Below are 61,741 nucleotides of genomic sequence, written 5' to 3'. Positions count from 1 at the left end.
GGGAACCGCAGCCTGCACGTGTCCCAGTCTCTCCAGCGTCACAGCCCCAGTGGACGGGGGTGGGGCAGCAGAGCAGCAGACATTACCCAGCACTGGGCAAGCACGGTGGGGGGACTCAGCCCTCACACGCCCAGGCCACCTGGGTCCCAGATGAGCCCGGAAGGGCTTCTTTGTGCAGTGGCCATTCTGTGTGTCCTGGACAGCACTTGGGGGCTGAAGCCCATTCTGTCCCAGTCCTGGGGTGGGGGGACCACAGCCAGAGTGGGCCTTGGGGCTACAGTCCTCTCACCTGGCCAAACACAGCCTCTGTGTCCAGCCCTTGGGGACTCAGGACTCCACGTCTCAGAGCCACAGGACAGGGGTGGGTGGCTCACTGGGAACCTTGTGTTCTCCCCAGCCGAGTCCCAGGGCGGTGGGGGCCACACAGTGGAAGCTACGCTCCCCTCACAGGTGTGTCTGCACCGGCATCCGAGCGGACACACTCGTGGTTAGCCAGGTTAGCCCGGGGGTCCACCAACATGGAGGACGTGTGCAGCACTTGCACCCACACGGCACAGCTGCCCACCCGCCGGGATGAGGGATGAGCAGGTGGGTCACCAGGTCCTGAGCTGCCAAGACCCCAGTGCCCAGGGCTGGGTTCTGCTCCCTAGTGGGGAGGCCTGGCCGCCGCCCCAGATGGCACATTCCTCAGGTCTTCCCTTTGCCTCTGGGCGCTGACTTGTCCACCGAGGAGCTCAAGTGACCTCAGAACTTGAACATTCCCAGGAGCCCTCAAGGGTGTTCTCAGAGCAGAGGCACCGAGGACACTTCCTGGAGGCAGCATGTGACCCCGAGTCACGATTCCCTCGGGAACCAGAACCCCGTCATGCACAAGCCAGGCCTAGGCCACACAGCAGCTCCCCACACCGAGTCCCCAGCCCCCTCCTTGGGTCCCTGGCTCCTCTCCCCTCGCCGGCCCGCACACCTCATCGCAGGCGCTGGATCCCCCAGTGGGCTCGGCGCTGTTGGAACAGCGCACGCTTGCTGCGAGGGACACAAGCCCACTACCGGCTGGACCCCAGCCCCAGCCCCGCAGCCTCCGCCCAGACCCCGCCTTAGCCCCAGGCCTTTGCATCTGCTGGGTCTGGGGTCTGCAGGGGTCCCACAGTGACCGGAAGGAAGATGTCTGGCCTCCCTGGCCGTGCTGGGGGCTTCCTTGGGCTCCAGCGCCCTGAATTCATGTGTGTGACTGAGGGCACCCCCAGGAGACGTTCACCCAAAACAAGTCCTGTGGCCAGTCTCACCCCTGACTCGCGCTCACCCCGACTCCGCCCTTTGGGGTGCCCAGCCCTGACCTCTCACCCGCCTCCTGGGACCCAGAGCGGGGAGTTCCCTCGTGCGGTGAGCACTGTGCTGGCACACGCCAGGAAGCAGGCTGTGTGGGTAAAGTGGGGGTGCTGCTCGGACGGGCCCTCCTGGGAGCCCCCCTAAGTACTCAGGTGCCACCAGGACCTTGAACAGGGTTCGCGAGTGGACCTGGTTGTGAAATGGCCACTCCAGCACCCCAGGGGCTGCTAGAGGAAGGGTTTACCTGGGCACCCAGCACCCCCAGACCTGCCCCAGCCTCACCCCAGGCTCGGATCTCTCACCTCTGACTTCCCGCCCTCCGCTGCCCAGCCTGCCAGGGCGAGGACAGCAGGCCAGCCAATCCCAGAGGCTCCAGGCCACACCCCTGGCTGGTATGACCCTGAGTGTATAAATACACCTGCTGGAAGCCGACACCCCGAGAATTCACACCTGCTCTGGACAGTTCTCGGCCTCTGGAAGCGCGCACACAGCCCCCTGAGCCCCGCTTGCCTGGGACAGAGCAGAGGGCACACCTGCCAGACCAGTGCCACCAGGAAGGACAGCGACTGGCAGCCAGCCGGGAGGAGGGGGCAAAGCAGCTCCTGCTGGACAGCAGCGCTCAGAGCCTCACAGCCTGGTGGTGCCCAGCCTCGAGGACCATGCTCAGGCCTTGCTGACAACCCCCAGCCCCCAGGTAAGGCTCAGCCAGCACTCGCCTCTCACTTGTACAGGCTCGGGGAGTGGGGGCTTGCCTCCGAGGAGGGCTGAGACCTCAGTGCCCAGGGGCTGGTTGTGTGGGGCACACGGGCCTGGAGGGGGTTAGCCTGTGGTCCCCGCCGCCGACTATGTTGAGGCTGCTGCCTAGCCTGCGGCCACCACTGTTCCCAAATGGGGTGACATGTCGTGTTGCAATGCTGGGAGCACTCGTGACATCACAGTGATGTCACTGTGACTCATGGTGGTCAGAGTCATCACACAGCAACACCCGAACCTACCCAACGCTTCACCACAAGTCATCGCCCACCTGGACTGACTAGCAAGATAGGGTCAGGGTCACCTCGGGGGGTCCCTCTGGGCTTCATGGGGTCTGTCCACGGTCCTCCTTACCTGTCCTCCTCTAGGCAAGACCCATGTGGCAGGCCAAGAGGCAGGGCTGGACAGGGCCCTGGTCAGCAGGCAGGTCACCTGAGCCTTGCCAGGGAGACAGAGGCAGGGTCCCCCGGGGAAACGGGAAGCGTATCAGCAGAATGGCAGCTGTGTCCCTGTGGGACCCTGCAGGGTGGTGGGTCATCCCAGAGGACGGCTCGGCTCCTCCACCTCTGGCTCCTCGGGCTGAGGTGTATTCTGGGTCCTGAGGGCCAGCAGAAAGCCCTCATCACCAGCCAGACAAGCTGGCCCTACAGGTTCAGGCGAGGCTGGGAAACAAACCCTCCTTGGGACACTGGCCCCCACCCTCCTCGACTTCCTGCAGCTGGCCAGCTCACCCTGGCCCCCAGAGTCCTGACCCTCAGCCAGCCAGGCGTGCCCCCCCCCAACAGTGGCCAGAGAACTGGGTGTGTATCCACCACGTCAGGTGCCTGTGCTGGGATCCGTGTTCAAAACCACTTCATCCGACCCAGAGCCGCCACCCTCCGACCCCTTGGCAAGGTGACCCTGGCTGAGTCGTCCCCATCTCTGAGCTGCTGTTTTTGTACTGCGGCTGTTGTGTATCCTGTGGCCGGCACAGCCTGGCAGAGCCCAGAGGTCAGCAGCAACTATCGTGGGCCATGCCATCCACTGTATTTATGCCCGGGTGGCACTGCTAGGTAGGACAGACCCAGCAGGAGGTGTCCACTGAGCGGTCAGCACGACAGCCTTGTGTGCGCGGCCTCCAGTCTAAGACCCTTGGCCAGGCTTGGGGCCTCCCCTCGTCCCGGATGCTCACCCTGTCTTAGCACGAGAGGAGGTGAGGGACGGCAGGGTTACAACTTGAGCAGAAAGACCGTGACGCTGGCGCAGGGAGGACTTTCTGGAGGTGCCCACAGGTGGACAGTGTCCTTCTAGAGAGCTCTGTGGCTGGTGCTGCGCAAGAGACACACAGGGCGAGAGCAGACTGTGTGGCAAAGGGGTAGCCTGCCCTAACTCACGGTGCTCTCCTTCTGTCCCCCAGCTCAGAGTCATGTCGTCGGGCCGGCAAGTGTGGCATACGGCCGTGCCAGCCCCTGGTCGCACCAGCCCCATGGCCCCTGTGCCCAGGTCCCCCAGCACCCCTGGCTCGGAGAAGGCGGCCTCCCCACTGGAGTGCTCCATCTGCTTCTCGGGCTATGACAACATCTTCAAGACGCCCAAGGAGCTCTCCTGCACACACGTCTTCTGCCTGGAGTGCCTGGCACGGCTGGCGGCCGCCCAGCCCACAGGCCGGCCCGGCGGTGAGGCTGTGCCCTGCCCCTTCTGCCGGCAGCCCACGGCGATGCCGGCTGCCGGGGCCCCCGCGCTGCGCACCAGCCGCCAGCTGCAGGCCAGGATGGCGGCACACCTGCGGCGGGAGGAGCCCGTGTGGCTGGAGGGCACTAAGCTCTGCTGCCGCCCGCCGCCCGCCACCCCTGGCCTCCCGGCGCCTGGCTTCGTGTGCGTGGATGTGAGCCTGAGCAAGCCCGCAGAACCCACTGCGCCCCCGCCCGCCCCGCGCCCTGCCCGCCCCCGGGGCCGCCTGGCCCGCTGCTGGGTGCGCTGCAGGGACTGGAGGCGGGTGGCACTGGTCACTGCCCTGCTGCTGGTGCTCTTCTGTGTGGTGCTCTGGCCCGTGCAGTGCGCACTCAAGACCGGCAATTTGCGCTGCCTCCCCCGGCCGCCTGCCACCGCTGCCACCGCCGCCTTCTCTCCTGGACCCCTGGCCGACAACTAGGCTTGGCCGCCCTGGCCCCAGCTCTGGCTGTGGGTCCCCCAACCTCGGCTCTGGTCCCAGGTGCGGCAGCTTTGAGACCCAGCGCCCCAGAGAGGCCCCAAGGTCTATGAGGACCCCGTATCCCATTCAGCTCACCGCCCCCCTATGCTGTGTGGCTCGATCCGGATGGACGGACAAAGGGGTCTCTGAAGCTCCCAGGAATCATAGACCCCCCTGGGTGCCAGAGACCACCTTCCTACCCCATCACAGAGAGCCGGACGGCTCCTCACACACTGTGAATCACCTGCACTCGCGGCCCTTTGCTGAGGGAGGGCGCTCCCCATTTCTATTCTATTTTCACATTTCACCCACAGCTCCTTCCCCAGACCTCTTCCCCAGGCAGGGCTGGCCCCTTCCACTGGGTGAGGGAGCTATTCCTGCCCTCTGACCAGGGGGACCCAGTCCTCCAGGGCCCATCCAGAACTGTACATTTTTAAATAAATTATTTTGTATCCACATTTGGTAAGGGGTCCTCACTCGGTGTGCCCTCCTCCCCAGCCACGGACCCTCTCCCTCCAGAAAAGCACGGACACGCCCACCGGGTCGAAATCCTGGCAGCCCCTAGGGCAGAGAGTCCCCAGGTTCTAGGGTGTCCAACTCCTGTCCCCTGTGGGCTGTGGATAGGCTGGAGCAGTCCCTCTCCCAGAACTCGAGCCCCCCCCCCAAGATGGGCACCTGGGGCAGAGTGGGATGGGCCGGAAGGGGCAGGGCCTCAGCACGGTCCAGACCCCTCCTCCAACACTCCCCAGCTGGACACCCCCCCCAAGAAGTCAGGACTCCTCAGACCTGCTGAGAGTCCTGACAGAAGGGCCACGGAACCCAGGGACCCACTGCCCGCGCGGACCAAGGCCTAAGGAAGCACAGAAGCAGAAGTGGTGACCACCAGGGTGTCCTCCAGCACACCCTGCAGGGGCCAAGTGCAGGGGCTCGAGGTACGGGCAGGAGTCTCTGTCAACCCCCACTGCCACGCCCGCGGGCTTCTACAATCGCCCACCGCCCGCCCCGGGCTCCCGCACCACCAGTTAGCACGGGGAAGGGGGGCCAGGCGGGTTCTGGCCGCAGCGTCCTTGCGCCTGACCCGGAAGCCCAGTACTTCCTGCTCCAACCAGCTGGGCCGGGCTGGGCCGGGCTGGGCCGGGCTGGGCTGGGGAGGCTGCCCAGGGAGACACCCCCCCACCCCCGGGGGGAAGCTGGGCCTCCAGATCCTAACAAAGACACAGACCTGAGACCAAGTCATTTTATTGAGGGTCCCACAAAGCCACAGGGCCATCCGGGATGGGAGGAGCACAGACAACACGCCAGTGGTGCCCCAGCGGTCACACACGGGTCATGCCCGCACGTGAGCCTCACCCGGCACACGAAGTCGCACATGTGCTTCAGGAGCATCTCACGTGCACCCGCGCAGTGGGCAGCTCTGAAGCGGAGGTGGGTGCTGAGGCCGCGGGTAGGGCAGGCAAGCCCCGATGATGGCCCCAGTCAGGTCAAGCACAGACTGGCCACGCACGACAAACATGTGGCACACACGGGGTCACAGGGGGTCACTGCGCGGTGCAGGCGGTGACTGGTGGCCTCCCACACCGGGAGACACACCACAGCCCTGAGGCCCTCCCGCTCCCCTGTCACCTGGGAGCCCCGGAAAGGGCAGGGCGTTCGGGTCTCCCCACTGCCCCTGCCCATTTCTAGGCGTCCAGGCCGCGTTCGGAGGGTCTGAGGGCTGGGGGAGACGCGGGGAGAAGCTGCGGTCTGCGCTGCCCTAAACACAGTCCTTCCGAGGAGCGCCCCGGCCCAGCGGGCCCTCCCCCTGCCGCGCGGCTCCGGCCCCCACCGGGGCACCCTCACCGCGCGGGGCCCCGCAGGTTCTCGGAGTCGCCGCCAGGGGCCTCCGGGGTCCTGCGGGCGGAGACAGGGCTCGGTCGGCGCCCTCGCGGGATCCCGTCCCGCGCGCCCCCTCCCCCCCCCCGGGACCCCGGCCCGGCCCCGCTCCCCGACGACCCCACTCACGCCGCCGGCGCCCGAGACGACACGGGGGCAGCGTTGCAGCCGGCGTCCGCCGACCCGAGGCCCACGTTCCGGTAGGAGGGCTCCTCCGGCGGCCGGCGCTGCGACGAGGGGCCGTCGGTCACCCGGGGGTGTCGCCGCAGCCCCCCACGCCCGCTCCACTTCGCCGTCGGCCCCGCCCCGCCCCGCCCCGCCGGGCCCCGCCCCCACCTGCTCGCGCAGGCGCAGCTGCTCGGCCTGGATGTGCCGCTGCAGCGCCAGGTACACGAACTTGTACTGCGCCTCGGTCTGCACCATCCCCGAGCGCTGCCGCCGCACCAGCTGGATCGTCCTGGGCACGTCGATGTCGCAGTGCAGACCTGGGCACGGGCGCGCTCAGGGCCGGGAGCACGGGGCGGGGCTAGCGCGGGCGGGGGGCCGGGCACGACCGGGGCTAGGCGCGAGGGGCGGGACCGGAGGTTCGGGGCGGGGCCGAGGCACGGGGAGGGGCCAGGGGCGGGACCGGAAGCTTAGGGCGGAGCGGAGGCTAGGCGCGAGGGGCGGGGCCGGGGCACGGGGAGGGGCTAGGCGCGAGGAGCGGGGGGCCGGGGCGGCTCAGCCCGCCTGCGGATGAGGTCCACCAAGACGTCAATCACGATGATGGTGCCGGTGCGTCCGATGCCGGCGCTGTGGGGACCGACCCCCGGTCGGTCTGTGGCTAGTTTACGGGAGGAGGCCGTGGCCTGCTCCGGGTTGCACCTGCCCTGCCCGCCTACCCTGTCTCCGGTCGCACCTGCAGTGCACCACCACGGGTCCAGCCCCCGGCATGCTGCTCTGGGCCCTGTTCACCTCATCCAGGAAGCCGAGGACGCCCGAGGGCTCGGCGGGGACCCCGTGGTCTGGCCAGCTGAAGTACTGGTAGTGCTTCACTGTGCGCCGCGGCTCTTCCTGGGCGGGGAGGGCGGGTGAGCGTCCCCCGGGCGGGTCTGGGCAAGTTCCCAGGTGGGGCCAGGCCGTGGGGCCAGGCCGCAGGGCCAGGCCGCAGGGCCAGAGTGGAGCCGCTGTGAGCCCCAGGGTGAGAGGGGCACAGGGCAGGACCGGGAAGGAGGTAGGCAGGGTCTGCCAGGAGTGACCAGCGGGGTCAAGGCCGAGCAGAGGGGACGGGAGAGAAATGTGGGATTCTGAGGTTGGGACAGCCCCAGGCTCAGGCCCCTGGGAAGAGGAAGGGGGAGCAGCGGGTGAAGCGGACCATGACCTCTATTTGAGAAGAGCCAATTGTGAGGGGCCTGCAGGGTCCGCAGGTAGGGAGACGGGACGGAGGGTGGGTGTGGGGGTCGGAAGGAATCTGTTGCTGCCACAGAGACAGGTACCACCGGCCCCTTGACTCTACTGAGGTGGCTCAGGGAGAGACCGGGGAGGGAGGGACCATGGGGGCGTGAGCCACCCTGGGGCCAGGCAACTGGGACCTGCGACCTGGGGTTGAGAATGGGACCTGCCTGTGAGCACTGCCCAGCAGAGCCCTGGTAGGGCCTGTGCCCACTGGGTTCAGGGACATGCAGTCGTGCAGCGTTGGTGGTATAGTGGTGAGCATAGCTGCCTTCCAGGGACATGCAGTCGGCCAGGGGGACTGGGTGGAGCCACGTTGGGGTGGGGAAGCGGCGTCTGCAGCTCAGACCTGGGGACTTCCTACTGTGACTCTGGCCCCTCATGTCTTGTGGCCTTCTGGGCTCACCTGATCTGGCCGCCACACCTGCAGTTCCCGCACGCAGTAGTCCTGGGCTTGGTACTCTGCCAAGTTGGAAATACGCACACGGCCGTATTCTTGGCTGCCCTGCAGCTCGGGCCAGTACCAGAAGCATTTGTTCTGGGGGGATGCATTACATCAGCTGTGCTACAGGACCGCCAGCACCTGTGCCTGGTGCCCTGGTGCTGCACATGCACACACGGGCTTTCCAGAGTCCCCCTCACAACACACATGCCCACATACTGCCCCCAGCATCCCAAAGGCTGAAGGAGAAGCGAGGCTGGGCCAGCCACCAGCACAGGTCCACATGAGCACATGGTGGGGAGGAGGCTGTCAAGCCCGAGCTCCTACCCTGCCTCGCTCCACCTCCCTCGTGGCCATGACAATGACCCGCGTGTTCTCCTGGTGCACCATTGCCCAGAAGGCAGCCACTGTGCTTTGCAGACAGCCCTGGGTGGCGATGTACACCTTGCCCGGTCCGTGAGCTGTCTTCTCCGGATCGCTCTGTAAGGGTGGGTGTGTCCACAGTTTCCAGGATTTAAAGTGCCAGAGGACAGTGCACATGTATGCAAATGACGTGCAAAGCAGCACCAGCTGGCTCACACGTGGCTCCTCCTGCCCTAGGCTAGGGGGGAGCCGGGGACCAGGATTTCGGCCAGCCCACTCTGAGGACACACTGGAAACCGATACAGCCCCTCTCCCAACACTGCCTAGTGTCCTGCCAGGGTCCACGGATCACAGGCACCTGGATCTTCTTGGGCCTGCCATCGGGAGCTCCAGGTTTATAAGAGGGGGAGAGGGTGACCGGTGTGTGGCCAGACACGGCTCAAGATGTCCTAGCGGAGCCTCACCAGGCCATGCGCGCAGCTGGCCTCTCGTACACCCACCCTGACGTAGTTGGCGTTGATGTAGTCGGCTCCGGGCACAGTGTCGTCCGCATCACGCAGAGTGACGCGGGTGGTATCAACTGGGAAGGGAAAGCTGCTGCTCAGGTCTCCAGGGGAGATGGAGGGAAGAAGCAACCTCACCCACCTCTTTGCCTGTGGACCCCGGGGTGAGCGAGATGAGGGAGGAAGGGGCCTTGAATGCGAAAAGGAAAAGTCACACCAGTGGAGGGGCACAACCCCCTGCCTCCACCTCCCTGGGGCCCCTGCTTGCCAGATGGGCCCCGCACAGGACAGAGCCCTGTCTCCCCGGCATGGCCCCTGCCTGGCCCTCACAGGGAAGGATGTTCTTGTAGCGATTCTTGGGCAAGTTCTCCAGCCTCTGCCCCTCCTTCCGGGGGTACAGGAGCCGACATCCCTGCTGCTGCAGCATCTGGTTGGGGGAGGTGGCACGGAGGCATCAGCCTGTGGTCCCACCCTTCTCAGAGCCTTTGGAGACCATCCTTCCTCCCCTAAGCCTCACCCCCCTGCTGGCCCTCGCCCAAGCCCCAAAGGATGGGAGTCTATGGCATAGGGGGCGGGCACCTCAAATTCTTCCCAGAAGCCCTGCTTGGCCTTCCCGCTGGCATCAGTGGGTCCGCTGAGCTCTTGCACTCGGCTCTCGATGCTTGCGGCGTTGATCCTCGTGGCTTTGAGGGGCTGGCCAGGAGAGTGCTGCGTCCACACTTAGCAGGGTCCAGCAGACCCCAGGGGGCAGACCCCACACTGTTTCCCTGAGGCCACCCTGCCCCAGCACTGCCTAGCACCCTCTTCCCTGATCCCGTGGTCTCTTGGGCCGTCCCCACCCCAGGGACAAAGTTCACTCTGGATCCCAAGGGTCACGTGCCTCCGGGCAAACCTGCTTGAGCTGCACCACCGTCCCCGACTTCTTCACCATCGGGTTCTTCCTGCAGTGCTCCACCAGGTCAGTGAGGGAGTCGAACTGGACCCCACCTCCCACGTCATACTTCCCGTCTGGCTGTGGGGACCGCAGTGAGGGGCCCGGCCACTGCCCACCCCCTCCCCCAGCCACACCCCTGTCCCTGCTGCCATGCCCCACCTGGAAGTGGATCATGGTGTGTGTGACCCGCGGCTGGAGGTCGGCCTTCTCAGGCCTCGGTGTGAGCACAGAGAGCATGAAGTCCCCAGGATGGCTCCGACTTTCCTGCACCAGGAAGGTGCCCAGACGTCCTTTTTCCATCAGCAGCTGCTCAGCCTCCTTGCCAGACAGGTGTCCATGGTACCACCTGGCCCAGGGTGGTGGGGGTTGAGGGGGAGCCCTGGTGAGACGGGGGGCCGGGGCCTGGCTGGGTGAGGAGACACAGATCCACATGCAGCCAGAAGCCTCCAAGACAAGACACAGACACAGAGGGAGACAGACGGACCCACCAGATCTCAAGGACCCAGGCCGTACCTTCACTCAGGCCCACCTCAGGGAGCCCTGCCCAGCTCTCTGACTCTCCCCCGGCCGAGGAGCAGGCAGGCCAGAGGCAAGACAGGTGAGCCCCGCAGGGCTGAGTGTGGCCACCAGATGGCAGTCTGGTCCCCAGCAAGGAGAGATGGGGCCACCTCAGACCACCCCACCACAATCCCGCCCGGGGAAGGGGCGGCTTCTTCAGGTCTCAGCACGATGAAAGCTGAGGCCGGAGGGCAGGGCTCACCGGAGTCACCAGGCCAGAGCGCGGGCGCCACGCTGGCTGCAGGGCTCACTTTCGCCAGCGGCACGCTTCCACCCCTGTGGCCAGTGCCGTGGACCCAGAGGACCTAGAGGAACCTAGAGGCCCTGGGGAGGGGGTCCTGCAGGACGCTCCCTCAGCTTGGCTGCAGCTGTGCCCAAGCCTGACCCTGGCCACGGAGGGCAAAGGAGACCCAGAGGCCATGCTCTGCAGACACGGACACTCGCACACGTGGAGCTGCCGCTCACCGCTCAGAGACAGGGTTCTGGTAGCCCAGTGGCTGCTGGAGCTCTACGGGGGCCCCGCTGTGCTCACGGAGCAGCCCCCCACGCTGGCCTGTGTAGTGGTGCACCAGCTCGGCCAGCGTGGCGAACTTCTCCCCTCCGTAGAGATCGTAGTAGTCGCCCGTGTTCTGGACATTGATGTGGGCCACCTCATTGTGGCGCCTGGAAGACAGGTGCCCTAGTCACTGCTGTGGGGGGGCAGGTGCCCTAGTCACCGCCATGTGTGTGGGGGGGCAGGTGTCCTAGTCACCGCCGTGGGGGGGCAGGTGCCCTAGTCACCGTCTTGGGGGGCAGGTGCCCTAGTCACCGCCGTGGGGGGGGCTGCTCCCACCAATCCTTTCTTCCCATCACCACCTGCAGCTTCCAGAACAGTCCCTAAGCTTCCTGTGCTGATGTCTCTGCCTGTGCTGCTCCCTGCCAGGAACAGCCGGGGCCAGGCCCTTCCCCATCCAGCCAGTGTGTGAGTCCCACCCGGGGTGGCGGGCGTCCCACCTGCTCCCCAGCAAAGTCAGGACTGGGCTCGCAACCCAAGGCCTACTCTCCCTTGGCCTGGAGGCAGACGCCGGAGCAGCCCTCCGCGATGGGCTCCGCCTCACCCCAGGTGGCCTGCCTGGGGGCTCCTGATGACCAGGCCTCAGGGAAGCTACCAGGAAAGCCCCAGGGAAGGACGGCAGTCCCTGCAGCGTGAGAGCTAACGTCAGTCGCACCTGCTGCCTCAGGTGTGGCAGAGAGATCTAGAGACCGATGGGAAGCCCCTCCCCAGACGGCCTCTCCTCACCGACTGACGCCGACCCGTCTGGGGCCCCCACCAGTCCGGCTGCCGCAGCCCCTCTCCGTTCCTTCTCCCCACACAAGGGCCTTTCAGGGCTTCCAGCCTGACCCCTGGTGGGCAGCGTCCCCAGGACATGGGGCCCTAAGGGCAGCCATAGAGGCCCCCCGGCCACAAGAGCAGACCCCTCGGAGGGTGGGAGGGAGGTCCTGCTCGCTCCTTACTCTCTGAGCCCTTCCCAAGCCCTTCTAAGTGATTCCCTCCCGTCCGGAAGCCACCTGGTCTGGAAGGCCAGATTTCCACCCACCCTTGCCATCCCTTGGCTCCCCACCCCACACAAAACACAGATTCTTGGGTGTCTCATCCTGAGCGGGCACCCTCACTTCCAGGAAAATGCCCAACATCCTTCTGGGAAGACAGGGAAGACTGATCCTCTGTCCCCCCCGCTGAGGGCAGAGCCTCAGGCCTAAACACACATGGCTACAGCGCCACCGTGACCCACCTGACGGACAGCGTGAAGCTCCCCCGGCAGCTCTTGCTGGGTCTCACCAGGAAGCTCCCGTGCTGGCCCCTGGACAGGAGCAGCTTCTCTGCCTCAACTCCACTGATGTTAGGGTGAAACCACCTGGAATGAGCGCCACAGGTGGCCGCGCTGCAGAGCTGAGGTGACAACCGAGGGCCCTCTGGGCTCCCAAAGTCCTGGCCCACAGGCAACCTCCCCCACGGGGCCTGCCGTGGGCCGGTACTTACAGCCTGCCACGGGCAATGGCCACCGGCTGGCTCTGAGGGCTGTGGGGAAGGAGTGGGGCCACGGGGTCCCAGGGACACAGATGAGCAGAAACATCGCTGGGGTTGGGGGTGGTGGGGGTGAGTGGGACAGACGCCGTCCAGCACCCCCACACAGCCGCCACCAGGAAGCTCGCCTCGAAGTCGGAGCCCTGCCAGGGCATCACAGCTTGGCCAAAGGTACTCCGGGTGCCGCTGTGTCACAGGGCCTCCTTCCTGCCCTCAGGGCCCTGGCAGCAGACCCTGCCAGTCCCACCCCTCCTGGTGTGGTGTTGGCCACCGCCTGCCCTCACGGGGCACGTGCTGCAAGCCCAGGGACACCCCCAACCCCGGCGTTCGTCACTGAGCCCTCCCGGAACAAGAGTGCTGTCCGCAGGCTCGGCCTGCCATCCACCCCGACCAGCCTCCCCGCCGCGGGTCCGCCCTGTGGGAGCCGCTGTCCACCCCTGGCGCACATTCCCATGGCCAGGAGACCCTCCCTCCTCCGGCTTTATCTGTCTTCATGGTGTCTGTCGCCTCCTGGGCGGATAGCACGCGTCACCGGCTTCCTGTCCATCTCCCACGAGAGGGTTTCAGCCCTGAAGGGCAGAAGCTGCTCTGAGTGGTCCAGTGTCCCAGGGACAAAAGCAGTGCCTGGGCATTAACCAATATACCTGGATTAAGCTGTGAATGAATAAAGGGGGCACCTGGGCGGCTCACTTGGTTAAGCCTCCGACTCTGGGTTTCGGCTCAGGTCATGATCTCAGGTCGGTGAGATCGAGCCCCATGTCGGGCTGTGGGCTCAGCACAGAGTCAGCTTGAGATTCTGTCCCTCCCTCGGCCCCTCCCCCAACCTGTGCTCATGCTCCCGAAAACAGATAGATAAAATCTTAAAAAGAAGAAGTGGGGCACCTGGGTGGCTCAGTCATTAAATGTCTGACTTTGGCTCGGGTCCTGGGATCGAGCCCCGCATCGGGCTCCCTGCTCAGCGGAAGCCGGCTTCTCCCTCCCCCTCTCCCCCTGCTTGTGTTCCCTCTTGCTGTGTCTCTCTCTGTCACATAAATAAATAAAATCTTTAGAAGAAGAGGAAGCAGCAGCAGCAATAGTAGTGGTGGTGGTGGTGGTGGTGGTGGTGGACGACTCAGGAAGTGGCGGGGGGCGCACAGGTGGACGGATGGGGCACCCCTGAGAGGGCGGCTGGGAGCTGCACACGGGCTGAGTCCTGCGACTGAAGGACCCAAGAGGCGGGCTGCTAAGAGGGATGGCAGCCCTGTGTCTGCCCCCAGCCCTGCCTGCCCAGGCTGGTCCTCCGTCACAGCCTCCCCCGTGAAGTGGGGGACAGCCCCAGGACCCCAGAGGGACTGGCCTGCATGGCCCACACTGAGGGCTGTGCCTGAGCCCGAGTCCGAGACCCTAACTGCTGCCTTCTTGACACCAGTAGCTTTTGTTCCCCTATTAGGGCAGGAATTTCTGGCCCAGGTTTAAATTGGACCCAAGAGACAGCAAGGATGATCCTGCCCCGTAGAGAACTTTCTAGAGTGGAAATTAGATCCGTGTCTAGCGCCAGCCCGGACGCCCTCCAGGTCCTTCTCCGTCAGCCCTCTCTGTGCCCCAGGCCTTCGGTGCCTGTCCTTTGTTCCCCGAGGAGGCCTCCGTGCCCACAGGCTACACCCGTGTGTCCAACACAGCAGCCCAGAGCATGCGTGACATGGGAATGTAAATGAAGGAAAATTCTACAAAACCAGAGCCCAGTTCCTGGGTCACACGGCCACACTCTACTGCCAGAGCCACCTGCGGCTGGCGGCCTGCTGACGGGACAGGGAGGAAACACTCCCATCACCACGGAAAGTTCTGGCCTGCGCCGGCCTGCACTGCGCATCCTTGCCCGAATCCCCACAGGTCTGTTGCCCTCCGCCCTCCGGCCCCGCAGAGACCTCTAGTCTCAGGGTGCTCACCTGTCTTCCGGGCCTGTGGCCAGGCCTTGGTCCTCAGCAGCATCTGACCGACCCAGGGCCATGCCCCTACTCCGCTGTTCCTCAGAATTCCACGCTCACTAGGCACCCTGCTTCACCTGGCCAGGGTCCTCTGCCGGGGCCTCCTGTTTTTGACCTCTCAGGGCCAGAGTGGCTCACCTGTGCTGGGCGTGTGTCTACTACACGTCCACGGGCCTCCTATGCCTCTAGCCTCACCTGGGATCTGAGCTTCACACTCACAGATACTTCTCTTCTTGGCCCCTCCATTAGGGAAGGTAACAGCATTTCTATCTTCACATTCGCAAAGTGTGAACCTCCTGGCCACGCTCGGAAAGGCTGCTCTTCTCCACGGTCCCCCTGCTCACGCGTGGCTGCCGTCACCAGCTTGCAGCCCCTCGGCGCTCTCTTTTCCAGCAACCTCGTGGCCTCCCTTCCAAATGCACCCAGAACCCAGCCCTTTTGCTGGGCATGGCTCACCCTGCCTGCGTTTCCCTGAAGCCCACTGCAGCCCCCCCCACCGTGTGAACGAACAGCCCAGACACACGGACATGCTTCTGTTTGTCGCCCTGTGTCTTCACTGAAGCCACGCTCAGCTCGGACCTTGATGGCTCCCCAGGGTCCGTGGGTTAGTTCAGAGCAGCCTGGAAGCTCAGACAGCTGCCCCAGGGCCCCCCAGCCTAAGCAACATGCCTGCACACACTTTCCTCCCGGGGAATTGGGGGACCACCCTCCAGGACCTTCCTAGGCATGTTCTGAGCCTAGTGCCTGAGCTCTCTCCCGCGCTGGCTTGTTGGGGAGCCAGACCCGGGGGCAACTTTTGGTCACATAGCCCAGCGGGTAAGGCTGCCCGGGAAGGCCTCCTAGAGCAGGGGATGCCGCAGGGTGACCTCCAGAGCCAGCCACGGGAGAGTAGGCGAGGCCACCAGGAAAAGGGCAATGGCTTCATGATGTCCTTGGACCAACGACAGGACAGTGTGGGGCGGGGGACGTGGAACCCAGAACCCTTCCAACCCCCTCCACCACGGGCCCCTGCTCCGCTGCAGCACAGCCTCCACCTAGGGGCCTTCCCCGCCCAGCCCCAGTAGCCGCAGATTCCTGCTCGCGATGGGTGATGCCCAGAGCATTGGGCAGCGGTAGAGGGTGGAGGCCCAGAACCAAAGTCACAGAGAAGGGTGACGGGCACCTGGCTGTCCTTTCAGGGACTCTCAACCGTACTTCCCGTCCCCTCTCCTCCCCACAAATTGCCACTGGGTCTATCAGGTGGAAATCTCCAGGGGTGGGGTCCCCGTGAGGCTGCCGCCACTCGCACCACTGCCCTCCTGAATCCCGGGCGGACGCAGGGCCTCCCATCCCCCAGCCAGGCCTGACATGCAGCTGGGCGCATGGCAGACCAGGGAGCCTTGCTGCTGTGGCCAAGGGGGTGGGAGGAGATAGGGGGGCTCCAGGTCCTCATCTCCAATCCCCGTACGCCTCTGTGCCAGGGCCCAGGGTCCCCTTGGTGCCAGAGAGCTCCCGGCTCTGTGCTGGGTCCGTGACTCAGCTCAGCCTTGGCGACATGGTCTTGCAGTACCAGGGAAGGAAGGCAGGTAGGGTGAATGAGGCATACCGGGCTTCTGGCGGGTCTCAAGGCCTGGGCCCTTCAAGGCCCAACTGAACCTGGGCTGTGCTCAGGAGCCCAGGAACAGCCCAGCCTACCTAACCGAACCAGCCTAAACCTGTACTGGCCACTGGCTGGACTAGCTCTCTGTGTGGCCTTGCCCCAAACCTGGGACCCTGGGAGACATAGGAATGGCCTGTCACCGCCTACACTGGTGATACTGGGGCTGGACTCTCCAGCAGGGCAGACACTGTTGTTATGGGGAATCCGCAGTCCAGTGGGGAAGGGTTCCAGGCCTGGGGACCCCGGAGCGCAGACAGTGTCCTTCTCCATTTTCCTGCCCCCGGCCGCAGGCCCTGACCCTTCTGGTACAAGAGGAAACCAAACCGAGTTCTACCCCGTCTATACAGAACCAAATTAACCAGAGATATACCTTCCTCTCCGACCCTTGGAACGGCGGGCGAGCCCAAGGGGGCTCTGCATGCCCACCGCCCCACCATGGGGCCCAGCCCCCTCCCAGGCATCAGTATCAGGCACCTGCATCTGGCCCTGCCCCACAGTGCCGGAGGCCCCCGGGTGAGCAGTGCCGATAGACATGCCCATTGACCCACCAACCACAGGGCCACAGGAAGGGGACACGAGGTAGGGGTGGACACGGGGGACAGACCTCACTGTCCAGACCTCAGAGGGATGTGGGCCAGAGCAGTGACAGTCCAGACGGTCAGCACAGGGTGGGGCAGAGAGGGGCTGGCCAGAGCGGTCAGAGCCCCACCCGGGGCTTTCCCAGGCTGGAGCACGGTCAAATGCACATGACAGGGCCTTCTCTGGCACCAGAACTTGCCTGGGGGACAATTCAGAGTGAGGCTGAAGAGAGTCTGAGGGTCATTCCAACCAGATCTCAAAACCCGCTCCTCCCTGAATTTGGGCTATTATCACAGACAAGTTCCTGAGATCCAACTGATTTCCACTCTCTCTGAGCTCAGAAGGCCCATGACCTTGATGGAGGCCACTGTGCCTAGTTGCTTCCTCATGACATTCTTCCTAGGGATCCTGGGACCCTCATCACCGAGGTGCTGCTGGTGGGAGATGGGGGGAGGCAGGGGTCTCTGCCTGGGGCTAAGGAACTTGCTCCTTAGGTCCAGAGACACCCTGGGGACCCTGAAAATCAGACCTTGTCCACCCCTCGCCTATCTAGGAAGTTGCTCAGGGTCATAGCATGACCCCTCCTGTGACCTCCTGCCTCACCAAGCCCCCAGTGATGTGTCCCACACCTGCATGGCTGAGTCTGCGCTCACACGCGTGCGCACACGTACCCACAGAGCAGGGATCCAGCAGAAAGGGCATGAAGGCCCAGTTCCCAGGCCCTGGCCCAGGGCCCAGTTCCTGTCACTCTTCCCACTTTCCCTCTGCATGGAGGCAGGAAGCTGGCTTGACCTGCAGCTGCCTGGCTCTCGGGTCCCTACCAGGGAGTTTGTCCCCTAAACCTGGCCCTTAAGAGGGTCTGGAGGAAAGATGAGACCATCTAGAGAGGGCTGGTCTTTGTCATTAGGTACGGTCAGGGGGCCAAGACTAGAGCAGAGGAGACTAGACCCTGCAGGACCCTCAGAGCTCCTGCCCTGAGGAGTCCTAGGGAAGCAAGGGTTACCTGCACCCGGCAGAACCCAAATCCAGTGGCCAGAAGGGAGCCTGGAGCAGGGCAAGGAGTCGAGGGGAGGGAGAGTGGGAGGGTCTGACTTTCTCTTGACACCTGCTGCCCATGCTAGACTCCAACCACTGCCACCCGCCACCTGCAGGGCTAATTCTGTTCCTTGGGATCAGGGTACATCTGACCTTCACCCAGGCCACCCCCCACCCCCATTAGAAAGGGTCCCTTTCAACTGCTTGGGTGAGGCCCGCCCTTGTGGGCCTGGGACCCTGGCCTCGTGCCTTGGCCGTGGAGAGAGTTCTGTGCCAGGAGGTCAGGCCCGGGAGCAGGTCTCGGCGCTACCCGTCGGTGCCCGTCGGGCCCGAAGCCCATCTCCAGGGGTCGGGGAGTCCAGCCCCCTAGCGGCCCTGGCTCACCTGCACGAGGTCATGTCTGCTCCGCGCAGGGCGCCTGGCGGGTCCAGGCGGCCGCGCCCTCCGGCCACTTCGAGAAGGCCCCGCCCGAGGGCCCCGCCCACCCAGGGCCCTTCCCGGGGCTCCCTTAAAGGCGCAGTGTCCATACGCCGCCTCCGCGTAGGATTTGGGACGGAGTCGACAGTGTTCGAGGGCGTCGAACTTGAGAACCAGGGGATCCACGCGGGCGTCCCGGGCGCGCAGGGCGAGGGCGCGGGGCGGGCGGGACCCGGCGAGCCCCAGCCTGGCCAGCCGCCTGCGCCCAGCGGCGCGTAACCGTGGTAAACGCTTCAGTCCCACCGCCCCTGAGTCCCAGAGCCCGCAGGCCTTTCCCGCATCGCCTCCTTCACGGGAGGGGGCGGGGCGGGGCGGGGCGGGGCTCTCCCGGGGAGGTGGGGGTGGTCGGAGCTAGAGGAGGAGGCCCCTGAAGGGTGGAGCGGGCGGGGGTGGCTGTTCCAGCGTGAAGGCCAGTGGACCACCTCTTACTCTTCCCGCCTTGGGGGCTTCCCGCCTTTCCTCCCCACTAGACAGTCTCCTCCCTTCCTAAGTGATGCTTTGCTCCAGCTCCAGCTGCCCCTCATCTGCTGGGTTCCTGTCCCCCCCGGGGGCCGAACCACCTTTCACAAGCCCCTTGCTGGGGAGCGGCACTTAATTCATCTGGGCTCCCAACCTTGAGATGCCCTGGGAGGGGCTTCCGGGCCCTCTCCTGTCCAGCTGCTCTCAGGAGCAGCGCACCAAGCAGGGAAGCTTCTCCAAGCCCGCAGCTTCCCAGCCTGGAGCCCAGATCCCCCGCCCAGCGCTGCGGGAGAGCTGGTCAGGGCTCCCCTTCCTGCTCAGCGGGGCCACCTCACCTACCCACCCGTGGGCGCTGAGGCTCCGCAGGGATTGTCCTGAGAGCCCCTCCCTCTGGAAGCATCAACTCCCAGACACTTCTGGCCCCCACCCACCTTCCCCTTGACTTCCCAGTGTGAGAGCCTCTTCTCCCCTTGAGAGGGTCCCAGAACAGCCCACCTGCTCCCTCATGTTCAGCATCCCCTCTGTCCGGTGCGACAGGCCTCCTGGTCTCTGTCCAGTTAGCTCTTCGCTCCTCAAGCCCAGCCCCTCCAGGTGCATTCGGGTTGTACCCACCCACCACTGCCCCATCCCCCGGCCCGGCCCCACAGGATCTGTCCTGCCTGTCTTCGCCTGGTCCTACCACCCTGCTGGCCTGTCCTGCACCCGGGGCGTCCAGCTGTCCGGGCCAGGTCTGCCTTCCCTTTCCCCGCAGGGCGCCTTCCGTTCAGCGGCAGGGCCCTTGCACTGATGTAAGGATGTGAGGACCCCCTCCTGCCCACCTCAGGCCTTCATACCCGGTCTCCAGCAACTTGCTTACCCTCAGGTCTGGATCTGAGCGCTAGGGTTTCCTCGGGCTGGGCCTGCTCCTTATGCCCTGTATCACCACCTGTTTGTCCCTCCTCAGCCCCTTGGGGTTTAGGCCCCAACCCCCAGCCCCAGGGCCCGACAGCTGACTGGCACAGGGCATCCATTCCACACACATCTCCAACAAACAAGTTAAAGAAGAATGGATGAAAATGTGCAAGCCCAGGGTCTAACAGGTCACCCCCCCAACCCCGCCCCGCAGGGGGTGGGTATTTGTTTTCTTATATTCATTTTCTGCTTTTTTTTCTGTTAACAACAAAACAAAACACCAGAGTTACCCTTTATAAAAGCCAGGAATTCCAGAAAGGAAGCCACTCAACTCTCCCTTTTTCCCGTTCCTCGTTAGAGGCTCACAGCTGCTGTGGGACTGGTTGGTCACAGCTCCCCGGGGCCAACCCCTCTCAGGGCTTCCTGCTTGGGGTCTCCCAGCAGAGCCAAGGGTTGCCCTTCCACCTGGGCAATGAGAAGGGCCGCCTGCCCGGCCCCCCATGCACCCTGGCTGGACCCCCAGCCCCCCTACCCCCCACCTACCCTGCCCCCCAACCCCGCTGACCTCAGTCAGTACAATCTGCTCACTCTTCACACCGATGTAGATGACGCGCAAACAAGCACATGTATATGTGCGCTCCGGGCCTGCGGCCTGAGTGGCCTGAGGCCAGTCACCTCCACGGCCACCTGGTATGCTGGCCTCCACGGCCCCACCCCATGCCTGACAGGGTGCATGCTGCGAAAAGCAGCCCTACACACCTCAGGGCAAGGCCCTTTTCTTATCCAGAGCACCCTAAGGGAGCTTGGCGCCTGTGCTATGTCACAAACCTGAACAAGGAGCTGCGGGAGGGAGCCCGGTGGGCGGTCCCTGAGCCCCGCAGAGCCCAGGGATGGTGTTTGATGTGGACAGATGCCTGCACCTCTTGTAAAGTGTTTAGACTTTATTTACGGTGACGGACACACACACAGACACAGACTGGAGTTAGTGACATGACATATGAGGCTCGCTCCAGCCTCTGGGCTCAGTGGCCCATTCCCAGCTGTGGGAGGGTGAGGGGTGCCACCCCACAGGACGGCAGGGTGTGGGGGGAGGGGCAGGTGGGATGGGGCACAATATTGCAGTTTTCTCTGCTGCCTCTACGCCCACCTCTTGGCCTTGGTCTTGGACACCCCTTGCACCAGATCCGGAGGGAGAGTGCTCAGCTGCCCTTGGGCCAGGACAGGAAGGGTGATGGCCCTGTCACCCCAGGTGTCAACCAAAAGCAACGCATAAAGGTTGGTGGTCAGGCCCAGACATCCATCCTTGAGAGGGGGATGCCAGCTGCCCAAGCAAGCAGGCAGTGGACATCGCCCACACCACAGAGCAGCCCTGCTCCCTCTCAGAAAGCCTAATGAGATGGGCGGTGTCAGGGAGGGGACACAGCTAGGTCCAAGCCGGCTGGGGACACAGGCAGGGCTAGCTAAGGGCCCAGGTGCCCTGACCAGGTCTGGCCTGGCCTCTGTTCTCCAGCACTCTGGGCTTAGTGGACATGATTGAACGGAGAGTACAGTAGCCCCAACAGTAATGTAACATTGGTTCCAAGTCACAGTATTGGCACGGGAGGCCTGGGAGGGGCCGGGCTGGGCTCGAAGCTTGCCCTGGCCTACGGCACATGCAGGAGGGACACCTCAAGTGGGGACCCAGGAAGGCCTCCTAGGGCTTGTGGGGAGGAAAGGCCCCCTCAAGCCCCAGCTTGCTTGTCTGCGCTGGGGACACAGGCCCAGCCCGGGTGGACACATCGGGGAGGCAAAGCAAGAGGGGTGAGAGGCATTGGCCCAAGGTGGAGGAGCACAAGGCCTCCATGCTGCCCGCGCTGTCTCCCCCTGCAAGTCTTGTGACACAGAGTTTATCTGTGGTTCTCTGCTTGGACGGTAGGGAAGCTGGCCCAGCAGTCCCTCTGGCCAACACGTAGGCAAGAAAACCATATCAAAAAATTGATGAGTTTACAAAAATAGAAAATAATGACAACAGGGTGCGTGGCGGGCTGCGGTGTGTCTCACGGGGCGGCACAGGGCCGGAGCCCCGGCTTGGTGACAGCGTCTTCCAGCAGCTGCAGCGGGCGCCGACCCACCACCACGTCCCGGAGGCAGCCCACAAAGCCTGTGCTGTAGGCCTTGGGCAGGGCCTGGCCCGTGGGCAGCTTCTCCAGGCCACCTGCAGGAGGACGGAAGGAAGGCCACCCCGTTGTGACCGTGGGCAGTCTGGGGACCAGCCAGCAGAGAGACCCATGGGTACTCAAGAGACCCCGAGTTACCCAAGGCCTGTCAGCACCCTGGGGGGAGGGGGGCTCCCTGACCAGGAGACATGCTCCAGCCTCCCGGCCTCACAGTCGCCCCGGGAACTGCAGGGCCTAAGACAGGAGGGGACAAGTACCCTGGCCAGTTGGTGTGTGGACAGGGACGGGTGCACTCAGGCAGCACTCAGTCTGCAGCCCCAGGGATGGGGTACATCCCTGATTCTCAGAGCCTGGGGTACCCCTCCCCTGGACCCCCTCAGAACACTCACCCAGCCACAGGGCTCCGTCTGTGTCTAGCTGCGTGGCACCCAGCGGGGAAGAGCCAGTCACGGGAGCCTCGTTGCCCACCTGAAGGGAACCTTCCCTCTGCTCCCTGGGGGTGTGGTGGGTGAGGCCATCATCAGCTGCTTCCAGAGGGCACACCTGCCACCCCCCGATCCTCAGCCCCACATCCCTCTCTCCTGGAAGTCCCGCCTGGGGATCAGAATGAGGGGGCACGGATACCCAGGAGCGTGCCTGGTGGCTAGGGCAGCGGGGTCCTCACGCGGGTTACACTTTGCTGTAGGGGTGGCCAGGCTCAGACCCAGTCGACAGCATCTGGGCAGACCAAGCACTCCCTGTCCAGATCAGGGAGTCCCTGGCCACAAGTGCTTCTCCTTTGTCCTCTTGTCCCTCCCCCAGCCCTGGGAATGGCCTCAAGTCGGGCACTTAGCCCCGCCCCCACCTCAAACCTGGGCCCTGGCTACGAGTGACCGGGCATGCCCGGGCTGGGCAAGTCCAGGCGCCACCCGCCGCTGTTCTTGGCATGGCCCGGGCTTCCTTCTGACCTGTGCGCCCTGACCCGCAACCAGCGGTTGGTGTTGACGGGGACGGTAGAGCTCAGCACCACGGGCTGGGAGCCCAGGTCGTAGGCCAGCTGCAGGCGCCCGTCCACGATGGCCAGCGCGATGTAGTCGGCCCGCTCTGTGGCCTTGCCGCTCCACAGCACCAGCCCCTGTGTGGCCTCCGTGCGCAAGCTCAGCTCGAAGTGGCTGGTCTGCAAGGCCTTCTCGCTGCGGGGGAAAGACCGTCAGGGCCTCCGAGGGTGGCCGGGGATGGGGCGCAGGGGGCGGGAGGGCAGGGCCATGATGGCGGCTGCAAGGAAGCCCGGGGAGCCTGGACGGGCATGCGGGTGCACACCCACGTGGGACACACAGGTCGCGAGACGGACGGCAGCAGGGGGACCGGACAGGCAGACACACAGGCAGAGGAAGGAGGAAGACAGAGAGCGGGGGCTGGGCGCCACTGCTCACCTGGGAAGGGCCCCGGAATCCGGAGCATCAGGACTTAGAAGCCGGAAGAGAGGGGAAGCAGGTGAGCAGGGGACAGACAGGCTGTGGTGTAGGGTCGGGGGGGGGGGGGTACCTGGCAGCCCTGCCCCACCCCCTGTCCCCCTTTCGGCAATGGAGAGTGTGAGCAAGCACCCACAGAAGAGACACAGGCCACGCAGAGCCTGGGCAATGTCATGTGGACACATAGGGCTAGTGGGCACGACCCAGGTCAAAGGCAGAGGTCAAGAGGCAGGGCTCGGGGCTCCCCTGCCTGGGAGAGGCCCCCGGATGTCTGAACACGCATGTGCATGTACAGACACATATGCACACAGACACACCTGCATGCACACGCCCAGACCGGTGTGGGCTCTGATGCACGTACACACGTGCACGCGCACGCCATGGTGGTGCCTCAGGGCGGGGCGGGAGCTGCAGCGCATGCAGGGGATGACCTGCCCCTCTTCCTAGGCTCAGTCTCCTGCCCCGGGATGGGAAAGCCTGGCCCTCCGCGGGGGTGGGGGTCGGCTACTGCGGGGGAGGCGCTGAGAATGGGGGAGCAGGATGGTGTGGTGGGGGCCCAGGTGCTACTTACACGGGGATCTCATTGGTCAGTTCGCTTGGAAACAAAGAGACAGAGGTGGTGAGAGAGGAGAAGGTTGGGGGCGGGCGGAGGAGGGCAGCGGGCGGCTGCGGGGCCGAGGCCAGGCCTTCCCTGCTGGCCGCAGAGTGGTCGGTGGCTGTGGCAGGGCCCGCGTCTCACCCCGCACAGCAGGCTCACACAGGACCGGACGGACGGCAGAGGGCAGGGGCGCCCGGCGCCCAGGTGGCACGTTACCTCTCAGTCACGGCATTGAGGTACTCGACGTAGGTCTGTCCGTCGAAGGCCAGTGCGTCCACGTCCCCTGCCGACTTCTCAGTCAGCCCTGAGAGACAGTCGGGGTGAGGGCTGCCTCGGGCGGGGCCCCCCACCCAGCCTCGGCCAGGTGCCAGGCTGCGCTCACCCATCTCACCCTGCTCGCAGTGAGGCCCCGAGAAGCCCCCAGGGCACAGGCACTCGTAGGAGGCCTCCCGAGGGAGGCAGGAGGCCCCATGCAGGCAGGGGTGGCCGGAGGCCTGGGTACAAGGGTGGTGGGCAAAAGATGAGACCTCCACGGACCGCACCACGTGCTCCCGGTTCAGCAGCTGGTGGCCTTTCGAGGAAACCTGGGGGGTGAGGGGTAGAGCAGCGTAGTCTGGCCTGCTGTCCTCCCTCCACAGCAGCCTCCGCCCCGGACAGAGACCCCTCGGGGTTGGGCCCTTCCTCGGGACTCGACCACCCCTCCCACTGCAGAGCCCCCCCCCCCCCGATGAGCCCCGCCCCTGCCCCATGTACCAGCTGGATGACGCCGTCGAAGCCGGAGGACACGGCGGCCGCGCGGGCCAGCTTGCTGAAGTCAGGGGCCCCCCCAATATAGAGCGGCTCCTTCAAATTGAGGACAGTGTGCGGTACCTGGGGGGAGGTTCTGCGTGAGGGGCGTGAGGGGGCTGCGGGGGCTGCTCATGGGGCAGAGACAAGGACACTGGGGCCCAGATCAACGCCCCCCACACCCCCCCGCACTGGCCAACCCTGTCACCCGCCAGCGTATCCAGAACACAACGTTAATCACACAGATGTGGCCTGTGTGGAGACTCAGTGGGGCGGGAGCTACTCTAGGAGACGAACGAGCAGGGGGAGAGCAGAGACCAGTACCTTGCGGGATTTCTGGCGTCCGAAGAGCAGGGTGGGGGTTGCAGAGCAAGAGCCAGAGAGCAGTGGGGGCAGAGACCAGACAGACAGACGCCCAGGACGGACGGGGGAGAAAACAGTTCTGTGAGAGCCAGCTGTGGGGCAGGGACTGCTGTGCCTCCCAGGAGGGGAGGGAGCAGGGAGGTGGGGGGGAGCTGGCGGGAGGCCCAGGCCTTGGGGACACTCACCGGGGACTCCCCCAGCACGCGGGGCCCGTCGCTGACACGCATGGCCCCCTTGCGGCCACTGCGCTCCAGTGAGACCCTGGTCCAGGTGTCCAGGGCCACGGGCTCCTTGCTCCTGGTGAGGAGGGGGTACCATGAGCAGGCTCTGGGCCCTGCCAGTCCGTCCACCCAGGGGCCTGCGGGGACACTGCCAAGCGTCCCCGGCCTCAGTCCCAGGCCCGCGCGTGAGGGCGCACCTGATGACGGCAGCCCCCTTGCCCAGGTCATAGCGGAACTCCAGGAAGCGGTCCCGCAGCGCCAGGCACACGAAGTCCCCCTTGCCGTCTGTCCTCTGCCCGTTGTAGAAGAGCAGACCGCTGGGGCCACGCGCCAGGAACACCACCTCCAGAGCCATCTTCTCCCTGGGGTCAGGTAGCGACAGGCGGGGGCATCTCAATGGCCCTTCACCCTGCAGGCCGGGCAGGGGCTGGGGGGGTCCTTCCCCTCATCCGCCCCTTCTGTCCTACTGACCCCAGGTCCCGCTCGAAGGTGTGCAAGCCTTTCAGCTCCAGGTAGGAGAAGCCGTTGAAGTCAGGCAGGAAGGGCTGGGAATAATCCCGCTCAGAAGCTGTGGAGGGCAGGAGTGCAGTCACACGGGGCTGGGCCTTGACCCCTGGGGCTCCCTGCACCTCCACTGGTCTGTGAGCCCCAGGCCTAGCTCCAGCCCTAACGCTAGCCAGAACCCCGACCCTAACCCCACCCAGAACCCACACCCCAATGCCGAATCCCGCCGTCCTCATCCCCACCCTCTCCCTGCAACCGATGGCCCAGTGCCCACACCTGTCTGGCAGGTGGTGCCCCCTCGCCCCTGGGGGCATTCGCACGTGGCCTCCCCATCCGGCAGCACGCGGCAGGGGGCGGCCCCGTGGCAGGGGTTCGGCTCGCAGGGGTTCTTGTCAGCACCGCAGGTGGGGCCTGTGATGAGACACCATGAGGTCCCACGCCGACAGACACGCGGACGTGACCCCCAACCCCGCGCCCAGCCCAGGCTCCAGCCTCACCAAAGCGGCCGGGGGGGCACAGACAGTGGAACATGCCAGCCTCCAGGGCTCGGCACGGGGCCCCACCGAGGCAGGGGTTGGGCAGGCACGGGTGGTCCCCACACGCGCCCACACCGGAGCTCCGGGTCACAGCCCCCTGCCAGCTGCTGAGCTCCAGCCGCTGGTTGTTCACATCCAGGAGGCGGATGCAGCCCCTGAGGCCGACACGGATGGAGGTCCTTTCGAGCACCCTGCCGCCAGGAGGAGGGTAGGCATCAGAGGCCAGAGACCAAGACACCCTCTCCCCCAGCCAGCTGTACCACTGGCTCCCCTGCCAGCCGGGATGAGGGCTGCCCCCATCCCCGTCCATGCTTCTGGGGCTCTCAGGATGCCCAGTCCCACAAACAGGACTGAAAAAAGAAGTGGGTTGAGGGTCACGGCTCAGGACTAAAGGTCGGGGCAGCCCAGCCCCTCCTTGGTGGTCACACAACAGCCTGAGGCTCAGGGATGCTGCCCAGGGGACAGAATCGGGATCAGGATCACATCAGGGTCACTGCCCTCATCCACACTCGTGCTCCCCCACTGTGCTATCTGCAAGTGGCTTGGGCCTCTTACATGCCGACCACAGGAGTCAAGGGTCAGGACCAAGCTCAGGGGCCTGGGGTCAGGGGTGTCCCCCACTCCCTGATGCTCACACGGAAGCCTGGTCCGCCGGGACGCCGCCCACAAAGAGGTCTGTGTCCAGGTTGAGGCCATCAGTACCACTGGGGCTATGGCCCACAACAGGGGTCTCCCCATCCACGGAGAGCGTACCCCGACGCCAGTGCCGAGACAGCTCCAAGCGGTGCCAGCGGCCGGGCTCCACGGGCACTGAGCTGGTCAGGACCGCGGGCCCCGAGCCAGTGTCAAACCTGGGGAATGGGAGCAGGGACTCAGGACAGCAACCTCAGGCGGGGACCACGGCTGCACCTCAGCCTCCCGCCCTCCCCCTCCCCCCCTCAGCTCCCCTCTGACCATCCCTTCCAGCAGCCCCCTCCCCGCCGGCCACCTGGGCTGCCCTGTCCACTCACCGGAGCTGCGCCCGGCCCCCCAGCAACGTCAGCGCCAGGAAGTCCTTGCCCTGGGCATTGCCGTTGTACAGCAGCAAACCCTGGGGCTCCAGTGCCCGGAACTCCAGTGCCAGGCGCAGCGTGTGGTAGGCACGGAGGGTGGGGAAGGCCAGGAAGGAGTGGCCCCCGAAGGCTGGCGCAGAGGGGTGCGGTGCTGCTGGCAGGCAAGGAGGGACCCACTGGAGGGGCACGGAGGACCCCTGCCCCCTCGGTGCTCTGCCCCAGCCCTGAGTCCCCAGGCTGGCCCCAGCCCCATCACCCCAACCTGGGCCCCCTCGGCCTGGCCCCCAACTCCCACCTGTGGCTTGGCCCGGCCCCAACGCTTGCCAGCCCTCCCTCTGCCTCCCTGCCTCTCTCCAGCATGGGTGGTCTTTACCCTTCTCACAGACGGCACCCCTCCTGCCCTCTGGGCAGCTGCAGGTGAAGCTGCCGCCAGGGCCCTGGTCCTGGCAGGTTCCCCCGTGGAGGCAGGGCTGGGAGTCACAGGGCTTCAGCGGCTGCTGGGTGCCTGAGGGCAAGGGCCGGCGTCCAGGCACGCGACGGGGGGCAGTGGTGGGTGGCTGGCGTGTGGTGGGCAGGGCTGTGGTCCTGTCAGCAGGCTGGCTGGTGTGACTGGGGGACAGGGCCCGCTGGGTCACAGCAGAAGGCAGGTGGACCATGGTGGTGGCTCTGGCCGTGGCTGTGGCCACCGTGGCTCCTGTGGTGGCTCCCAGGAAGAATGCAGGAAACCAGTCTGAGGGCAGAAGAACCGTCAGGACCCCCGAGAGCAGAGCCCTGGGAGGGCCGGCAGGGGGAGGGTCCCAGGGAAGTGGGGAGGGGTTGGGTGGGCGGCGGCCCTCACCGAAGTCCAGGAAGCGCACGTGCTCCTGCAGCGGGCGCCTCACCCCCAGGGACCGGCGCCGGGACGCCTGTATCTGCCGGAGCAGGGCCTGGGCCACGTCGGATGCCCTAAAGGTCGTGGCTGAGAAGGAGGGGACAAGGAGCATGGGAGAACCCTACGCACACCCGCCCACCTCCTGGGAGGGGCCGGGACGGGGCCTCACCAGGGTCAAAGTGCACGTCCACGACGGCTCGGACGGAGCTGCCGGGCCCCAGGTCCCGTAGGCGGACGCTTCGGAAGTCCTTCTTCACGTCGGAGTTCCGGAAGAGGTCGTCCAGCTGTGGGTGGGCAGTGGGGGAGGGCTCTGGGGAGCTGCCCAGGCCGGACTGTCCGGCCGCCTATTCCAGCACCTCTCTGGGTGCGTCCTGGGAGGGAAGCTAGAAGCGGGGCAGGGCCGCGCCCCTGCACGTACTGCGCTCTCGATGCTCCTAGCGGTCTCCCCGAAGAGCTCCGACTTGGGGTCAGCCATCTCCGGTGTGTAGAACAGCTCCTGCCCCTCGACCCCCTCGAGTTCCAGTACACCCTGGAAGGCCCTGGTGGCTGTGGGGGAGGTGGCAGTGAGGCCCTGCTGGGACCAGCCGGGCTGCTGGGTGGGCCACGGGCGCGGACCCCAGCAGCAAGCCACATGGGGTGCGGGCAGGTTAGTCAGATGGTCGTGAGGTTAGTGGGGTCTCGGGGGCGGGGCTGGCGCCAGTTACCGGGCGGACTTCTTGGAGCAGTGCTCCAGGCCGGCTTGCAACAGGAAAGACACGTTAGCTGCAGGGTCCTGGGCACCCACGTGTGTGTGGGGGCCGAGACCACACGTGTACATGCCTGAGCTGCGTCCAAGACCATGCACACGTGTGTCCCCAAATCAGAAGACCGTACACCCTGAGTGCCCACCTGCGGGCAGGCCTCCTGCCTGGCAGGAGAGACAGCATTCCTGGCCGTGTCCGGCCACAGGTCACGCTGAACCCCAGCCCCCGGCCATCCACTCACCAGGACAGTTGGAACCCTCTGCGTCCAGCGAGGGTGTCTTGCCATCCGAACAGCAGCCCAAAGGGGAGTTGTAGCAAGAAGCCCTCTCCATGGGTGGCCCAGGGGTCACAGCGCTGCCACCTTCGGGGGGCTCGAGTCCTGAGGAGGTACAGTCTGAGCCTGGCCCTGGGGGTAGCCCTCCCGGGCCCCATTCCCCTGCGTCCTTGAGCCCGCGCTCACCCCCTGAGCCAGCCCCACTGGCCTCCAGGTCACCACTCAGCCCCTCGTCGCCGCTCCCGTCAGCACTGCCAGATTCGCCGAAGGCAGACGTGGCGAGCTTGGCTGCTGGAGTGGAGGCTGTGGGAGGCATGGTCAGCATGGGCCTCGTGGTAGTCCTGGGCATGCTGGCCGTGGTCCGAGGTCCTGGCGAGGGCTGAGGAGTGGGCTGGCTGTGGGGGGTCCTGGTGGGCGCCAGGGATGGGGTGCTCGGGGGGAAAGGCAGTGCCATGCTCAGGTTGGGCCCTGACGCAGCCACGGGTACAGGGGTCGGGCGGCCACCGAGAGCGACAGACTCTGTGGGAGGAACAGAGTCTGAGTAGAGGCCCAGGGCAGGCGGTCAGCCCTGAGCCGGGCCTTCTCGGTCCGTTCGAGGAGGAGAGTGGGGCCTTACCCTGACACGGGCCGAGGCTCCGGACGGAGATATCCACGCCCTGGCGGCAGGCAATGGTCCTCAGCTGGCATTCATTGCCGTAGGTCACTCCATCTGACCCGCAGACCTATGGCACAGGGCAAGGATGCTGCGATGGAAGGCCCCTCCCCGCCCCCCATGCCCTCTACGTGCCCCAGCCCTCACCTTGGTAGCACTGGCCTCTGGACAGGTGGATGTTGGGCACACGCAGCGGGCGGAGCCAGCTTCCTCCACGCAGGACGCCCCAAACTCACAGTGCATCTCAGCACACGTCTCGGGTGCCAAGGAGTCTGAGGCAGACACGGGAGATGCTGCCGGCTCAGGAGGCCTTGCCCCTACGATGGCCCCACCCCAGGCACGGGGAGACAAGGTCAGTGCCAGGCTTGGCCCTCACCTGATTCGCAGCCACCGGGGCCCAGGGCGTGGCCATCTGGACACTGCCCGCACTTGGGTCCGGCCACCCCAGGCTTACAGGAGCACAGCCCAGTCATCTGCTCACAGTCGTCCCGCACGGCTCCCCGGGGGTCACAGCTGCAGGCTGAGGGCCGGGGAAGGAACCCGAGGTCTGCGCCTGCTCTCCTCACTGGCGCCAGAGCCTGGCCCCATGCCTGCCTGGTGTGGGTCAGGCCGGGGTCTGAGCAGTGAGGCGAGGAGCACAGGGACAGGACACACAGGTGGGAGCGCTTGGCTGGGGACTGACCACTGCCCGTCACTCACGGGTGCAGCCGCTCCGGCCGTCAGTGACGATGCCACGGAAGTTCCAGAAGCCGGGCTCACAGCGGTCACACTTGAGGCCCCCAACACCCGGGCGGCAGGAGCACTGACCCGTGGCTGGGTCACAGGTGCCACCGTAGGAGCCATGTGGGTTGCAGTGGCAGGAACCTGCAAGGCCAGGGCAGGCTGTGGTCACCGTGGCTCTGTGGCCCCGCGCAGCTCTGGGGTGGGGCTGGGCAGGCGTACTCACTGGGGCAGCCAGCCAGGCCTACACCCCGGGCCGCCGTGGCGTTGTCCTGGCAGCAGCCGTAGGGAGTCTGGGTGCAGTGTGGGGGGGCCGCGGGGGGCAGCGGGGCCAAGGTGGGGCCTGCAGGGAGAGGCAGAGGGCTCAGATGGCAGGCATGGCCACGTGTCCACTGTGGGCCTGGCCACACAGCACCTCGGTCTCCTCGGCCGCCCCCACTCAGCCCTCCGGAAGCCACCTGCCACCAGGGCCTGGGTGCCTGGAGCTCGGGTCACAGGTGAGGAAGCCACGCCACTTACACAAACCCACCTGTATGCACAGCACCGAAAGCACGCAGGACACCCGAAGGTCAGGGACGTGCCGCCACGCACAGACCCACAGCCAGAACCGAGCCTGCTTAGGCTTGCATGTTTTCACAAACGCACATGCACACGCACACGTGGCCACGTTCCTCCCACACTGCACACATCCAACACACACGCGCGGACACACACCTGTGCGTACGTAAGTCTACACACACACAGGCACTTGTGCACACGTGAAAACACAGTAAACGTATTTACCGGAGCCCCGCCCGTCTCCCCCCTGCGGCGCGGAGGCCTCCCCCCCACCCCCCACGGAGCCCCGCCCGGGCGCAGACGGCGGGTTCTCAGGGCAGGACCGCTGACTACGTGGCACTTAACACCCACACACACAGACGAACGCTCACTGTCGCACCCCCGAACACTCTGTGCCTCCGTGCCCCTCACGCAGTGTCCACACGGACACGTACTGCACACCTGCGCGCACACAGCTGGGAACACAAAGGCCACGGCACAGACGCACACACGCCTGCCGGGCCCTGCAGGTCCACTCACCGCGGCAGGCGCCCTGAGCCGTGACATACAGTGCTCGCTGCGCCTCGCACCTGGCCTTCTTCAGCTCGCACTCGGTGCCGTAAGTGACCCCGTCTGAGCCGCAGACCTGGAGGGGTGGTGTTGGCGTGGGTGGGGTGGCCACAGCCAGCCGCCTGCTGCCCGCCCAGAGCCGGGGTGGGGGGGTGGGGGGCCTCACCGGGCTCCTCAGGACGCTGTGGCAGCTGAAGTCGCAGACGCAGGGCCCATCTTCCGAGTCCTCGTCCCAGACGCCGCCGTGCTGCCGGCAAAGCTCCTGCTCACACTCGCCGTCCTCCCCAGAGCCAGAGCCTCCAGAGCCGCACTCCGCTGCGGGGAGGAGCTGGGTCACCCGCGCGGCCTGTTGGAGGCCCACGTGTGGCAGCCCAGGCAGGTCGGTCCCCGCGCCTACCCTGCTCACAGGGCCCCGCCCGGGCCTCCTCGATCTGGGTCTGCTGCTGACAGGCGGCCTCTCGGAGATGACATGCACTGTCGTAGGTGACACCGTCGCTGCCGCACACGGGACCAGGTGGGGGCTGCTCACACTGGGGGCACACACATCGCCCCGCCAAGCACACCGCCCCGAAAGCACACACCTCGTCTCCGCAGGTCTCTGCACGGGTGGGACCGGGCAGGGGTCAGCCCGGCGGAGGGGCACCCCAGACCCCAGCCTGCCCGCCCCCACAGCCCCACTCACGGCAGTGTCCTGCTGAGACCACATGCAGGCTGATCTGGTGTGTGCAGGCGTGGACGTGCAGCTCACACTCGCTCGCGTACGTGTGCCCGTCGGAACCGCACACAGGCTGCGCCAAGGCCACGCACTCGGAGGGGCACACGCAGCGCCCAGTCTCAGCCTCGCACAGAGCTCCGAAGCGGCACTGCCCACAGCGGTCTGAGGAAGAGGCCCCATCACCACGGCAACCAGCATGCCCCACCCCCCACTCCCAGCCAACTTCACCTGCCCACCACTGACCACAGGGTCCTCGGCGAGCCACACGGATCTCCCGTCCAAGGGTGCAGGCCGTGGCTTCCAGCTCACACGTGCTGCCATACGTGACCCCGTCGGTACCACACACGGGGTCGTAGATGCCCGGACACGCCTGCTGGCACACACACTCCGCTTCACCGTTCTTCACAACACATGATGCCCCAAATGGGCAGTGCACCCCAAGGCACGGGGACAGGGGTTGATCTGGGGAGAGCACGGGCAGCCAGTGAGGTCCTCCTGCTCCCCCGGGCTCCCGCACAAAGCCCCCAGCTCCACGCAGCAGACCTGCTCCCAGGGTGGGGACAGTGGAGGGAGAGTGCACGGGGAGAAGAGCCAGACGCTCGGGACACAGCAGAGACAGGGACAGACACAGGACAGATGCAGACAGGGACGCAGACCCAAACAGCCTCAGCCCCCTGCTGGAGTATGGGGAGGGCTGCCCCCAAGACACAGGAGCTCCCTGACTGCCCATGGTGGGTGGGGGGAGGGCCAGGCTTATGCGGACACCTGAGCTACTGACTGCTAGCCACCAGCAGCCTGGGGACGCTCGTCTGTGCGGGGGTGGGGGGCTCTCTCCTCCGTGGGGAGGGGTGTCTGCAGCCCACAGTCACACCCAGGGCCACAAAGGGGAGGAGGTGTCTGTCCACTTGCTCTGAGAACCACAAGGCCAGGCAGCAGCAAGCCACCCCCCCTGCTGAGCCGGGGGCAGACCTCGGGCTGTGGGCTCCTGGCGGCAGGCGCCGTACGTCATCCTGCCAGCAGGTCAGGCTGGAAGACACAAGAGGCGGGGCAGACAGGGAAAGGACCGAGAAGAAAATACCGAGGCGGAGAGAGAGAGTGGACAGACAGACAGACCGACCGACGGACACAGTGGGGGGGTCGGCAGAGCCACAGCAGCCCCCGCGGACGCAGGATAACGCCGTCTCCACCGCCTGCTGCTCGCCCCCACCCCCGCACGGAGCCAGAGACTCTGCCTCTGCGGGAGCACTGGTGTCCCCACAGTGGGGGCCCCCGGGGGTCTGCAGGGGGACGGGGCACGATGGCCTCACGGGAGCACGAGGGAGCCTGACCCAAGAGGCCTGCCTCTGCCCACCTACCCCCCACCCCGGGGGCTCCAGGCACCCCCCCCCCGCAGAACCCCCTGACCCAGAGCCCACTGACAGACGCCAGCCCCGCCGGGCCTCCCCCAGGACCCCAGGAGGAGCATGACTCGGGATGGAGATGGTAGGTGATGACAGGCCCTGGGGACCAACACGGGACCCGACCACTCTCAGTGTGGGCCGCACCCCTGCTGCTCACCGCACGGGCCCTGGTGCTTGGCAGGGATGAGGCGCTGCTGCCGACACTCAGCCTGCTGGCGCCGGCAGTCGCTGTCATACGTGTGCCCGTCGCGCGCACACACGGGTCTGTAAGCCCCGTCACAGACGACACGGTCGCAGGAGCAGCGGGGGCGGCCCCGGCGGGACAAGCACACGGCACCGAACCTGCACACGTCTGGGCACCGGTCTGGGGCGTGAAGAAAGGAGATCAGACAGCCCGGGGGGCCACGTCAGCCCCCACCTCCGGATATGCAAGGGATCCACGGGCGTAGGGGTGGCTAGTGGGCACCAGGGAGGGGTGCAGCAGCGGGTGAGGACAGGCAGGGCCAGAGGGCACACGGAGGGGCCAGGCTGGGCCTCCCCCAGGTCTCCCCACCTTGAGGCTGGCACTGGCCAGAGCGCACTTTCTGGAGGAGGAGACCACGGGCCGCTCCTGTGCGGCCCATGACGCACTCGTTGTCGTAGGTGACACCGTCATCCCCGCACACGGGCTCTCGCCGGGGAGGACAGCTCTCTGGCCGCAGGAGCAGCTCCGGGCGCCGCGTGCGTGGGTTCACGCGGCAGACGCGGCTCGGGTCGCTGCGGGCGCCCTGGCAGGGGTCTAGAAGGCGGGAAGGCACAGGTCAGAGCGTGGGCGCGCGCATGCAGAAGGCAGGCCTCGCGCTCAGGGACGGGGCTCACCGCAAGGGCCATCGAACTTCTTGAAGATGTTCTCCTGGCGGGCGCACGCGTGGCGCAGGAGGCGGCACTGGCTGGGGTAGTCGGCACCGTCGCTGCCGCACACCGGGCCGTCGGGGGGCCCCTGGCAGTTGGTGGGGCACAGGCACGAGGCTGTCTGCCCGTCTGCTGAGCGCACACAGGTGCTGCCGAAGCTGCAGGTCACGTTGGCGCAGGGATCCCGGGACCCTGCGGCGGGGGGGGGGGGGCTGGTTCACGAGGCCATCGCCATGGCCTCCAGGGAGCCCACCCGAGGCGGGCACTCACCGCAGGGCCTATGGCTAAGCCCTGGGTGTCCCGAAGACGTCCCTGCCACCTCCAGGGAGCCGGCCTGGGACGCACACTCACCGCAGGGCCCGCGGCTGAGCAGGCGGATGCGGCGCTGCTGACTGCACTGGGCACGCTGCAGCTCACACTCGTTGCTGTAGGTGGAGGCGTCGGAGCCGCACACGGGCGCCACCACCGCGGGACAGGCACTCTTCTTGCACACGCAGGACGCTCGGCCTGAGCCCTCTGCACTGGGCTCGCACACGGCGCCGAAGCCGCACAACATTCCTCGGCACACTGGGGGCAGGGCAGGAGAAGCAACGGTCAGAGCCCTGCCCCCAGGTCTGCTGCCCTGTGCACACCTTCTGCCCTGGCCCGGGGCACCCATGCACACCTGCAGTGTCCACATGCCTATGGAGACCTCAAGATGCACTCAGTGTATTTGTTCAGAACCCCCACAGACACCTCCGCCCGTGCCATGCGTGTCCACACATTCTGGGCTGGGTGCTGACTGGAACACACACCCCACGTCCACACACGCCCATGTACCCTGACGGGGCCTGGCCCTTCCCCTCTCAAACCCCACCCACCCCAAAGCTTTTCCCTGGGGTAGAAGCTTCTCAGCTGTGGACGGGCGGCACCTCCCAGACCTTCCAGTAGCACCAGGGAGCTATGACCCCCATCACCGGGAGCCCCACATGAGGCAGTGCGAGACACAAACCCCCAGACCAGCTCCACGGCAGGGAATCGGCCCCACCTTGCTCAGGAGCCCACCCTCTCCTCACACCAGAATCAAAGGCCCTCGGCTGACTCGTGACCTAGACCCTCATAGCCCTGGCCCCCTCCTGGGAGCTGCTCCGGCCCCAACAGCAGCCCCAGCACCCCCACCTCTGCTCTGAGGTCAGACTGCTGAAGAGTAGACAGGCTCGGAGTCAGGCCACAGGCTCCACCTCTGGCTCTGCGCCCCTCCTTGGCACCCTAACCCGGCCTCCCTCCATGTTCCTCTTTTCTTCCCACAGCTCTTCTGTGTGGCCGGGCCTCCTGGGCCTTTCTCTGCCTGGCCCCTCACTTCTGCCCTCCCCCAGGTCCCTCAGCTGTGGCTTTCTTGATGTGGCCTTCTGGAAGGTTCCTGGTCCTCCAGCCCTCCTAGGTCTTCCCAGAGGAAAGCCGGTGGGGCCCCTCTCTGAGGCCCCTCGGGCACTCACAGGCCTGCACCTCCCCATCTACCATCCCCCCCCTCAGTCCATGTCCTCACCCCACCCCCCCCGGCCTGCGGCCCTACCTCACTCCCCAGCGACCTCCTCCAGGAGGCTGAGCACAGGGCCTCTGCTGACCTGTCCTTTTCCTCTTTCAACATTTTAGTTCCTGACTCTCTGGTGACAAAGTGCCAGCACATCCCAAGGAAGTGGCTGCCCTGACCGCCACGGTGAGGGACCTGAGTCGTGAAACCCGAGCTGTCAGGGACGGCCCCTCCTGAAGAGAGGCAGGCTCACTCCAGTGCTCAGAACTCCTGCCCCGACGGCGACCCCAGGTGTGCGGGCCTGTCCCAGGTGCCGGCCTCTGTGTCTATGTTTCATTGGGCCTAACGATGGTTATGGTGGACAGGGTCGCCTCCCAGCAGGCTCCGGAAGTAGGGCAGGAGGGAGAAAGCACCTCTCTTCTGGGGAGGCCAGGGCCCCAAAAGGGGCTGGAGCTAGCGGTTGCCACGGCGACCCCACAGTCGCACCTGTGTGCCCCACCCTGCGGACCCCAGAGCCCCACGACCGCCGCTGCGTCACCGGCCCCGAGACTGGGCAAGTTATCACGCCTGCGCACCTCTTGCTGTGAATGGGGACAGTGGGACCTACTTCCCAGGGTTATCGTGAGGCTCACTCTGCGGGACCTGCAGGACCCCAGGGCACGCTCCAGCTGCCCTTACTATAAGGGCAGGAAGGAGAACCATCGCTTCACTGGCCTCCCCTCCTGGCTCAAGCCCAGCTCAAAGGCTGCGAGGCCTCTTCCCACCACTCTCCCCTAGCACTTTCTCCTCCTCCTCCTCGCCAAGGCCCTCAGGACCCCCGGGCCAAGCTCACAGGCACTTGCTGATGTCCAGCTGACTGCTCTGACTGGCTTCAATGGGACCTGCTGACCAAGGTCTCCCCAGAGTTCTGAGCCCATGGCCAAAAACTTGGTCCTTCTCTCATTCAACTTCAGGCTCCAGAGCTGGCTGCAGAGTGTCTGTGCCCTTGGGTTCAGGCCTGTCTCCCCCTCTTCTCACCTCGGTCCGGCCAGACCCCTCCCCAGACCCCAGCCCCTCGGACAAGGACATCCACTCCTGGATGACTAGCATGTCCCTTGCCCACTGAGACCTGCCCTCTCCCTCCGCAGCCCAGGGTTCTGCTTTGTCCCCCGCAGAACAGTAACTAGGGGAGGGCGGTGACGTTGACAACAGCTAACCTACGGAAAGTAAGCCCAGGGCACTGGGTCGGACGTATGGAAGACAGACTGCAAGGCGAGGCACTGGGGGCAGGAGACCAGAAACACTAGCCCCACACCTGTCCAAGCCCTTCCTCATCATGCAAGCTGCCCTCACAAACGCACAGAGAGCACCCACGTGCCCGTGAGCCCTGCGCTCTGCCACACCTGCCCAGCTCCCACGCCCACGGAGGCTCTCTGGCCACTAGGCTCCCCTGTGCGGTCTTGCTCCCTGCGTGCCCGGGGCCCGTGCCCTGCGCCAGGCTGGAGGCGGCAGTGGCTTTTTAAAGCCACCGGGTGGAGTGGGTATGTTTACCTCCCCTCCTGGTCTCGGGTGAGCTGGGGGATGGAATGGGTGTCCTGAGCCCTGCCCATGGCCACAAGTACACAGTGTGTATGCCTACGAGGGAGGGTGACAGCCATGGCATGGAGCTGTCCCCAAGTGTGCGGCAGCATCAGGATGTGGGTATGGGGGCCCGCGCGAGCCTCTGTAGGAAAGACCGGGGTGTGTGTCAAGCAAAGGAGATGCACCAGGCTTTCAGCTTCGGGAGAGGAGCCTGAGGACGGTGTTTAAACCCAGACAGCCCCACGCCTCTCGCCCGCAGCCTGTGGGAGACTCAGTCTGGTCGCCAGCTCCCAGCCCACTGGAGCCCCTATCCCATATACGGACTGCCTTCGATAAGGGACTTCAGTGAACTCGGGCAGGTACCCACCCAGCAGGGGACCCAGGCACTGAGCACAAACCTGGAAGCTCTCACTGTCCCCTCCCAAGGCGAGAACCCCAAGCTGCCCTTTCCTGTGGCCCTAATGGCTTCACCCCCTGCCCCCTCACATTACCTTAATTACGGTGGCCCACAGACTAGCAGGCCCCTCAGGGAGGGTCAAGAAAGCTAACCCCAGGCTGTTCAGTCCAGGGACGGGCTCTCCAAACCCTCCTTGGTCGCTGGTCCTTCCTGACCCCCCGCTCCTCACCCGAACACACTGTCTGACCCATCTTACAGCTTGCAGACCCCCGGACTTAGTCCCAGTGTTTTGGCCAAGAAGGCCAAGGCCCAAAGCAGTTGGAGCCATGCTTGTGTGTGTTGGTCCATGGCCAACACAGGGCCAGGCCCAGGCCCAGGGACCCCACACGCCCTCTACTTGCCCACTACTGTGGACATTCCAGGAAGGACCCAGGGTCCGTCATCCAGCCTCCTCTCTGAGGCTGGCTGCAGAGTGTCTGTGCCCTTAGGTTCAGGCCTGTCTCCCCCTCTCTGCTCCAAATACACCTAATACGTCTGGTGTGCCTACCCCAGCAATGGGCCCTGACCCCAAAGAGTGCTACTGCCCCACCCCAGGCTCTGTCTCCCAAGTACAGCCTGTCACCAACTGAGGCCCCCACTCAACTCACCATCCAGAGGCACCGGGGACGCTGGTGTGAAGTGGGTCCCAGGTTTGTCTGGAAAAGAACCCAAATATCTGAGTTAGTTCTCTCTGAGCAGGCCTTCCCATAGCCTGTCCCTTTGCCCAGTCTGGAGGGGCCACCTCTGCCCTCCCAGACCTCCCCCCTGTACTAGCACCCACCCCCTCCCTTCCCTGGCTCCATTCTGAGCCCCGAGGACTGGCCAAAGCCTGTGGGGGGTCGAAGCAGAGGTCCTTGCTCTCCTCTGCCTTCCAGCTGTAGGCTCGGGACCCGGCACCTGGGGGCCCCAACAACAGCGCTGTGGGCAGCCACGCCCCCCCCCCCCCCCCAGCTGAGCCCAGCCCCAGGCCGGGCCAAAGCTCCCAGTGCAGTGCCTGCAGCGGCTCCTGCCTCCCAGAGCAGGTTGTCTCTGCAGCTCAGGCCCCCACGAGCCCACCGAGAAGCTTCATGGGGCCAAGGGATCCCAAAAACGGCCCATCCTGTCTCAGAAGATGCAGGTGGCCCCTGTGAGTCCCGTCTCCGCCAGTAGCCTCTGTGTGACCCTGCCTATCCCCCAGTCGGCCCGGTGGCGGAGGCAAGCCACCCAAGCCAGCAGGAGGCTCACACGAGCCTGGCCCGGGGTGGCCATGCCCGCAACCACGTACAATTGTTGAGGAAAAGCAGGACAGCGAAGCCCAGCGTGGAAGTGGCCAGCAGGATCAGGCAGACGTTGCAGGGGATCATGAAATAGCGCACCAGCAGGGAGACCCCGCGCTGCTGCCGCGGGTCCCGCTCCAGAGGCAGCGGAGGCATGGCCCTGGGTTCTCAGTCCCCACGCTCAGGGTGTGGGGGCTCCTCAAGGGGCGCCCTTGGGCCTCTCCGGGGCAACTCCCCCCATGCTGGGACCCCCGGGGCAGCTGACAGCAGCCGTGCGCTCCAAGTTCAGTGCGGTCCCTGCCCGGAGAGCGGCGGGACCCCGCCGTGGCCCTCGAGGCTCATCACGGGCGGTGGGCAGGGTTCTCCGAAGGAAGAGAAGCTGGGACCGGCCCGCGGCCAGCCCTGGCGTCCACCAGCCGGTAGCCGCGGGAGCCGGCAGCCGTCCGCAAGGCTCCGGCCGCGCTCGGTCTTCCCGGAGCCCGCGTCCCCGCCCGGCCGGCTTCCCGGGAGGCGCCGGCCCGAGGGGCCCCGGCGGCGCGGTGCCGGGCGCGAGGGTCTGCAGCCCCGGCCGAGACGGGAGCGGCGACGCCGGCGAGCAGGAGGCGCGCGCCGGCGAGCGGAGAAGAAAGGGCCTCGGAGGGCCGCGCCTCGGCTCCCGCCTCCGGCCGAGCAGCGCCAGCTCGCGTCGCCCTCGCCGGGGCTGAGGCGGTGAGCGAGGGGCGAGGGGCGCCGCGGAAGGAGGGCGGGAGCCGAGACAAAGGAAGCCGCCCCCGGGGACCCCGCCGTCCGCGGGGAGTCGGGGCTCGCGGCGCAGGGGACCGGGCGGAAGAGGACGGCAGGGCGGCGGCACAAAAGGGGACGCGGGCGCAGGCGGGGGCAGCAGCAGGGGTGGGGGGTGGGGGGCGAGGTGGGAGCCGGGGCCGGGGAAGGAGCAGGGGTCGCGGGGAGGGTGGGCGCGGAGCGGGGCGGGGGGGGGGTAGGAGGCAGGTGCCGGGGCGGGGTGGGGGGGCTAGGGGCGGGGTGGGCGGAGGGAGAAGGGGCGGGGCGGGGTCAGGGGCGGGGCGGGTCCCCTGCAGCGCCCCCCGCTGCGGAGCCGGGCGGGAGGGAGCGGGTCGGCGGCCGAGGCCGCGGCGCGGGCCGGGAGGGTCACGCCGGCTCCCCGCAGGGGGGCTCGCGCCCGCGTGCAGGACTCCATGGGCGGCTGCGGTGTGCGCGCGCTCGTGTGCGCGCGCCCCCGTAGGTGCCCGCGCCGGCCCCGCCCTGGCGGTGGCCTGTGGGGGAGGGGCCCCAGGTGCGCACACAGGTGGTGAGCGCGCCGGGTCCAGCACCGAGGGCGGAGGAGGAGGAGGGGGTGGCGAGTCAGGCCCACCCGCACCCGGGAACCGCCCGCAACACCTCAAACCGCCCGCGTCCTGCCCGCCTCCCCTCGGGGACGGAGAGCGGAACATGCAAATGAGCTCCTGGTCGAGCATCATTATGTAAATAGTCGCAGGCCTCGGGGCCGGGTCCCGCGGGCCTGGAGCGCCCCCCGGAGGCCACCAGCGAGCGGCCGGGCCGTGACGTCACAGCCGGGCCGGGGCGCGGGGGGGGGGGGCCCGCTCCAAGTCAGGCCTCTCCACGTCTGCCGCCTGAGGACGCCCCTTTCTTAGCTCCTGCCGGCCTGGGGGTAAGGCCAGGGTCGTGCACCGTCCCCATCATCCACACCGGTCACGCCCACCCTCCGCAGCCGGAATCCGATAGGTGGCCATCTCTAGGACTAACCCTTCGTTCCCCCGCACCCCCATGCCGCCACTGCCCACAGTCCTTTGGGGAGGGACCCCTAAGCGCTACCACCACCCCTACCACGTCTGGCCTCTTGGACTAGCCTGGACCTGGTCCCAGGCCTTCGAGGCCCTGCAGTGACCTCTGGCTGTCCCTCTGGGTCTGCCCTTTCTGGAGAGACAGAAAGAGGAAGCTTGGCCCCCAAGGCACAGAGGATCCCTCTTCTCCTTGGGGTCAGGACCCACCCACCCCAGCCCAGGACCCCTTCTGGTCAGTTCCTTCCAAGGGCTGCTGACCAACTCCCCAGCCCTGCTGAAAGACCTTAATTGCACCACTGCCCCCCACGCCATCCATGCTCAGTCACACTCATCTACCCACAGGTCCACACACAACAGACACATGGCTGCCCACTCCCTCAGACTTACACGCTGCGCTCAGGCCTCGGGAGGGGTGTCCGCCCATGTGGTCAGCAGCTCCCCCTTTCAGCCAGACAGCCACCCGTGCCACCCCGGTCACTTGGAGGTCTCATCTTAGTCCACGTCTGGAGACAAGCACTGAGCACAGCCCCTCTCCCCCGGCACAAGCCCTTCTAGTGCAGTGACACCACCCCAGGGCACAAAGGGACACCTTGGTGCTCAACTCCCGCCAAGCCTCCAGCGGGCCCCTCCATCCTATGCTGCGTCCAGTTGTGTCACACACACATCCCGAGAGCTCCCCCCAGTTCCTGGTCAGGAGGTTGCTCCACACTCCCCCCAACCTCCTGCCCCCTCCCACTTCCTCAGCCCCAGCAGCCGCCTGCCACCAGCCAGGGTCACGTTCCATGAGGCCCATCGGCTTTGACTCCTTTCCATCCTGTGGCCAAGCACCCTAGGGCCATATCCCACACAGGGTTACCATCCTGCCAGGGTCCCCCAGCACCCACAGCGGAGGTCTTCAAACCTCCTCAAACTTTGCAGGAAAAACCAATAAAGGGCAAGTTTCCTTCACTTCACACTGCAGTGGACCCAGAGCAGCAGGGCCCCTCAGGAGACCCTGGCCTCAGGTCAGCCTCACCTTCAGGGGTGCCTCCATCCCCTACCTCAGCTCACTGGACCTTGGCACTGCCCACACCACGCGGAGTGCCGGCAGCTCCCCAGGGCACCGCCCTGGACCAGGAGCACCCGGGGCAGGGTCTGACTTTTTATCTTCTTGGGGCAGGGCTTGGCTCAGAGCCCAGACGCTTGGTATGGCAAGTCAGGCGGTTCACACATTTCCCCACTGACTTGTTACTGCAGTCCCCCAGGATCCACATCCCTTGGCTCAGCAAGGGCCCCGGGGACAGTGCCAGGGGTCGAACGCCAGGCAACGCTCACATGCCCAAGCACACGGGCGCCATCTGCTGCGGCCACAGCAGCACGGGAAGACTCTGCAGGACGAAGGGGATAAAGCCTCCAGGCTGTGGGAGGGGTCAGCCTAGGGACCCGTGTGAGTCTGGGGTGCGGTGGGGGCTGACAAAGATTGTCTCGCTTTCAGAGGCTCACATGGGGGCAAGACTGGCCCACAGTGGGGTGGGCCGTAGGGCCTGGCTTGGGGGAAGGGGAGCCAGCAGGCAGCCTGTCCTTCCTGGCCTCAGTCAGAGTCTGAGCCCCCAACAGGGGCTCCACACTCCACGCCTTCAGAGAGACAAAGGGCCATTGAGGCCCCAGACCCAGCAGGGGGAGGGGAACACAGCTACCAAGAGCTATTTTGGGATCTTCAGACTCAAAATCATTCAGCTCTGACCAGCCTACGCCAGCACATACCCTTGGAAGGAACAGAGGATATTCCGGGCCAGAAACGAGCCCCTCTGGTCTCTGGGCTCCCCCTCAGCCATGTGGGACAGCACACGCACGGCGCAGAGGTTACAATGGGGACACCCAGGTTTGAGTCGGCACTGGGTGTTACGCACTCCTTCCTCACTCACTGGCGTGAATGCACCCCGGGCAGCTCACACACACGCTCTCGCCTTCAGGGAACAGGAGCCTTGTCCCTCGCCCACACGACACACGTCGGGTTTGCCCCCAAGCACATGCATGTGCACACATGAAGGCTCTCCAGGTACTTCTTTGGACACGAGAAGGAAGCTGGGGGGTGGGGTAAGACGGTCCAGTCTTCTGCTTGTGGTGACTGGTGGTCCAGTCCACCAGAAACCTGATGGCCCGTTTCTCATGCAGAGGACCCCTTCCTCACTCTGGAGGGACCTGGGCCCAGCTACCCAGGAAAGGGCAGGGTGGAGTGGCCCCACCTTCCCCTCGGCAGGGTCCCAGGGCACATGCCCACACACACCTCTAATGCTGGGCCTCCCCTGGCCGGAGCCACCCCGTCTGTCTGTCCCACATTCCCTGGGGACCTCGAGGTGTGCGTCACAAGGACAGAAAACGTGGCTGCCATGGGTCGCTCAGGTGTAGGCGACCCAGCTTGTCCAGGGTCACAGGGGCCTGGCTGCCCTGGTCAGACAGAGCAGCCCCTCACCTCTGGTCCCCCCGTCTCCTGGTGTCTGCCCTCAAGCTGCATTCCATTCCCTCTGGGCCTCGGTGGACAATGGGCACTTCATAGTGGGATATTGCTGCTGGCCCAGGGCCAGCCACTGGGAAGGAGGCCCTGTCAGGCCCAAGCCTCTTGTTCTCAGCTCAGGTGAGGCCGGCAGGTCGCCGTGTTTGACTCTGATGGCTGAGGGCCCACCCCTCTGGACAGCAGGCAAGGCCCACCCTCCTGCCCGTGAGTCCACGCGGCAGGGTGGTGGGATTCTGTGGCAGCTCTGAGGAGCGGCTCGGCAAGTCCACATGCTTGGATACCAGCGGCCTGACCACAGGCCTCTACACTTGTCCCTAAGTCCTTGGGGCCAGGGTCCCTCCAGCCCTGTCTCCCTAGCCTGTCTGAGCTCCTGTGTTGTGCAGGCTAGGTGGGCGCTGAGTCAGAGGGATGGTCTGCCCTCGGGGGGGGGGTGGTCACCTGGGGGCAGAGACCAGGGTGATAAGGAGAAGGGGTTGCACAGATGTGTGGGGAAAACTTCCAGATGGACACAGCGGCGGAGTCCCAGGGGCCTGCCAGGTGGTGCCAGCGGGGCCAAGGAGCAAGACGGTCAGGAGCCGGGAGCACAGCTCCTGAGGCCCGGGAGCCACATCAGGGCCCAGACCCCGGCCAGGACACAGGCGGTCGCCACCAGGGGGCGCCACGGGAACAGCGGCCAGTTGTTGCCCACAGCAAAAGAAGGAATGGAGTGGGGCGGATGTGTGTCCACACCCTCCGCCCTCTTCTGGGGACACCCCCTGTCCGCCTGCTTCTCCATTCCGACTGTCTCCAGGAGGAATAGAGAGCTTGGGGAGCCAGGAGGCACCGAGGTGTGGGCAGGGCCTGGAGAACCAGGAGGCCTGGCTGCGCTGAGCCGGGCACCCCATGGAGGCCAGGAGGGACGCAGCCACCCGCACTGAGGTCTGAACGGGCCATGAGGGTGAGGCCTGGCAGACACCTGCTGGGGCTCGGAGAGGCAGAGAGGTTCAGTAGACAAAGGGGCAGAGACACAGAGACCCCCGAGGGGGGAGGTGCGGACAGAAGACAGGCAGGTGTCTGAGGGCAGAGCGTCCCGCAGCGGGAGAGCAGGGCACGGAGGGTGCTGCCCTCGGTGGGAAGGCACAGGCACCACGGGTGAGGGCCAGCCTGCTCCCCCAGCCAGCAGGCCTCCGCCCTCGCCTCTGGTTTTCCAGATCAGTCTCCCCCACCGCGCGCCCAGGCTCTGGACACCTGGGGCTCCCTGCAGCCACTAGACCTCCAGCTGTCTGTCTGTCGGTCTGCCCAGAACACCCCTCCCCCTTTGCCTACACCCGTCGGCACAGAGCACACACGTGGCTTCCGGGAGAAGCCGAGAAGTACATCCGGCCGGAGCGGGCCTATGCACAGGGGACAGCAGCAGCCCCTTCCAGTGAGCCCGTTTCCCGGATGGACCCTGAGCTGGGTGGGAGCTGGTGGATGTGGCTGAGGCAGGAGCCGCCAGATGAGCGACACCGGGACCTGGCCCCATGGCCTCCCGCCCCAGAAGAGGAGTCGGCTGGGGCAGGGGTCTGTGCTCCTGTGTCCCCAGAGGTGCACTGGACCCTCACGTCCTCGGACAGACGCACAGCTGCTCCCGCAGCCACAGGGCGCCACCCGCTTCTCCCAAAGCCGCCGTGCGGTGACTTGTGAGGAGCAGGGACGCCTCAGATCCACCTTCGGCCTGCACAGACCCAGCGCTCGGGCCTAGCCCGCCTACTCCCTAACTGTAATGCCACCCCGGAGCCCTGCGCCGGACTCAGGGTGCCACAGGCGCAGGCTGAGATCGTGCACCGGAGCAGCCCCAGGGACTCCGTCCTGTCAGCACAGCACTTTCGTCTCAGGGTTGGGAAACCGCCATGGTCACTCCCAGCAGCAGAGCCGGCAGGAGGAGGTGCCCAGCCCTCTGCCAGGCTCAGGGTGGGCAGCGGGCAGGAACAGGAGAGCCCACAGCAAGCCGAGGCCAGGAGCCCGATGTGAGAGCCCCCGGGGCGGCTCCCGCCCCAGGCCAAGCCCAGGGACACAAGGGCGGCAGAAACCACAGGCCACCAGCTGGGCTCTGACCACGATCCTCCTGTGCAGAGGAGGACATCTGAGGTTAAGGCACCCCTGCACACATGTACACAGACACGTGCGCACACACATGTGCCGGCCCTGCAGCTGGAAGCAGCTGGCTGCTTGGGAGGACAGAAAGCTCCCCTCTCCTGAGCCTCCACTCCATGGGGGACGGTGGAGGGGACAGGAAGGGGGAGGGGAGGGGAGAGGCCATCTTCCCCTTCCCAGGTCCAGCGGGAAGCAGACCCTGGCGGGGGGTCTTCCTCAGAGGAAGTTCTCTGGATCTGCTCTGCGGGGAGAGAGGCCCCTTGGAGGGAAGCTTCTCTGCCTACTGGATGCTCCCCCAGAGGCCTAGGTCACCCCCCTCCAGACTCTGAACACAGCCTAGGGCTTGAACATGACCCCCCCAGGCCCCAGTACAGAACCGAAGGGGGCACATGACCCTCCATCGCCGACCTGGCTCACAGGTCACTATCATTAGCGTAGCTGTCACTGGGGTGCTGCCTCTCTTTCCAGTGGGCACTTCCTGGGACTCTGGGGTGTAGAGCACTATGTGGGCTACCGTGGGGACTGCACCTAGAGCCCCCAGCCCAGCCCCCACCCGGCCTCAGTGGCCAGAGTGGGGAGCCTTGACGCCCCTGTCCCAGGGGCAAGGGGAGTGCTAGGGCCAGGAGAGCACAGCAGAAAAGGGGGTCCCTTCTCTACCCTACCCCCAGGAGGAAACTGCTGGGTGAGGGGGAGACAGGGGTGACTGCCCTGGGTCCCCCAGGCAGAGGCAAAGGGTGGGGGTGGGAAGGAGGCCTGTTCTCCACCCTCCTGGGGTGCTGGGCAGTGGGCTCTGATTCTCATGGGGCTGGGGCATTAACCCTTCAGGAAGGATGCAACGTGGCCACCCGGCCACTGCGCTGGAGGAGGCTGTGCCGGACCCTTGGCCCTGAGGCCGGGGCCCCTGTTCCACTAACTTCCCCAGGGCAGCCCATGCCTTCCTCTGCCCTCCTGGCCCCCAGCCTGTGAGGGCTGGCGGGGTGGGGACAGCTAACTGAGCAGGTGATCTCTCATTTCCTCATCTGTGCAGCGGGGCGCAGCCCCCACAGAGGGGTGGCCAGGGCGGAGCCAGCCCCACCAGGATGTGTCCTGCCCCCCACAGCTCGGCTCAGCGGCACAGCTCGGCACAGCTCGGCACAGCTCGGCACAGCTCGGGGTGGTCAGTGAAGACAGAGGGAGGACGGCTCCAAAACAACATTTTTTTTCCATTTCCAGTCTGCAGGGGCTTGGGATGAGGGGGCGGGTGGGGTCTGGAAAAAGCCAAGAGCTGTTTCTACTGGCTTGGCCCCTTCCCCAGGGAAGTGAGGAGAGAGCAAGCCCTTTGCTTTCAGCCAGCCAAGCCCACCCCTGGGGCTGCCCCAGCAAAGGCACCAAAATCAAAGCCGAAGCCAGCAGGTGCCCAGGAAGCACCTGACTTCCAGCCAAGGACGCCCCAGGTGGGGACAGGCCAGCACACTGGGGGGTCACGCCCCCCCTGGGGAGACTCCTTCCCCCAGTGAAGGCAAGGAGAGAGCAGGGCAGGCTGCCTCCCGTCTGGGCCTGCCTCCCCTCAGCCCTCCTGGCTGACCTGCCTGGCGGAGGGGCCCAGGAGGACACTGGGCGGGGTCTGCAAAGGGGTGGGGTGAGAACCCACAGACTGGAAGAGGGCAGGAGAGGGACCAGGGAGAAGCGGCCTCCCACTTCAGCAGGCAGGAATGTGGGGGGAGTAGGGCAGTAGGGCAGGAATTGGGGGGTACGGAAGCGAAATGCCAGAAAACAGAGCAAAGAGCCCAGGTACCTTCCTGCACATCTCCCTGCCCCGCATGGTGGGCAGCTGGTCCTGCCTAGGGGTGTCTGTCGCCCACACGGGGGCTCGGAGTCAGGCAGCCCGGGACCTCCGGGCTCCCCATCCCGACCCACCGCACGGCCCTCCTTCAGGTCCTAGACAGCTGGCCTGGCCGGGAGGAAGGGAGGGGACTCCCTCGAATCAGGCCTGCCAGGACCCCCTCCGGGGCTGGGCAGGGCTGGGCTGGGCCCGTGCCAGACTCAGTCTGACCCCGTCCCTGTGCCAGGCCCCAGCTGAGGGCAGACAACACTTCCTTTCTCTGTTTCTGGCTCCCAGTGGGGAGTGAAGGGCTCCAGGCCCTCAGCCAGGCCCCCATCCTTTCTGGGGGCTGCAGGAGAAGCCCTAGGACTAGTCCTCCTGGGGCGGGGTGGGGAGGTTGGTAGGAGGCTGGGGGCAGTGTCCAGACCAGAGCAAGGTGGCTGAGGCTGGAGGAAATGCTGGCCTAGCTGCCAGCCCGGGCAGGCGCTCAGTGCGTGGGCAGCTGGCACTGGAAGGGGCCTGCCTACTTCCCTGACAAGGCAGGGGTGGGGGGTCTCCTGGCGGGCGCAGCCAGGGCGTCAGACCTCCCTCACCCAAAGGTGGCCAAGAGGGAGGGACACATACCTGTCTCGGTTATGCCAGGAATGTGGTTCCCCAGCGGGGGGGAGGAGGAGGAGGAGGACTTGAGGATGGGGGCGGAGCCTTCCTGGGGGCTGAGGCTGGGGAAGGGGCAGGACCTGCAGAGCCAGGAAGACCCTGCGGGCCTGGAGGGGAGGCGCTGTGTGTGCTGCCCAGTGGCAGGCGTCCCTTCAGGACCTCGCCAGGCAGGGATGAGAAGGGAGCAGACCCAGGGTGCACCCCAGGAGGTAGGCCTGGGAAGACATGCCCCCTGCCTTGGCCACTCTGGGCCTTTAGGAATGGGGGGGCCTGGGGAGGGAAGTGTGCCGTGGACAAGGACCTCCTGCTCGCAGTGGGGCCTTGTGGTCTCAGGGTGACCTGCAGAGAGGAGGGGTTGCCCGGCTTCCCTCTGGGCCCCATGGGGCTGGGACAACTATGGAGACCCTGGGAACAGAATGCGGTCGGAGTCAGATGCGGAAGAGTCAGCGTAGCCCAAGTCCTGTCCATCTGAACCCCTCATGAGGGTGAGGCCTTGGTTCACTGAGAGCCACGGACGGAGTCCTGGGCTGGGGTCTGAGTCCTTCCCTCCCGCAGAACGGGAGAGGGGCTTCCTCTCACCCCACCCGGCCTGGGAAGGGGGCACAGAATGGTTCCTTCCCCAAGCCAGAGCCTGGCTCCAGGGACCTCGTGCCTCAGGGAGGCGCCCTCCTTCAGCCTGGGCTTCTGGGGACATCAGCCCTGTCCTAGAATCCAGCCCCCTCCCCATGGCACCTGGTCTGCTCTTAAAGCAGAGGTCTGTGTCACCCACCTCAAAATCTCTGGCCACCTCACAGTGGAGACTGAGCTCCTCCCCGCCACTGGCCCCCCGGCAAAGGCCCCAAGCCAGTCCTGGTGTTAGCCCTTCTCTGCATGTCCTCTCCCCAAGACTGTCCTCACCCCCAGGCCCACCCCAGGAGAGCCGACGTCTCCACCCGTCCTGGGAGCTCATGCCATGACTGTACGCGTGTCCAGCACCGGCGTCCCTGCGCTGGAGTCAGGTCCTAGCCTAATGCCTGAGCGCCGGCTGCCCAGGGCACCGAGCAGGTCGGGCCTCAGCCAGTCCTGGCTGGGGGGCTCTCCCTGGGCACCCTCCTTTCTAGCTGTCCCCACGCCCAGCCTGGCAGATCGAGAGCCAGGGGCTGGCGTGGGTCCAACAGGCTTTGGCAAGATGCCAAACCTTGTTCTGTCCAGGGTGGCCCTCTGACCCCACAGAAGGCCACAGTGACTGGTCACGGACCCTCAGGCTGGACGCGCCCAGCTGTAGAGTTGATCACTCACTCTATCTCACAAGGAGAGGACACTCTCTGTACCCTGACCCCTGTTCTCCAGCTTCTCCTCACACAGCCCCCGACACATCCCCAAAGCTTGGCACCAGCCTCCCACAGGGATCGCCATCGCCAGGCTACCTTCCCCTGGACCTGTCCAGAGCAGGACCAGGGTCTCAAGCCCTGGCTCTGTGTGAGGGCTGGTCTGGGACCCCTCATCTGAGCCACTGTAGGGAAGGGACCTGCTGGCTTCTCTGTGCGACGGTAAGGCTCCGGGCGCCAGAGCAGCCCCAGAAGCAGATGACAAGGCTGGGCAGAATGCCACAGGCCTCGCCATTTCAGGTGCTGCCCCGACTCCTGCACAGTCCCTCTCAGACCACCCCAGGATCCCACAAAAACCAAGCCAACACCACACCCTAAGCTAGACAGAAGGTGGGACCTCCCTGCTCCCAAAGAACCAACAGGAGGGACAGAGTTGCCTTCCAGGGAAAGGAAGTCATAGACCCTTCCCACTGGCCCGAGGAGGAAATGTTCTTTCCACCGGCCCCACCGCCCCCCTCCCGTGCAACCCTTCCCAGGCAGCCAAGAGGGGACAGACAGGATGCGGGGGCGAGGGGCAGTTCCTACATTCTCCTGCCACATTCCCCAGCAAAGGGTCTCAGCCCCCAGCTGGGACTCTCCTGGGGCAAAGGGGGGTGGGGCCTGGAAGCCAGGTCTCAGGACTCCAGCTCCCCTCACTGAGGCTGGGCCGGGGGAGGAGGGCTCGGACCACTCAGAGCAGACGCGCGCTCGGTGGACAGCAGACGACTCCGGGGATTCCACATCCGCTCAAACCCCCTAGACGTATCCACGCCACAAAACTCCCTCTTTCCAGAAATGACAGGCCTCCTGGAACACACCGCCGGGCGGCCCCTGCTCCGACCCCTATGCCCCACTCTGAGGGGTCTGCTCACATCCGGGACCCATCCAGACCGGTGTTTGGGCTTCTCTGCAGGAACACAAGCAGGGGGTGTTCATGCACCTGGTTCCCCGCCTCTCCCTCAGAGAAGGACCCTCCAGGAGAGGGTGCTGAGCTTGGGGGGAGGGGAAGCAGAAGAGAAGGAAGCCTGTCCCTTTGCAGGACGGGGACTTACTTGGCTGCAAGACAGCAGACAGCGGCACTGTGGGGCGGGGGCTGGTCCGTGGGAATCCCTACTAGTGTCAGAGATGGAGATGGCCGGACTCAGCTGGGAGATCGGGGGACAGGAAGGAGGTCAGACCATAAGACACTGTGTGCTCTGGCCTACAGCCAACTCTCCTGCGCCCCCCAGGGCGTGACGGAGCTCCTCCAAGCCTGCCCTTCAGTCACCGCCCCTGGCAAGGCCCCGTACCTTCCACACAGTGCTCCACTTCCTCCAGGTTCCGCAGCGTGATGCGCATGAGGCTGGAATTGAGCATCAGCTCATTTTTGTGGGCTGGCCACAGGTAGGGGGGTGCAGGGTTCACAAAGAAGATCCTGGTGTCCCCAGTGGACACCTGGTTGTCACAGATGAGGGGGTCGCCAAAGCCACCGATCACCACCTTGCTGCCACCGTCAAGCAGGCTCTCTTGGGTCACCATGTCTTTGCCCTTCAAGTACCGCCAGACTCGAACCTGTGGTGGACATGGCGGGAGGGGGGGCAGCTGTCAGTGTCCCCTTTCCACTGGGGACATGAGGCCGCAGGGTCCAGGGACGAGCAGCAGACTGGCCACCTGGGCTTTTTCTTCTCGTCCCACCTCAGCTGCTCAGGCCTGATGTCCAGGGTAGGCTCAAACCCCGGGCAGAGATGGACGGAGATCTCTGGGTCAGCCCCTCACAGGAAGCAGACAAACACGAGGGAGGCCACTGCCTGCGAGCGTCACCCAGAAGGACAGGAAGCCTGGGAACACACACCCTCTCCCAGGAAGCAGCACTCCCACCCCCGAGGTCTAACTGACCCCGGCCGCCTCCCACAGCGCCCGTCTCGGCTCAGGCTGGGTACGGGAAGGGGGTCCAGCTTCCACGGCCCTACTTTCCCCTTCCGCCCACCCACCGACAGCCAGGGGCACCTAACACGGACCCTGCAGTTTCAGGGCAATGGGCTCCGAGCCAGCTTGGCTCTTTGCAGCCCTGTGGGTGGGCTGAGACACCCCCCCCCACACACACACCCCAGGAGGTGAAAGACCCCTCCTGCTGCCAGGCTCCTACAGTGAACACAGACGAGGCCGACTGGGAACCACAAGATCAAGTTTGGGCAGCACAGGGTGGCTCCACCCTGCACACTCTCACTCCTGGGGCCCTGAGGGTACCTGCTCTGAAAAACCAAGCCCTGAGACACCCACAGCTGGGGGGCGGGGGTGCAGGAGGGCTGCGGGAGCTGCAGGCTGTGCTGGCATGTCCTCGGGGACATACGCACAGGGGACAGGAGCCCACACACTCTCTGTGAGAAGAAACTCCTTTCTGCAGGGGCTCTGGGAAGCCAAGACTTCTGGAATGGGTGATCAAAGACAATGGTGGCCTGCCCACCTGCCGGGGCCCTGCTGGGAGCCTTGGGACCGCAGCTTCTGTCGGGGTCCCTCCTCCTTCCAGGGGCCCGGCTGGGGGTGAGCCCTGTCCACCCTTATCCCTCCCAACCTGAGACACAGAGTAGACTCTGGAAGGAAGAGAGCCGGCCAGGAGAGGGCTGGGCTGCTTTCATTGCCTCCCCCACCCCAGCCACACCCAGGAGCAGCGGGGAGGAAGTCGGGAAAATCCTGCAGGGACTTGGCAAAGTGCCCCGGAGTGGTGGAGGGGAGGGGGCTGGGCGGGGGATCCCAGCTGTAGCTCGCACAGGCCAATCTGAAAGAAGCTGCCACCGCTCCCCATCTCCATGGAGAAGGAATGATCCGATTTCTGCTCAGGGGGGTGGTTTTAGGGGACGGAGCCGGGACAGGCCGGGCCCCTTGAGCCCTCCCTAGGAACGTTCTGCGGAGGAAAAAAAACTACAAAAAACCACCAAACCTAGTCCAGGGGGCTCCAAGTCCAGCTGAGGCAAGGACCCTCTTCTTTGGCCAGGGGGATCCGGTTCTCCTAGGAGCAGGATGGGGCACCTGTCCCCGCACCCCCCCACATTTGAGGCTCAGCAACGGTCCACCCACTTCTCTGCTCCTGTCCCCCAAACCTAGACTGCAGCGCCACACCCCAGGATCCCGGGGTTGGAAGATTAGCTGTGCACCCCACTCTCTCTCCTGAACACCCCCTCTTGCCCTCTGGGAAGGGGTGACAGCACTGACCACAGGTCAAATCCCCACTTTCACCGCAAGCGGAAGGCGTCGGTTCCCTCCTCCCCATTCCTTTTCTTTAACTGATGGGGAGGGGTGTGGTAGCCCGTTTCCCGGGGCGGGCGGGGGGGGGGCCGCACTTGTCCGCAATAAGGTAGTGGGCCTGGGGTGGGGGTGGGGGCCGACGTGACCGGGTCTCCCAGGCCTGGGCGCCGCGAGGCGGGACTGCAGAGGTGCCGCAGGAACTTTCCCGCAGGCACTCGCGAGTTTTCCGGGACCCGGCGCCCCACCCGGGGGCTCGGCGGTCGCCAAGGGAGCGGGAGCGGCGGCTGCAGAGCGTCTGATGCCCGTTCCCACGGCCTGGGGCGGGGGTCTCAGTGGGGCGGCCAGCTTCTCGAAGGGAAGGCCTCAGGGGCAGGGGTCCGGGATGGCGGGGGAAGAGACCCCCAGCCCAGGCTTCCAGGAGGAGTATTTGTTGGGGGGGGGGTGTCTCAGGGTCCCGGCGGGGGCCCACCTTGCACGAGTACGTGTGCTGCACCGGGTCCACGTTGAGAATCTCCTCCACGGTGCCGGTGAGCACCACGTTCGCCTCCTCCTCCCGCCGCTCCAGCGCGCGCTCCGGGCACGTCCCGTCGGCGCTGGGCAGGGCGCGCGCGGCCACCACCAGGAGCAGCAGGAGCGGCTGCAGCGGGGCCCAGCCGGACGGCCACAGGCTGGGCATGGCGCGGGCCGAGGACGGCGGAAGGCGGCCAGAGCAAGCGCGCGGGCCTGGCCGCGCCGGGAACGGGACTAGACAGGACAGGACGCAGCTCCTGGGAGGCGGTGGGAGCGCGGGCGGCGCGGGGGCGGGACCCGGGGCAGCCCCGCCCCCTCCCCGCCTCCCCACCTCCCCCCACCCCAGCTCCCCGGCCCGCGCCGGTCCCCGGCCCGCCCGGCGCCCCGCGACCCGCGCCGGCCGCGAACAAAGCGTCGGGACAGCGGCGCCGGGCGGAGGCCGGGCTGGTGGGAGGGAGGGGCCGGGCTGGGTCGGGCCGAGGCGGGTGGTGGGACTCGCCGGGCGGGAGGGGCGGACGGGGCAGGGGGGGGTGGGCGGGCCCGGGGGGCGGGTGCTCGCCCTCCTGCGGCGCACCCCCACGGACGCCCCCTCCCCCGTCCGCGCGGACGTCTCTCCCCCGCCCAGGAAATGCGGCTGCAATCGGGTTAATGCATAATCTGGAGGCGACGTGACGGGACTTCCAAGAGGTTCCAGGCTGTGCCGCGGCCGGAGCTGCGGGAGCTTCCTGGCCGCGGGAAGGGGCCGCCAGACCCTGGGACCCCCACGGCCCCTCGGGCCGTGCAGGCCCTCGCCCCTCCCCCGGCGGGAAGAACACGACGGGGAACCACCGCCTCTTTTAGGAAACTGGGGACGGAAACTCGCCCGGGCGCGGGACCCCCAACCCGTTCGGGGGAGGAGGCGGCCCCAGCAGGCCGCGCCCCCGGCCGGCTGGGACCAATGTGGACTGGGGGCCGCGGTGATTGGTCTGGACGGAGCGCAGGCCCGCCCACCGCGCGCTCCCGGGTCAGCTCGGGCCTCGCCGCAGAGCCGAGGGCTCCCTCTGCCGTCCAGCCGAGACGCCGTCGGGTCCGCGGCGGCCGGCCACGCCCCCTCCTCAGGCCCGCCGGCCCGTGCTCCTCCAGCCCGCGGGTCTGGGCACCGGGTGAACGGAGATCCGGAGGGCACAGCTTAGAGCCTGGCTTCGCTGAAGATCGAGGGGGAGGGAGAGGGGACCGCTGCTGTCCCTCCAGGGCTGGGTCTGCGGGACACCCCGTCACTCCAAGCCAGCCACAGCTGTCGGAAGCGGCGGGTGAGAGCGAGCAGAGGCCCTTCCGGAGAGGACCCCACGTCCGCTCCAAGGGTGCAGGCTCGCACTCGCTAGCTTGTAGTGTGGCAAAGAAGCGGGAAGCGGGGAGCACCGCTCCCACACGCGTACGCACAGCTGTTGGTCACAGATAAGCCAGATAAGCCAGACCTAGAAACAGACCCCCACAGACCAGAAAGGGGCGTCTGGGTCTCCCGCCAAATTACCCTGAACAGTCTGAAAGCTGAGTCTGGATGTCCCCAGAGTCATGGACTTGAGCCCAAAGAAGTGTACGTTCAGTGTCTCCTGCTGTCCCCCCCACCCCCATCTTGCCTGTGTCTGGGACTGACTCCGACCGGCTCCCCTGGAGCTCTTGGGGAATTGGTATAGAGAGAAGCATTCCAGGTGGAGACTGGGGTAGCCTTTGCCAAGTTAGGTGCCCCGTCTAGGACAAGCTCTTTCACATGGACTGGAGGAACCCCTCATTCCTGGAGGCCCGTCTCCTGTTGGCCATGGCCTCTCTACCAGGTGAAGCCCCGAAGGCCAGGGTGTCTGTTGGAGAACAGTCTCCATTCAGCAGCTTGCCCCATGGTGATGCGAGTGTTCAACCTTCCCTAGACCCATGCAGACAGGACAGGGCAGGCGGATGTGGCCTGGAGGGCCAAGAGGCCCCAAGGCCCTGCTTGGTGTGGAGGAGCCTGCCTCACAGCCCACCCAGTCATGGCCTAGGGCCTCACCCTCTCCCCCCTTCCCCAGGGTGCTGGTCCCAGCAGGAACCTGACCACACCTTCCCCTCCCTGTACTGTCTGTTGGCCCAGATGTGGGGGATGGAAAGCTGCTGTGCAGAGGCTGACGGGCTCAATCTGGAGCCAGGGGTGGGCTCCAGCAGAGGGGCCTCTTTTCTTTCTTTAGAAGCTAATTTCCCAAAGGTGTGGGCACGGACATCTTCCGTTTATCCAAGGGGTGGGTGGGAGTGGGTCACCGTTTGACCTCACCAGACTTGTCCCTGCCCTTGGCAACCCCAGCCTAGTGACCACCCAGTGATCCTGGGTCTCCTTATCCCACATCCTCTTCTGTCCCACCCCCGCCCATTAGCAGGGAGGCAGAAGGGAGGGAAGGACTACACGCAAGGACCCATTTAATATTGCGTCAACTTTTATTACTCGCACTTGGCCAGGGACTCAGGTGCGGGGCCCTCAGTGCTGCCCTCCTGGTCCTGCCCACTCCCCCCTGCACACCCCTCACCCCCCCGCAGGCGTAAATTCATGAACACAGTGCACTGGGGTGTGACGCCATAGTCCCCCAGCCGGTGTGGGTCTTCCATGGGCTTCCCCTGGAAACTCAGCCAGAACAGGTCAGCCTGCACATGCTCCTGCCGGCACACCTGCTGCTTGAGCTCAGCCACCGTCTGCGTCAGCCGGACCTCGTAGGCGGTGCTGCGACCCTTGTCGTTTCTCACCAGGATGCTCAGGCGCTCGTCACAGCTCTGCACCACCAGCAGGACCGTACTGCCAGGACACAGGCCCTGGCTGGTGAGGGGGACCCCGTCCTCCAGCACCTGGCCGGCGGGGTGGGTAGCCAGGCGCTGCTGGAATGCAGGCACGCCAGTTTTCTGGGCTATCTGCTGCTTCAGCTCCGACACCAGCATGGAGACCCTCAGGGGGACCAGGAACTCCTCGCCCCCCAGCATCTTCACCTTCAGGTTCCCCGCCTGTGGAAATCACACAGACTCCTAGAAGTCGGCATCGGTCCTGGAGCCACTACGTGCAGATGACTGGCCACAGGACAAGGCTGGGGATGCTGCTCGCCCCTCTCCACCCGCCAGGAAAGGAACCCCAGGCCCTGGAGGCAAGCAGGGAGCGTTTCCGGAAGAAGGGTGAGCCCGCCCCGACCATCACTCCGCCTCCCTTAACCCACTAAGATGCCTTCTTTGCCAGTGCCGAGGGATCTCAGGGTTAAACACTAGGCAGAACTTTCCAAGACCCAGACCCCAACCCGATATCAGAAAGAACCCTGTCCCTCCCCTCATGCCTAGGGACCTGGGGGAGCTCAGAGCAACTCCACTTGACTGGCACAAGGTGGGAGCTCCACCCCTGATGACCCCAGCAGAGGCAGGAAAACTGACTGGCACAGAGCCCACCCGCCGCCACCTATCAAACAGCGCTCACCATGGCCGTGGGCTCTGGCACCCGGTGCTCCACAGACACAGACCAGTTTGCAGCCTCTCAGCTTCCAGCTCCTCTCCTGCTCCACCCTTTTATGAACCTGAGCTGTGCACGTCAGGGGGAGTGTCGGGGAGAGAGCCTCACCAGTGGCTGAATTTAGCTTCGGTTTCAGTTTCCTTTTCCCAAGGTGCATCCCAGTGAGCAGCTGAAACAAAACAGAATGACAAGGTAGGACCTGTCCCGGACCTCCGGACAGCACCGTAAATGTCCAGAAACCCCCTAAATGTCCTGTGCTTCCCATTCTTTACAGGAGGCATGGAAGCCGTGGTAACACGAATGATTGGAAACTTTCACTTTCCATTTACCGATTTGCAAAATTCGTAAGCTTGGAAAACATTGCCTCAGTTAATTCAGAAAGAACAAAATAGTGACAATCCAAACTACCCAGAGATAACGAGCAGTGGTTTAGGAGGGTATTTATTCAGATCTGTTGTTGCTTTTTCATGAAAGAGGTGTATCTCTTACTTTCTATAAAAATGGACTCATGCACACTACCCAGAAAGTGAAAAGACTATTCTCAAAATGGAAGAAAATACTTGCAAATCATGTCAGATAAGGGTCTAGCATCTGTACCATAAAAAGAACTCTTAGAACTCAACCATAAAAAGATAAACGATTCAATTTAAACTTGGGGGAATGGGACACCTGGATGGTGAGGTCGGTCAGGCAGTCAACTCTCGTCAGCTCAGGTTGTGATCTCAGGTTGTGAGATCGAGCCCCATGTTGGGCTCTTTGCTCAGCCTGGAGTCTTCTTGGGTTTCTTTCTCCCTCTCCCCTGTTCTCTCTTTCTGTCTCTCAAATAAATAAGTCAATCTTTTTTAAAAATTGGGCAAATGTTTGAATAGATATTTCTTTGTAGAAAATACAAAAATGGCCAGAACCCCATGAAAAGATGTTCAACATCATTAGTCATCAGGGAAACGCAAATCAAGATCACAATGAGAAACCATGTCACACCATTATTATAGCATGACTGTAAGTATAGTGTTAGGATGATGTCATAATAAGATAACAATTCAAAAAGAGCCGTGACAGGTTTTGAGGATGTACAGAAATTGGAGCCCTCGTACACTGCTGATGGGAACGTAAATGGTTCAGCCACTGTGGAAAGCGGTGTAGTCACTCCTCAAGAAGTTAAACAGGGTTCTCATGGGGCCCAGCATTTCCAGTCCTAGGTACAGACCCCAAAGAACTGGACACAGGTTTTCAAACGAATACTTGTACCCAAATATTCATAGCAGCACAATTTACAATAGATAAGAGGTAGAAACTGTGGGAAAAACCAAATCCATTAACGGATGAATGCGTCAACAAAACAGGGTTCACCCTCACGATGGAACATTACTGAGCCATAAAAAGGGCTGGGGGCACCCAGGGGGCTCAGTCGTTAAGTGTGTGCCTTCGACTCAGGTTGTGATCCCAGGGTCCTGGGATCCAGCCCCGCATAACGGGCATATATTAGCTAAAAATAAATAAAAAAGAAAGTAAGTAAATAATTTTGAAATAAAACAGTTAAAGAATGGAAAAATAAATGTTTTCAATAGAGATCTTGGCCATTTCACCTATCCAACCCCCCAGAAAGATTTCATAGCGCTCCAAAATTGTGAACACACAAAAAACAGAGGGGTTTAAATTTCCTTCTTTTTATATTTTAAGTGTATATCTCCACTCGTTCCTTCCACAGATGTTTATTGAAGTAAGGAATACAGAATGTGAAAATCCCCCCATCTCCCCCAGATGGCCATTATTCAACAAGGTATTCATGTGTTCTGATTTCTTAGTACTGTCACATGGTACTAGAATCTTCATTATCTTTTAGCTATTTCATCCCCTGCCACCGTTGCCTTCCTGCTTTTGACAGGAAGAGCTAAATACAAAGACATTAAGGAAGCAAACTGACCGAACCTGTCTCAGTTTCCTGGGACTGTCATAACAAATCACCACAAACTGGGGACTTGAAGCCTTGACAAGAGGTCTGATATCCAGGGGGACTACATGACCAGTATTGTCAGGCTGGTTAGAAATAATCTATTTTTACCTGGCTTACAGAAGACAGGAATCATCTGGAATACAAGGATATAAGAAATCGGAAAGTAAAAGGGTGGACAGAAACACACCACATGACTATTACCTGAGATGAAACTCATGTGGCCGTATTAACAACTCTATCAGCGAAGAAATGTTATAGGTAAAATGTTACAGAGATACAAAAAGTCATGGAACAATTAAAAGTTGAGATCACTGGTAAAATAAAATAGTTTCAAACTTGTATGCAGCTAATAATATGGCCACAAAATATATAAGTTCTTGTCACAAATATTAATATTCCATTTACGAAATTATAACAGTCATGTATAAAGGAACCTTTGGTTAATGTTTTATTTCATTTACTAACTACCTTAAACTTCCTTAAACCTTTAAAATAGCCTTTATGACATTTAATATACTAGATTTTATTTTTAAACCCTTCGACTTATCTAATAAGTGCAACCACAAAAAAACCTTTCCAAGAATGTCCCCAGTCCTTACCACTTGTGCCACACAGAGGTACTAGTCTCGCAGTCCGGCCCTCTACTAGATGCAAATCTACCACTTTCACCTTTCAGCAAGACACAATGGCATCTCTGCTCTCGTTCAAAGCTAATTCCTTTCCCCACTTTTCCACCTGGCCAGTCACAGCTCCTGAGACCATCATCTCAGATGACATCTGATTAGCTAAAGGCCCTTGGTTGCAGCTTGAAGGTCACCCTGAGGCCCTGTGGAATGATGGGGTGGGCTGCCCTGTAGGCCTCCGGACGGACAGATGTTGGAGGCTACAGGGCACCATTACTTGCTGAGAAAGTAGCACAGAGCTTGTTGGTCACTGTGGCTGAACAGACCAGTCTTCAGAGACCATGGGAGGCGGGGCCAAACTTCTTATGGAAGTTGTGTGGTTGAAGCCTGATGTGCTGTAAGTACCTATGGGCTGGGCTGCTTAGTGAGGCGCCCCCTCCTTTCCATGTTCTCGGAGGGAGCAGGGTCACTCTGTTCTCCCAGCCAGCACTAGGAAGGTTGAACACCCCCTGACCTGGGCCACAGTCTCACTGTCCTGGACCCCATCCCTCTTCAAGCCAGAGCCTCACCCCCACTTGGTGGGCGCATCCGTCTCCTAGCCACAGCCCCTTCTAATGGGTGTCTAGGGGACGCAGGACTCAGGGCAGACCAGAAATGCAAATGAAGCTGCTGTCCCCATCCTGACCTGACCTGACCTGCAGGCTCAGAGGGCCACTCAGACGGTTCCATGTCTGGTTCTCCCCAAAACAGACTCTGGGCTGGTGGGGGCACTTGGCCCTCAGGGGAGTCAGGATGGAGTCTGCAGATGGGCAAGATTCCCCTTGCTGTAGGGATGACTTGTAGGGAGGGAGAGAAGACGCAGACCGGAGATGTGGGGAGCTAGTCTAACCTGCGGGAGGCAGTGAGTTGGAGAGGAGCAAGGTGGGGGCACTCAACTTCGTTCCAACCTACAGGATCTGGTGAGGGCAAGGAAGGAGTGTAGCTGGACACTGGGCCACATGGGCCCTGAGCTAGGGCTGTCAGTGGCTGCAGGGCCAGGCATACCCCGAGATCCTATGTGGTCACTGTGTGTCAGGGACAAGTCCTCTGAGGTCAGGCCCACGTGAGAACAGGGCCTAGAGTCTGCAGTGTGGAGACCCACAGCCAGCTGCACAGGAGACACCTGACACGCCCAAGGCTAATGGTGGAGGGCACAGCACAGAGAAAACACGAAGTGTTCCATGGGCAGCCCGCCCCCGCCACCCGCCACCCCCCACTCTGCCCACCCATGGAGGGGAGAAAAAGAGGTCGGGGAGGGGAAGAGAAGGAAAGCTCAGCTAGCTTATCTTCCTTTCTGCAGGACTCACCCCAGGACACCAAGCCCTGACACCCCATGGAGTCCAGAGCCCCTGCCTTGACCCACTCCCCAATCTCCCACCTCACCGGGTTGGAATCTGGGTCTTGGGGCCAAAGTGGGGAGGGGGAGACGCAGGTGGGAAGGTTGCGGGAGAGGCTTCCACTGCCAGACGGAGGTGAAGAGGCCACCAGTCCCCAGAGTCAGGAAAATTACCCCAAACTTGGAAATCAGGCACAGGGAGCCTTGCTATCCCTGAAGGTCTCCCTAGCGGTGCTTTTGTCGAGATTCTTGAAGCTGCAGTTAATGTGGTGTAGACATCTGTCCTACTGGACGGAGAGACCGCCATCCTGGAGAACATGGCCTTGCTGCCCCATGTGGCATCTGCCGGTTATGTGCCTGACCCGCGCTCCTTCCTCAAAGCCTCTTGGGACCCTCTGGTTTCCCCACTGGTGAGCTAAACACACACCTGACATGTGTTCACTATGTATTTGTATGGAAGTCATGGTTTTTTTGCCTTGAAAATCATATTTTGATATCAGATATTAGAAAATATGCCCCCATAACTTGGCTGTTGGTGGGACACTGTCACCCCTGATTTTGGGTCAAGACTGTATCGTTGTCTGGAGGTTGGGAGGTCTGTTACTCTGTTACTCTGTTAACTCTGTTACCATCTGTTACTCATTCATTGAGTCAGCGTGTTTTTATAGGGTTCACTCTATATGCCTGGCTCTCCTCTGGGACAAAGCAGAGCTCACATTCCTGGGCAGTGGACAGACATGGCGTGGGAGACGTGGGTAAAAAAGGCACGTGTTGTAGGGCATCTGGCTGGCTCAGTCGGGATAGTGCGCAACTCTCCATCTCGGGGTCGTAAGCTTGAGCCCCATGTTCGCTGTAGAGATTCCTTAAAAATAAAATCTAAAAGGAGGAGGAGGAGGAGGAGGAAAGAAGGCAGGTGTTGCCAGGACGAAGAAGAAGGAGCCGGAAAGTGAAGCTGGAAGTCTTGGAGAGGCCCAGGCGGAGACACAGGCGCTGCAGAAGGCCTGAGGCCCCAGTGTGTCTGCCCATGTCGGGGGAGGGAGGCTGGGGAGCAGCTGTGGAGGGGCCAGGCGGTGGGCGGCTGCTGAACACACTGTGCTG

General features: G+C 64.4%; 4 protein-coding genes across 18 annotated transcripts; 1 reads left to right on the top strand and 3 right to left on the bottom strand.

Annotated features, from left to right (window-relative positions):
* Positions 1 to 3,484: 3,484 nt before the first annotated feature.
* RNF223 (ring finger protein 223) lies at positions 3,485 to 4,707 on the top strand. The gene has a single exon (XM_004781294.3). It carries the CDS (start codon positions 3,485 to 3,487, stop codon positions 4,208 to 4,210), a length of 726 nt encoding a protein of 241 aa, XP_004781351.1. The 3' UTR covers positions 4,211 to 4,707.
* Positions 4,708 to 5,472: 765 nt separating this feature from the next.
* Positions 5,473 to 13,202, bottom strand: LOC101688002 (tyrosine-protein phosphatase non-receptor type 11). The gene is made up of 14 exons (XM_045063467.1): positions 12,373 to 13,202; positions 12,125 to 12,247; positions 10,818 to 11,015; positions 9,954 to 10,140; positions 9,753 to 9,872; positions 9,440 to 9,553; positions 9,191 to 9,287; positions 8,858 to 8,937; positions 8,322 to 8,474; positions 7,959 to 8,090; positions 7,020 to 7,174; positions 6,458 to 6,913; positions 6,251 to 6,348; positions 5,473 to 6,139 (listed from the first exon to the last, which is right to left on the bottom strand). The coding sequence occupies exons 1-12, from the start codon at positions 12,570 to 12,572 to the stop codon at positions 6,811 to 6,813; spliced, it is 1,662 nt and encodes a 553-aa protein (XP_044919402.1). The 5' UTR covers positions 12,573 to 13,202; the 3' UTR covers positions 5,473 to 6,139; positions 6,251 to 6,348; positions 6,458 to 6,810.
* Positions 13,203 to 20,387: 7,185 nt separating this feature from the next.
* AGRN (agrin) lies at positions 20,388 to 53,500 on the bottom strand. Of its 15 annotated transcripts, none has more exons than XM_045063452.1 (39): positions 53,167 to 53,500; positions 50,765 to 51,026; positions 38,616 to 38,663; positions 34,853 to 35,068; positions 34,469 to 34,693; positions 34,164 to 34,388; positions 33,768 to 33,974; positions 32,454 to 32,672; positions 32,178 to 32,372; positions 31,893 to 32,093; positions 31,662 to 31,810; positions 31,466 to 31,571; positions 30,615 to 30,731; positions 30,368 to 30,532; positions 30,045 to 30,188; positions 29,816 to 29,940; positions 29,633 to 29,738; positions 29,203 to 29,553; positions 28,984 to 29,121; positions 28,418 to 28,545; positions 28,169 to 28,283; positions 27,967 to 28,086; positions 27,502 to 27,858; positions 27,087 to 27,282; positions 26,712 to 26,927; positions 26,038 to 26,267; positions 25,817 to 25,951; positions 25,508 to 25,604; positions 25,234 to 25,398; positions 25,001 to 25,112; positions 24,777 to 24,788; positions 24,420 to 24,536; positions 24,049 to 24,250; positions 23,883 to 23,970; positions 23,640 to 23,663; positions 23,030 to 23,062; positions 22,565 to 22,789; positions 22,007 to 22,110; positions 20,388 to 21,655 (listed from the first exon to the last, which is right to left on the bottom strand). In XM_045063452.1, the coding sequence occupies exons 1-39, from the start codon at positions 53,371 to 53,373 to the stop codon at positions 21,498 to 21,500; spliced, it is 6,240 nt and encodes a 2,079-aa protein (XP_044919387.1). In that variant the 5' UTR covers positions 53,374 to 53,500; the 3' UTR covers positions 20,388 to 21,497. The 15 variants fall into 15 exon arrangements, with proteins under 15 accessions (XP_044919387.1, XP_044919389.1, XP_044919388.1 ...); XM_045063454.1 differs by having other exon boundaries at positions 24,058 to 24,250; positions 53,167 to 53,499; XM_045063453.1 differs by having other exon boundaries at positions 27,087 to 27,279; positions 53,167 to 53,499.
* Positions 53,501 to 55,627: 2,127 nt separating this feature from the next.
* On the bottom strand, positions 55,628 to 56,806 carry ISG15 (ISG15 ubiquitin like modifier). The gene is made up of 2 exons (XM_004781282.3): positions 56,659 to 56,806; positions 55,628 to 56,201 (listed from the first exon to the last, which is right to left on the bottom strand). Exons 1-2 carry the CDS (start codon positions 56,659 to 56,661, stop codon positions 55,650 to 55,652), a joined length of 555 nt encoding a protein of 184 aa, XP_004781339.1. The 5' UTR covers positions 56,662 to 56,806; the 3' UTR covers positions 55,628 to 55,649.
* Positions 56,807 to 61,741: the final 4,935 nt, after the last annotated feature.

The sequence above is a fragment of the Mustela putorius genome, unplaced genomic scaffold, assembly GCF_011764305.1.
Source record: "Mustela putorius furo isolate JIRA1106 unplaced genomic scaffold, ASM1176430v1.1 tig00003853_pilon_pilon_pilon, whole genome shotgun sequence".
Lineage (NCBI taxonomy): Eukaryota > Metazoa > Chordata > Mammalia > Carnivora > Mustelidae > Mustela > Mustela putorius.
The sequence above is the reverse complement of the archived record's forward strand: the minus strand, read 5'-3'. Positions and strand labels throughout refer to the sequence as shown.

Bases quoted from the DNA above. Each gene is read 5' to 3' on its own strand.
- RNF223 (XM_004781294.3), top strand. From the start codon at position 3,485: ATGTCGTCGGGCCGGCAAGTGTGGCATACGGCCGTGCCAGCCCCTGGT.
- AGRN (XM_045063452.1), bottom strand. From the start codon at position 53,373: ATGCCCAGCCTGTGGCCGTCCGGCTGGGCCCCGCTGCAGCCGCTCCTG. The intron at 38,664-50,764 runs GTACGGGGCCTT...GTTCTTTTCCAG, and splicing joins AGTGGAGCACTGTGTGGAAG to ACAAACCTGGGACCCACTTC. The intron at 22,111-22,564 runs GTCAGAAGGAAG...CCACACCCCCAG, and splicing joins TTGCGGGTCAGGGCGCACAG to GGAGCAGAGGGAAGGTTCCC.
- LOC101688002 (XM_045063467.1), bottom strand. From the start codon at position 12,572: ATGCCCTGGCAGGGCTCCGACTTCGAGGCGAGCTTCCTGGTGGCGGCT. The intron at 12,248-12,372 runs GTAAGTACCGGC...CGCTCATTCCAG, and splicing joins GCCATTGCCCGTGGCAGGCT to GTGGTTTCACCCTAACATCA. The intron at 6,914-7,019 runs GTGCGACCGGAG...CGGTCCCCACAG, and splicing joins CCCGTGGTGGTGCACTGCAG to CGCCGGCATCGGACGCACCG.